Source organism: Geotrypetes seraphini, chromosome 2 (assembly GCF_902459505.1).
Source record: "Geotrypetes seraphini chromosome 2, aGeoSer1.1, whole genome shotgun sequence".
In the NCBI taxonomy this organism is placed as follows: Eukaryota; Metazoa; Chordata; class Amphibia; order Gymnophiona; family Dermophiidae; genus Geotrypetes; species Geotrypetes seraphini.
In genome coordinates, this window is record NC_047085.1 from 505,543,563 (window position 1) to 505,598,890 (window position 55,328).

The 55,328-nt window shown below is 45.2% G+C and overlaps 2 protein-coding genes across 4 annotated transcripts; both read right to left on the bottom strand.

Annotated features, from left to right (window-relative positions):
* Positions 1 to 5,016: 5,016 nt before the first annotated feature.
* On the bottom strand, positions 5,017 to 33,422 carry LOC117354573 (gastrula zinc finger protein XlCGF26.1-like). 2 transcript variants are annotated; one of them, XM_033932335.1, is made up of 4 exons: positions 33,156 to 33,422; positions 12,516 to 12,642; positions 9,383 to 9,502; positions 5,017 to 7,781 (listed from the first exon to the last, which is right to left on the bottom strand). In XM_033932335.1, exons 1-4 carry the CDS (start codon positions 33,165 to 33,167, stop codon positions 6,250 to 6,252), a joined length of 1,791 nt encoding a protein of 596 aa, XP_033788226.1. In that variant the 5' UTR covers positions 33,168 to 33,422; the 3' UTR covers positions 5,017 to 6,249. The 2 variants fall into 2 exon arrangements, with proteins under 2 accessions (XP_033788226.1, XP_033788225.1); XM_033932334.1 differs by having other exon boundaries at positions 5,017 to 7,784.
* A 2,116-nt stretch (positions 33,423 to 35,538) lies between these two features.
* LOC117354571 (gastrula zinc finger protein XlCGF26.1-like) lies at positions 35,539 to 52,876 on the bottom strand. Of its 2 annotated transcripts, none has more exons than XM_033932331.1 (3): positions 52,815 to 52,876; positions 50,791 to 50,917; positions 35,539 to 38,188 (listed from the first exon to the last, which is right to left on the bottom strand). In XM_033932331.1, the coding sequence occupies exons 2-3, from the start codon at positions 50,915 to 50,917 to the stop codon at positions 36,417 to 36,419; spliced, it is 1,899 nt and encodes a 632-aa protein (XP_033788222.1). In that variant the 5' UTR covers positions 52,815 to 52,876; the 3' UTR covers positions 35,539 to 36,416. The 2 variants fall into 2 exon arrangements, with proteins under 2 accessions (XP_033788222.1, XP_033788220.1); XM_033932329.1 differs by lacking the exon at positions 52,815 to 52,876 and adding an exon at positions 52,470 to 52,747.
* Between the last annotated feature and the right edge of the window lie 2,452 nt (positions 52,877 to 55,328).

The window sequence follows — 55,328 nt, forward strand, 5'->3', positions numbered from 1 at the left end:
GCGAGTATAGCTGTAATTTGTCAAGCCGTTTTTCGTATGGTAGATCCTTGAGTCCCGAGACCATCCGGGTGGCCATTCTTTGCACCGACTCCAGTCTCAGCACATCCTTGCGATAATGCGGCCTCCAGAATTGCACACAGTATTCCAGGTGGGGCCTCACCATGGATCTATTTGGAGACCTGTTTGGAGATTCAATAATGCATTGCCTGCTAACTCAAACTTTCTTGATGAGTTTCAATTAAAAATGAATGAATATTTTCACTTAATGCCTCAAAGGAAATCTCTTTGGTAACACTGTAGGCTCCTTTTACAAAGGTGTGCTAGCGGTTTCAGCGCACGCTAAAAATGCCGTGCGCACTAACCGCTACTGCCTCCTCTTGAGCAGGCAGTAGTTTTTCGGGTAGCGCACGCTAATCCGGTGCGTGTGCTAAAAACACTAGCACACCTTTGTAAAAGGAGCCCTGTGGGGTGCTTTTAAAGCTACTATGAGAGGCCAGATCATTTCATATTCGGCATATATTAGGAAACAACTTAAAAAAGTATTTTCTGATTTAGAGCAAAATATAAAGGAATTGGAATCACAATTGGCGTCGAAATAGAATCAAATGACTCTGCAGGCCCTCTTAAAAGCTAAATATAAATATAATGAGATTTCCTCTCAATTGGCGAGGAAAGATTTTTTTTCTCAGCAGGCTCTGTATTTTTGGAAACTTGAATAAAGCGGGAAGGTTATTGGCTAACTACCTCATAGCTAAAAAAAGAAAAGTTAAAATGGCAGCTATTAAAGATGAGAGGGAAGAAACTCATTCTCAAAATTGGAGATATTTTAAACTTTTATAAAGCTTTATATTCTTCCGAGTCTTACTCAAACAAGGAGCTAGGTTTAGAATTTTTAAAATTAATTAAGAGTAATCAAGATCTATTTGTTAAAGATAATACAATTATGAAGAGAAAATTGGAAGCTTTAGATAATATTCGGATTAATAATTTGCGTTTAATTAATTTTCCTAAAGTATTATCAATTTCTCCACGAGATATGATAAAGCGGTACTTTCTGGAAATCCTTAAAATACCTGAAAATTCCTTACCACCTCTTACAAAGGTTTACTGTTTACCTATAAGAAATCAGGATTTTCAAAAGAAAGAAGACGAAGGAATACCACAGAAAGAACCCTTGGACGTTTCCACTTTATTAGAGCAATCAGATAGAGAAATGGCTACCCCAGCCACTCTCTTATTGACTGTGGCTTTGGCCCCAGACAAGGATTGGATTCTTAAACTTTTCTTTAAAAATAGGGCCAAGGACTTTCTGGGTTTCCATATCCAGATATTTCCTGATGTCTCGAGAGAGACTCAGAAGAGAAGAAGGGAATTTTTTATGTTAAAACCAGGAGTGACTCAGATAGGGGGTCTATTCTTTCTTAGGTACCCTTGTAAATGTGTCATAAGATACCGTTCCTTGAAATATGTATTTGTAGAACCAGCTCACTTGACTGCTTTCCTTTCTTTCTTTGAAAACGTTTTGAGTCTGTAGAACCATCTGTACCCTTGTAATAATAATTAGCTCACTTCTCAGTAGCAGTTTAAGCGATTTTCCTTGTTAAAAAATTTTCCCTTTAATTTAATTTCTACTCTTATCATTAACCTTGGATCCTAATTCGAGGACTAGTGTGTGATTAAGTTATGATGTTTATTTTCTTTTAATATTTTGATTTACTTTCAGGCTTGAGAGTAATAATAATATTATTATGTTTTCTTGATCTCACTTTCTGTACGATGATATGCTTGATAATAAATGTGTAAATTTTATAAATAAAAAAATTTTTTTTAAATTAATTAAGGGACCAAAAATTTCTGAACCTATAAAAGGAAGTCTTGAGGCACTTATATCATTAAAAGACCTTCAAGCAGCACTGAAGTCCCTTAGAGTTGGATGCACTCCAGGGTGATGGTTTTACTGTAGTTTTATAAATCATTCCAAATTACCCTATTACCTTATCTTTTAAAATTATATCAGGCTCAGGTTGTATTACAGGTACTATGGCAGAATCTTTAGCTATCGTTTTGCCAAAGCTAAATAAAGATCCTACATTGGTTTCAAATTACAGGCCTATTTCTTTGATTAATGTAGATAGAAAACTTCTGGCTATGTTATTGGCTTTACACATGGCTAAGGCTCTCCCTTATATCATTAGTATGCACCAAACGGGGTTCGTTGCTCAAAGACATTCTTCAAATAACATCAGACTGGCTTTTCATATGTTAAATTTAACCAAATCCATGGAAGACCCGGCCTTTTCTGTATCTTTGAATGCAGAGGCCTTTGATTGTGTGGAGCGGACCTTCATGTATCAAGCAATGGATTGGTTTGGTATTGGTTCTGGATTTATACAAATAATTCAAATCTTGTATAGTTCCCCTTCTGCCATATTATTTATTAACTAGTATTTTAGCCCGTTACATTAACGGGTGCTAGAATATATGTCTGTGTGTCTTTATTTCTGTCTCTCTCCCTCCCGCTGTCTCTCTCCCTGGCCGCCTTTGTCTGTCTGTCTGTCTTTGTGTTTCTCCCTGCCCCTGTGTCTTTCTTCTTTTCTATCTATCTGGCTCTCTCCCTGCCTCCTATGCAACAGCATTTCTCTCCCACCACTTCCCTGTACAGCAGCCACAGCAGCATTCCCTCCCCCTCCATTTCCCTCCCCCCACACCACTTCCCTGTGCAGCAGCAGCATTTCCCCTACCCTCCTTTCCCTTCCCATGGTCTGGCTGGCTCCCTTAGTCCCTTCCCCCCCCCCCCCTTTCCCTTCCCGCAGTTCACCTCTTTTGCCATCTTTCCTGTCCCCCTCTGTCCTTCCCGAAGACCATCTCTCTCTCCTGCCCCCTCCACACTCCCTGAAGTCTATCTCTCCCTATCCCCTACCATCTCTCCTGGTCCCCCTAGTAGCCCCTCTGTCCTTCTCATCCACCTGGCTCTGTCTCTCTCTCTCTCTCACCTCCTGCCTCTGCAGAGCTCTCGCAGCTCCTCCTCGTCCTCCTCCAGCCAGGCTTCAGCCAAAGCCGCCACGGCCTGCAACCGCCGACAGCCACCGCGGCCGACATCCACCTCGGGGGATTCTCGCGCATGCGCACTCCTACCTGCGGTCCCCTATAGCGCATGGAAAACGGGAGCACGCAGGTGGGAGTGCGCATGCGCGCTTAGGGCTTTATTATATTAGATAATACTTTTTCAGAGCCTTTTCGTTTGGAGAGGAGAGTTAGACAAGGGTGTCCATTATCTCCTTTGCTGTTTGATATTGTTCTGGAACCCTTATTACTGGCCATTCAACAAGCAAAGGAGATTCAAGGTATTCCTTATGCCTGTCGGGAATATAAGGTCTCTTCTTACGCAGATGATATTTTGCTTCATTCGAGGAATCCTGAAATTACCATTCCATGTTTATTAGATTTGATTGAGAAATTTGGGAAATTTTCTGGATATAAAATTAATTGGAGTAAATCGGAGGTTCTTCCTGAAAAGGTTCTGGTCCCAATGCAGCCTCGCCCAAACTCTGCCGTCTCAGGATGGATGTATCTGGAGACACCCTTTAGAAAGAATACACACACATTCCCATGCAACCAGTTGTGTATCTAAAGAGTGTCTGTCTATTTAGGCCCTGATTCTATATAGGACGCCTGGGAGAGGTGTCCTATACAGAATCGGGCCTACACTTATCGCGGCAAGGGATAAGTATAGCGGCCACCTGTCCGATTGCCGGCAGGAGGGTGCCCAACCCTCCTGACGGAACACCCCCCCAAACTCCCAATTGCCGGCAGGAGGGTGCCCAACCCTCCTGACGGAACACCCCCCCAAACTCCCAATCGCCGGCAGGAGGGTGCCGAACCACTCCTGCCGGAAAGCCCCCCCGCCCCTCCCCCAAAACTCTTGATCGCCAGCAGGAAGGTGCCGAACCCCTCCTGCCGGAAAGCCGCCCCGCCCCCCTGAAACTCTTGATCACCGGCAGGAGGGTGCCAAACCTCTCCTGCCGGAACACCCCCCCAAACTCCCAATCGCTGGTAGGAGGGTGCCCAACCCCTCCTGCTGGAAATCTGGACCCCCTATGCTAATGATCCCCCCATGTCTCCCCTAACCTCCCTCCCAACTAACCTCCCCCCCAACTAACCTCTAAATTGTTGGCCGGGTCTTGCTGTCGTCCAGCCGACAGGCCCGCCTCGTCGAAATGAGACGGGCCCGCCCCTTCCCTGCTATGTCTAAGGCCTGATTGGCCCAGGCTCTAGAAGCCTAAGGCCTGATTGGCCCAGGTGCCTACGAGCCTGAGACAAACCTGATTTTTCTTGTTACATAGATCTTTTTGGACCCCTGTTAGGTTACAAAAGTTAGACAGTTCTAAGTCTAATAGATGCTGGCACTGTCATCTAGACATTGGATCATCTGTTGTTCTATTGTCTTTTGATACTTAACTTTTGGAAGTCAATATGGGGTAAGATTAATCTCATACTGGAATCTGCAATTCCATTGACATATGAGGTAGTTATATGTGGAATACTTTTGTATGTTAAGCCCCCCATGGATCATTATAAATGTCGGCTTTTTCTGATTATGACTGGGATAGCCAAACAGATGATAACTCATAATTGGAAAAACTGTGATCGTCTTAATTTTTCTTTTTTGGTGGGCGAGCTTATGTTTAAGCTGTAGGTATGAGAAAATGAATGCCGACATACAAGGGCATTCTAAGATATTTAACTTAGTTTGGGGTCCATTGACGTCTTTTGTACAATTGTTATAGTTCTTTTATCCTTCTTTTCATTGGTATGTATAATTCAGACACATCCCGGTAGGGGAGGGAGAGGAGGGATATATCTTTAGTGTGATTCCTTGATGTAATTGTGGGGTGGGGGGGGGGGCTTATATTATTGCATTGCTACTGATTGTATTTAAGTGCTTATCTGTTAGTGGTACTGATATGAATATTGTGTTGCACGGAAAATCAATAAAGATTTAAACAAAGTCAGGAATAAAGCTACATCCACAGTTATGTTTTATGTTAAACTGTACATTGCCTTGGATGAATCTCTTCATAAATACTGTTAATTAGTCCCCATAAATAAACATCAAACAGGATGGAAAGCAGGTTAAAAAGAATTCCAAACGGAAAGAATATTAACTCAGATGGCGCAATTATTTTTTTTTTTTTGCATCAAACAGTTGTCATCACTCAACCAAGCCCTGACCAACATCAAAAATCAACTGGTTAGGCAGCCAGTATGCAAATCTCTGACCACTTTAAACTACCTTTCTAATTGGGAGAATCAGAGCACGCTAACAATGACAGCGCCAGACACTGGCCATCACAGGGCATTGAAATGAATCACATTCTCAGCGATGAGAGACGGAAGGCAGATGAGGAATGCTATCATGATTATTGTATATAACAGTTACACTGTGTCACGTTCAAGGTCTTCATAGCTAAATTTGATGCTAAGTCCCTGGTACCAAGACCACATATACATAGTATATAAAAAAACAAAAGAACAATGTCCATAATCATGGCCTTGGCAGAAGCGACAGGTTCATAGTGCTTTGCAGCAGAGTCCAAGATGGTTTGGTTCTGGCCTCATATGCACCCAAAAAGATGTTCAGGCTGAGGCCCTATAATAGACTGACTGGATTTTGGGTATGGCCTCAGCACCAAAATCAAGCTGAAATCCACAATTGGCCTTGTTTTGGTTACAGCTAAAAATGACGATACATTTCTCAGCTGGAACTGAAATTTTTTTTTCCGGTCTGTGGGTATCCTCCTCAAATATGACGGCTCCCCCAAGGCCCACCCATACACTGCTAGTACTGCTCTTCTCCTCAAGCCCAGGAGCCATTGCTGCTCCTGGGCTTACCTCACCACTCTGGTGGTCCAGTGGCACATTGGGGGAAGATCATTCCCTAGTCACTCCTACCCAGCCCATGTCTCCAGTCAAAATGGTTGGTATGACTTTCAGAGGCAGTCTCACAAGATGGCTGCCATGACCTCCAGTACCAAAGATATTTGAGAGTGCAGGATGTACTTGTTGATTCATAGCCAGTGTCTTATTCCATGATGTGAATCTTTTGGTGAATTTTTAGATTAAAAGCCAATGAAAGCTTTTATTACATTCAGTACATATAAACGGTTTGCAACCTGTGTGATTGCATTGCTGTCTTTTTAGAGCTGAAAGCTGAGTGATGTTTATGTTGCACTCAGTCCACGTGTATCTTTAGTCTCTTTTATGGAATTTGAAGCTGTGAATTTTTAGAGTAGAAAACCGAGTGAAGTTCTTATTACACTCAGTACATGTAAATGGTTTATCTCCTGTGTGGATCACTTGGTGCCTTTTAAGATGGGAAAGGTCAGTGAAGCTTTTATTACACTGAGTACATGTAAATGGTTTGCACCCTGTGTGGATCACTTGGTGTCTTTTTAGATGTGAAAGCTGAGTAAAGCTTTTATTACACTCAGTACATGTATATGGTTTGTACCCTGTGTGGATCATTTTGTGACTTTTAAGTTGTGAAAGCCAAGTGAAGCTTTTACTACACTCAGTACAAGTAAATGGCTTGTACTGTGTGTGGATCATTCTGTGACTTTTTAGATGTGAAAGCCAAGTGAAGCTTTTATTACACTCAGTACATGTAAAAGGCTTGTACCCTGTGTGGATCACTTGGTGTCTTTTTAGACATGAATGTTGGGTGAAGTTTTTATTACATTCAATACATGTAAATGGTTTGACTGCTGTGTGGGTCTTTTGGTGAATTTTTAGACCTGAAACCCGAGTGAAGCTTTTATTACATTCAATACATGTATATGGTTTGTCTCCCGTGTGGATCCTCTGGTGAAATTTTAGATTGGAAAGTCGAGTGAAGCTTTTATTACACTCAATACATGTAAATGGTTTGTGCCCTGTATGGATCATTTTGTGGCTTTTTAGATGTGAAATCTGAGTAAAGCTTTTATTACACTCATTACATGTATATGGTTTGTCTCCCGTGTGAATCCTCTGGTGAAATTTTAGATTTGAAAGCTGAGTGAAGCTTTTATTACACTCAGTACATATAAATGGTTTGTCACCGCTGTGAATCCTTTGGTGGATTCTTAAAATTGAAAGATAAGTGAAGCTTTTATTACACTCAGTACATGTAAATGGTTTGTACCCTATGTGGGTCATTTTGTGTCTTTGTAGACTTGAAAACCGAACGAAGCTTTTATTACACTCGGTACATGTAAATGGTTTATCTGCTGTGTGGCTCTGCTGCTGAATTTTTAGAGTCGAAGGCTGAATGAAGCTGTTATTACACTCAGTAAACGTAAATGGTTTCTCATTTCCACAGCTCCTTTTGTGCTTTTTGAGTTCTGAAAACAAGGGGAGGCTCTTATTACATTTAGGATAAATAAAGTTGATGCTCCTCTTATATAGAACACATGGGAATTCTTTCTGATGTTTTTTCCCTTTCCTCTTGCCATGGTAGAATTTAGAAGTCACTTTATCACTATTATTAATTTGGAAGGGTTTCTCTGCTAGGTGCCTCTGTGCCTTAGGAATGTAACTCAGCTCCCTGTCATTTCTCTCACACGCAGTGGCTCCATCCATTGAAGTCTTTGATTCCTGCTTGCAATTCTTTCTATTAATCCTCTCAGTTCTCTGGAAAATATTCTCACAGATATTTTCTGACTGTGTTTGGATTTCTTCCATTTCTACATGATCTTCTCCTCGATTCTTTTCTCTTTTCCATCCTTGTGAGATCCACTGATCTGCTGGATATAATAGAAAGTAGCATTCGTGAGTTAGAAGATAGCAGTGGTTTCTAAGATAGATCTGTGTATAATAGAATTTTCCATGTGTGGCTAAGAGAATTGGTCAGTTTCCTATCTGGAAAACATTTTTGAAACATTAATCATCTCACAAACTTGCACTGTGTGAAAATAGAAATGTTTCTTGGAAATGGCGGGGTGGAGAGCTAAAGCACTGTTTCTCAACTCGGTCCTGGGGGGGGGGGGGGAGGGAGGGATCATATCTGGTGATCTTAAGATGGCCAAAAAGGTAGAAAAGGTGAAGATAAAAGTCAGGAAGATGCTTAGTACATAGGGAGAGGAATGGCGGGCAGGAAAAAGGAGGCGACGGTGTCTCTGTACCAGTCTCTGGTGAGATCTCATTTGGAGTACTGTGTACAGTTCTGGAGATCCTACCTTCAAAAGGATAAGAACATAAGAAGTTGCCTCCGCTGAGGCAGACCATAGGTCCATCCTGCCCAGCGGTCCGCTCCCGCGGCGGCCCATCAGGCCCATTGCCTGAGCAATGGTCTATACCTATCTATACCCCCCAATCCCTTTTTCTTCTAGGAATCTATCCAAACCTTCTTTGAAACCATTTAATGTTTTCTTGTCTACAACAGCCTCTGGAAGCGCGTTCCATGCATCCACCACCCTCTGAGTGAAAAAGAACTTCCTAGCGTTTGTTCTAAACCTGTCCCCTTTCAATTTCTCCGAGTGCCCCCTTGTACTTGTGGCGCCCCTTAATTTGAAAAATCTGCCCCTGTCTACTTTTTCTATGCCCTTCAGGATCTTGAAGGTTTCTATCATGTCTCCTCTAAGTCTTCGCTTTTCCAGGGAGAAAAGTCCCAACTGCTTCAATCTGTCGGTATATGGGAGATTTTCCATTCCCTTTATCAGTTTGGTTGCTCTTCTTTGTACTCCCTCAAGTACCGCCATGTCCTTCTTGAGGTACAGATAGGGACAGAGAGGGAAAATGCTTGAGTATCTGATTGTAAAAACCGCTTAGATAACCTTGATAGGCGGTATATAAAATCCTAATAAACTTGGTCTTTGTCTTAAAGAGTATTTATTTATTCAATTTTCTATACTGTTCTCCCAGGGGAGCTCAGAACCGATGACATGAATTTATTCAGGTACTCACGCTTTTTTCCCTGTCTGTCCCGGTGGGCTCACAATCTGGGGCAATGGGGGGATTAAGTGACTTGCCCAGAGTCACAAGGAGCAGCGTGGGTTTCAACCCACAACCCCAGGGTGCTGAGGCTGTAGCTTTAATCACTGTGCCACATGTGGACATTCTTAAAGATGTCTACGTCATCCTTACTGAGATTTCTCATGGTCATACTGAGGTCCTTTAAGAGCCTGATGACATCGGCCTCATGAACTCGGCGCCCTTCTACTGTGAGACGTTCAGCCAGAGCTCACCCCCGAGGACTGCACGTGGATCCACCTCTAGCATGAGCAGTACTCAGCTGCCACGGTGCACTTAGATACATCAACTGGATCAATTTCTTCTATCTCTAGTGGAACTTATACACCTCCACTCTTCACTGCACCAGTTGTTTTCCCAGTCCTGCACTCACCTGAGCAGCTGCTTTTCCCAGTCTCTCTTTCCTCTGATCCAGGCTTGTCCCTGATGCATGGCTCTTCCCCTCGTTCAATGCGGGATATAATCTCAGGGGTGAGGGCTGAAGAGTCTGTTCCTGGGGGGGGAAAAAGTGCATTAGCTTTCCCACATCATTTTGAACCTCATTCCATCAGTTTCAAGACTTAGACCAATTTCCAGCACGGAATCAAAGAGCTGTTTGAGGACAAAATCAATCCTACGGTCCCGTGCTCAGCACAACCATTCCATCACTAGGGAGAGAAGTGCGCTCGGTAACCTGTGCCACCAGGGAATCAACTTTTGGGGACGCAAAATGCTTATTAAACATATCCACCATTGGGTAGAGGTTGGACATGGCTCTAGCAACTTTCAGAGGACCTTCCAGCGCCTCCCAATGATCCATGAGCATCTTTACTACATCGGGATAGACCCCAAAATATCCACAAAGAAGAAAATCCAGAGAAAACAAAAAAAACCATGTGGAGTGACGATGTTCCTAAATGGACTTTATTTGGAAGTGTCAAAGTTCCAAAGGTACACTGAAATCATCCACATAAAATAATTCCATCCACATAAAAATAAATCATCCACATAAGAGCCTTAAAGGACCTAGTCCGCTAGAGATACAGTGTCTCACTTCCGGCTTATCACACAATTGTTTCCCACGTACTCACCTTTATAGGATCCCCAGGGACCCCTGAAGAAGACATTTTGTCGAAACACGGACCATGTTGGGTCCTGTATCCCTAGCGGATTAGGTTCTTTAAGGCTCTTATGTGGATGATTTATTTTTATGGGGATGGAATTATTTTATGTGGATGATTTCAGTGTACCTTTGGAACTCTGACACTTTCAAATAAAGTCCATTTAGGAACATCGTCACTCCACAGAGTTTTTTTGGTTTTCTCTACAATCGGGATAATCAGGAAAGGACGAAGATAGTGGCTTCGTGCTACTGGTGACTGCCCAACCTCCAATTTTAACTCCTGGAGGGATTCAGAAATTAGCCCAACCAAAATGGAGGGCTTAAAGAATCACTCCACCGTGGGGTCCTCATGTAGGTCTCTTTGATACTGATCTTGGAGATCTGTGAGCACCGCAACATCCCTCTGCAATGCTAGTGCTTGCCTGCATAAGCAGTGACATTGAAAGGTCATCTGTGTCATCAGCCCGCAAATCATCGCTGGACAAGTTGGGGAAATTGGACTTAAGACCCGTCTTCTGGGAAGGGGGAACCTCCGTAGCCAACAAGGATACCAAAAGAGGCACAGATGGCACCTTTTTCTTGGCCAGATAAGCCTAGAAGAGCATGTTAATAAATTCGGGGGGGAACCCCTCATCCGCTTTTTAGCACTTTGGGAGGATTTTTTTTCGCCTTTAATGCCAAATCACAGCTGCATTTCGCTGGGGCTACAAACACACTGTCCCCGGGAGCCAATTTCAACTTCTTGGACTGGCCCCAGCTGGAGTGAGCACCCGGAGCCCCCTAACAGGGTCGAGGGAACCTGCGCCAACAAAATCTCACCCTCCCATGCCACAGAATACTTGGAACATGGCTGCTCACAGATAGCCATCCACCGCAAACAGGACATGAATCTGAAGTATCCTGCCCCGAGGAGCTCATCTGAGTGGTTTTCTTGCAAAAACGAAGCTTGCAGAGGCAAACAATAACTTTAAATTCAAATTGGGAAAATCCAAGATAGCCACTGCAGGTGCAATTTTCATAGAAAACCAGCCCCTGCTCTTCGCAAAGCCACGATCCGTGGCTCGTGCATGCGGCCCACAGACCTGGGAGCCTTCCCTCTGACGCAGGGAAAGGCATGAGGTACAGATGCACGGGGAAGAGAGATGCGAGGGAGAAATGTCGGATGTGGTGGTGGAGAGGGAACAGTGGGACGGATGAAGAACAAAAAATAGGTGTAAACCTGCTATCTTTTCTTTCTATTTAAACTTTATTTTGAGGACTGTTTCTTTAACGTTTAAAGCTTTTATAGACTGTGCGCTGGCTCGGGTCATGCAGCTGGGTATAAAGACAATCCTGTCCAGTTGTCTGTCCAGTGAGCCCCCGACCTACAGCCAGTGGAGATCGGCAACGATTGTACAAGCCTCCTTGGAACGCAGACGATTTGTGGGCGAGCGCTTTCGTCTGATTTGGGAGCCCTTTTGGAGGGACCTTACGCCACTTGCGAGAAGTCGTCTCTTGAATACGTGACCCTTCTTTTGTTCAGTTGTATTCTGTGCCTATTTTGGGTTGTGTTGGTAGGGGAGGGCTGGGAGGGGGATGGGCAGGGGGGTTTCTTAGTTGTGCCATTGTACTAAGAAAATTGTTGGATTCTGCAATTGTTTGTATTTTTGCACTTTGTTCTAATAAATACATTTAAACATAGACTAAGTGCTGTACAGGATCCGAGTTACATACAAATTCAACTTAAGAACAGCACGGTTTAAAAAAATGGAACTCATTCTTAACCTGTACAGAATTTGAACTTAGCACATAGAGAAATAAAACAAAACCTACATGAAATAAGCTGATACCTTTTTCATTAGACTAACTTAGGGCTCCTTTTATGAAGCCGCATTAAGCTTTTTAAAAAAAAAATTGCCGGCTACAGTATTAGCTCAACGCGGCTTCAAAAAGGGGGGCGGGATAATGATTTTTTTTTTTAATTTGCTTTCGAAAGTATTCCTTCCTCTTCAGATTTAAGCAAATCTTATTTCTGAAGAAGGGGGTTCCTTTGAAAGCTAATTTTAAAAATGCATTAAGCTAGACTAATGAAAAAGTTATCGGCTTGATTTCAAGTAGGCTTTGTTTTATTTCTATATTTTACCTTTAAAAGTGGACTAACACAGCTACCACACCATTTTGCATTCAGCACATGAAATTTTGGCATATAACTTCAGGCGACCTTTCTTTAATTGATCCCTATGCATCGAGTCTCTCATCCCCTGGTACTCATGACCTCCAAATCAACTGAACCCCATTCTCAACGAATCCAGCATGTGAACTGCTGAGAGGATATAGAGCAATCACTGCAGCGTTCAATTTCTCACCAAATCATACTATAATAATATCCCAATACGTCTAACAAAAATGTAAAGTGGTCCCTTACCCAGTGAGATCAGGGTCTCGTAATTCTCCTTCATCACCTCCCTGTAAAGCTCTTTCTGCCCTTCGCCTAAATACTCCCATTCCTCCTGGGAGAAAGAGACAGCGATGTCCTCGAATGTCACCCGCATCTGAAACACAAACCAAAAAAACACGCTCAGTACCTTTGGTATCACCATCGGGAGATCTCCCAACACTGGTGCACTTCAGGGCAGGAGGGAATGTTTTCTGGGTGAATGTAATTCACGAAACACATAACACAGTCCCAAAGCAGGGCTATTTTTCAGGAGACCTTTCCAGGGCTGGGGTTTGGTAGGGCAGGTGAGAGTTAGAACATAAGAACATAAGAAGTTGCCTCCACTGGGTCAGACCAGAGGTCCATCGCGCCCAGCGGTCCGCTCCTGCGGCGGCCCATCAGGTCTATGACCTGTGAAGTGGTCCCTGACTATTCCTATAACCTACCTCTACTTCTATCTGTACCCCTCAATCCCCTTATCATTTAGGAACCTATCTAAACCTTCCTTGAACCCCTGTAGCGTGCTCTGGCCTATCACAACCTCCGGAAGCGCGTTCCATGTGTCCACCACCCTCTGGGTAAAAAAGAACTTCCTAGTGTTTGTTCTAAATCTGTCCCCTTTCAATTTCTCTGAGTGCCTCCTTGCACTTGTGGTTCCCCACAGTCTGAAGAATCTGTCCCTGTCTACCTTCTCTATGCCCTTCAGGATTTTAAAGGTTTCTATCATGTCTCCTCTAAATCTCCGCTTGTCCAGTTTTCTGGGTATATATAATTCACAATGACATAATTGGGAGAGGGTAAAACAAGGATTCCGTGGATCCCACAGTTCCAAAGTACATGGCCTTAAAAAGCAAGTGTCTGTGGCATGGGGTCCGCAGGGATCCTTGTTTTAACTCCCGCGGATCTAACAGATCCTGCTTACTTCACAGACCCTCTATTTAACTCCTGCAGACCCCACAGATCCTCATCTTAAGCCCCTCCTGCAGACACAGCTACTGATCTGATGGATATGTGGGTTCTGCGAGATCCGCGAGGTCTGTGGGAGTTAACAGAAACTGCTCTCAATAACAAGATTTCCCACTCCCCCCCACACACACACCTTTTGACACCTATGGACCGGCAGAAATAAAAGAATTATTTTGTGGACCGGCACCGGTCTGCGGACCGGCGGTTGAAGAACACTGAGCTAAGTCGTGGGCCAGACCCCGCCCATCTCCGCCCAATCTCCCGTCCCATAATAGTACTAATTGTAATCCCATTTTTTCCATTCATTTTTCATATATACACACAATATAATCTTATTAACAACACATAATGGTTAATCACAAAATTAAACTACACAAAGCACACCGTATGCTTCTCAACATTCATTCCTACCAGAACACAGATAACCCCTAAGCAAATATGGGACCAAAAGCTAAAAGTACTAATATATACAAACAAAACCCTAAGATTCAAGACTCTGCATGCAGTACAACGCCAGAGAAAAAGAAACAAATGAATTTCTTCCTGAACAGTGCAAAATACAGACAACAGATATAAATTCTCAAAATGGACACAATTCAATCACTAAATTTAAAAGTAAAATCATTCCCCCTAACTTTGTTGTCTCCCTCCCTCCATGCTCTGCCTTACCTTCTGGCCGTTTTATGCTGCCCCCGGCATTATCTTCGGGCCGGCTCCCTCTTCCTCACTGACGAAGTGCTTAATTGTCCTATACTTGGCTCACGTAAGAACATAAGAATAGCCATACTGGGTCAGACCAATGGTCCATCAAGCCCGGTAGCCCATTCTCACGGAGGCCAATCCAGGTCACTAGTACCTGGCCAAAACCCAAAGAGTAGCAACATTCCAGCATCTCAAAGAATAGCAAGATTCCGGAACACCAATGAGAGCATCATTCCAGAGCTGAGATTGTGATGTCATAATGCTTCATTCCACCAATGCCTAGGAGCCAACCTCATCAATGATGTTATAATGGCTTGATTATCCTAGACTTGGCTCACGTAAGAACATAAGAATAGCATACTGGGTCAGACCAATGGTCCATCAAGCCCAGTAGCCCATTCTCATGGAGGCCAATCCAGGTCACTACCAAAACCCTGGCCAAAACCCAAAGAGTAGCAACATTCCAGCATCTCAAAGAATAGCAAGATTCCGGAACACCAATGAGAGCATCATTCCAGAGCTGATATTGTGATGTCATAATGCTTCATTCCACCAATGCCTAGGAGCCAACCTCATCAATGATGTTATAATGGCTTGATTGTCCTAGACTTGGCTCACGTAAGAACATAAGAATAGCATACTGGGTCAGACCAATGGTCCATCAAGCCCAGTAGCCCATTCTCACGGAGGCCAATCCAGGTCACTAGTACCAGGCCAAAACCCAAGGCATAGCAATATTCCATGCCACCGATACAGGCCAAGCAGTGGCTTCCCCCGTGTCTTTCTCAATAAGACGATGGATGGACTTTTCCTCCAGGAAATTGTCCAAACCTTTTTTTTTAAACCAGCTATGCCATCTGCTCTCACCACAACCTCTGGCAACACGTTCCAGAACTTAAGTATTCTCTGAGTGAAAAAATATTTCATCCTATTGGTTTTAAGAGTATTTCCCTGTAACTTCATCGAGTGTCCCCTAGTCGTAATTTTTGATGGAGTGAAAAATCGATCCACTTGTACCCATTCTATTCCACTCAGGATTTTGTAGACTTCAATCATATCTCCCCTCAGCGGTCTCTTTTCCAAGCTGAAGAGCCCTTACCTATTACACTTCTTCCTCACACGGCTTCTCTCATTATAGTTGGTACTCCGTGGGTTATTTAACAACTAGAAACACACATGCCTGAGACTTTCAGGGATACTTCTCAAACTTTTGAACCAAAATTATGCTGTTTTAGAAGGTGAGCTTGTGAATGTGGTCATTGTTTTTCATCCGACATCTGAAATACTAGTGCCATCCCTGCTCTGGACACCAGAATACCCGCTTCTTCCATGACGCTAGGCAGAAATCCAATCATAAAGAGAAAAGTGCATTGCCTTCAATAAAGTACATCATCGGGAACGTAGGGCTATTAGGTAGCGATGATAATAAAGTTTATAAAGCATCTGTAATAAAATGAGGGTCTGCTACATTACATCTTCTGAAATTGCACGCATCCAAGTTGTTTAGAGCACTGGTTTTCCATTTAACTAATGATTACAATAAGAAAAACGCCATTTAAAGCCGAGAACGGGGGAGGAACCAAGATGGCAGATGGACCTTGATGGCGTTCTTTTCGTTCCGCTAAAATTCTCCCTTAAGTATGCCTTACCTTTTTGGTATTTCCTCTAAGTTTTCTATGCCACACTCTAAAAGGATCACAAGAACATAAGAATTAGCCGCTGCTGGGTCAGACCAGTGGTCCATCGTGCCCAGCAGTCTGCTCCCTTAGGTCAAGGACCAGTGCCCTAACTGAGTCTAGCCTTACCTGCATACGTTCTGGTTCAGCAGGAACTTGTCTAACTTTGTCTTGAATCCCTGGAGGGTGTTTTCCCCTATAACAGCCTCCGGAAGAGCGTTCCAGTTTTCTACCTCTCTCTGGGTGAAGAACTTCCTTACGTTTGTTTGGAATCTATCCCCTTTTAACTTTAGAGAGTGCCCTCTCGTTCTCTCTACCTTGGGGATTTTGAGCCATGGTGTCGGCTAACTCGCTTTCCCCAGTTCAGCAGACGATTCCCCCCCCCCCCCCAGCTTTTGGATAAACAAGCTGCCACCAATCTTCGTTCAGATATTCGGAGCTGGATTCTGTGTTGGAGTTAAGCGAAGGAGCGCTCGACTCCGAAGAAGATGAAATCTCATCGCTTCCGACATCGAACGTACCACCTTGTCCAGCAAAAGCATAAAGCCCAGAGTACAGCCCTGGGAGGTCAGGAGAGGAGACCGTGGAGATAATCCTGGGCGTGGCTTCAACCCCGAAGGAGCTGCAGGGTGAAGGAAACATCGATGAGGCTGGGAATTCAGGGTCAGAACCTGAAATAACCTTGAGGACTCTTCTTGCGGGTATAAGGAAACTTGATGCGACGGTTGGGAAGGCCGCTCAAGCTTTGGAGGTACTGGTTTCAAAAGTTGATGCTCTCTCATTAAATTTGGATAAAATTCGCCGAGACTGTATGGAAAAAATTCAGAATGAGACTAACACTTTGAAAGAGACTCTTTCTCTGGTGATAAAGGACCAGAAATTTACTTCATGAAAAATTGAGCAAATAGCGAATTATTTGTCTGGTACTGAAGTTAAAAAGACTGAAACAGGAGACCAACTAGTAAATTTTGATGTGATTATTGATCAAGTGTAGTCAGCGAACCGCTATTTTAGAGGACACCCTCTCTCAAGTTAAAGAACGGGCTACACTTATTGTTCGTTTTACTTTTGAACAAGATTTGAGTTCAGTTATGAGGCTTCACTTTAAAAATGGTGCGGTTCCTTACTGTGGACAGAGAATCTGGTTATATCCTAATGTGACAAAATCAACACAGGCGAGACGGAGAGAAGAAACAAGAAAATTAGGAGCTACTTTTTTGCTGGCATGTAAATGTGTGATTAAATATTTAGGCTTAGAAGCCTAGAAACATGACAGCAGATACAGGTCAAATGGCCCATCTGCAGCATCCACTATCTCCGCCTCTCCCTATTTACACCTGCATTATGATGTCATAGAACTTTATGGCCCATCTATTCTGACCATCCACAGCAACCATTATCTCTTTCTCTCTCCGAGAGATCCCAGGCCCTTTTGAATTCAGACAGTCTCCGATTTCACCACCTCTTCTGGGAGATATGTGTTTTTCCAGCCCAAGCATCTGAAGTCCTTTTTAGATCTCAAGAAGTTGTTAGTGCTACATGAAGTGAAAGGGATAAAATAGACCAAGGTTAATCTGTCTTAGTTAATTTCTTTGGAATTGTTCTTATTATGAAGCGCCCAGATTTTTCTAGCTCCAATAACCAAACTGTTCCCCTTATTTTTGAAACAGAAATATAAGATTGTCAATTCAATCCTCAGATGCACCACTCCACGTTCAAATATATTTCATAACGCTAAGCTTGATGTGCTCATGTCTTCACCGGATCCTATTTTATATCATAATACTTATATATTGTCTAATTTTTCCAAAGATTTAAAGCTTTTTTTAAACTTATCTTTCAGTTTGTGGTCTCTCGTTTACAGGGACTCGTTTCACCAACATGTTTCGCTGGAGAAAGCTTTATCAAGGCCAGGTCTCTGAGCAGTCATACGCCATCCATCCAGACAATGATAAAGCTTTCTCCAGCGAAACATGTTGGCGAAACAAGTCCCTGTAAACGAGAGACCACAAACTGAAAGATAAGTTAAAAAAAAGCTTTAAATCTTTGGAAAAATTTAGACAATATATAAGTATTATGATATAAAATAGGATCCGGTGAAGACATGAGCACATCAAGCTTAGCGTTATGAAATATATTTGAACGTGGAGTGGTGCATCTGAGGATTGAATTGACAATCTTATATTTCTGTTTCAAAAATAAGGGGAACAGTTTGGTTACACTGCACAACAATTTTTTGGTTAAGTCTTGATTCCTGAAAAGTTTTTGGTGATTATGACAGGTACCAACTTGGTATGCTCAAATATGGTTTTGGTTTTACTGCATCACGTAAGAACTATGAGAAATAGACATTTTTATGTTTACTGACAATAAAATATATAGTCAAGTTTACGTTTCGCACAAGCGACTAAATGAAACAGAATTAAAAGTGTTTTGCTCCCGAGTTTCTTTTATATTCAGTGTCTGGTGCATCACGTTGTAGCATCCAACAATAGTCGGCAAGCATTGACGGATTCCAATTGCCCTGGTATCGTTTCTCCATCGTAGCTATGTCTTGATGAAACCTTTCACCGTGCTCGTCACTCACAGCACTGAGATTTGCGGGGAAGAAGTCCAAGTGTGAATGGAGGAAATGAATCTTGAGTGACATATTGCACTTCATTCTCTTGTATGCTTTGAGAAGTTTGTCTACCAGCTGAATGTAGTTTGGGGCTCTGTAATTGCCCAGAAAATTGTCAACAACGTCTTTCAAGGCTTTCCAGCCAATTTTTTCCGGCCCAACTAACAGATCTTCAAATCGCTTGTCACTCATAACATGTCTGATCTGGGGGCCAACAAAAATACCCTCTTTGATCTTGGCATCAGTTATTCTTGGGAACATCTGTCTTAAATAACGAAAACCTTCCCCTTCCTTGTTCATTGCTTTCACAAAATTCTTCATGAGTCCCAGTTTAATGTGAAGAGGAGGCAAAAATATCTTTGTCGGGTCAACAAGCGATTCATGTGCTACATTTTTCTGTCCTGGAACTAACTTTTTACGGAGTGGCCAGTTCTTTCTAGAATAGTGCGACTCTCTGTCTCGGCTGTCCCATTCGCAGATGAAACAGCAGTACTTTGTATAGCCAAGCTGCAGTCCTAGTAACAGAGCAACGACTTTGAGGTCTCCACAGATATTCCAGTTATACCTGGTATACTGGACATACTTTAGTAACATTTCCATATTCTCATATGTTTCTTTCATATGTGCTGCATAGCCAACAGGTACTGAAGGATAAACGTTGCCATTGTGCAACAGAACAGCTTTCAGGCTTAACATTGACGAATCAATGAAAAGACGCCACTCTTCCGGGTTGTGATCACAACCAAAGACCGAGAACAATCCTTCAATGTCACAACAGAAACAGAGACTGTCGACTTGTGCAAAAAATTTGGTTATATCATGATGCCGGTCTCGAAACACAGAAATTTTCGTACCTGGTGATAGCAAACACCATTCCTGCAGTCTCGAACCTAGCAGCTCAGCTTTTGCTTTTGACAGACCCAAATCTCTGACCAAATCGTTCAATTCGGACTGTGTTATCAGATGTGGATCGCCTGATGAGGATGGTTCAAAATCCGGGTCAATGTCACTGTTAGAACCCTGCACTGCAGTTTCTTCATCTGGTTCGTCTAAGGTCCAATCCTCTGGTGGTTTCGGAACTGGAAGACTGTCATCATGTGGCATGGGTCTCATTGCTGAAGGCAGATTAGGATATTCAATTGACTTCTTGTTTTTGGCAGAGAAACCAGACACATTAGTCAAACAGAAATAACAGTCCGTCACATGGTCTTTCTGTTCTCGCCATATCATCGGAACAGCAAATGGCATCGTCTTTCGAGTACCTCTGAGCCAGGCTCTCAGACTAACAGCACATGTCGCACAGCAAATGTGAGGCGCCCATTGCTTGTCTTGATCACCTATTTTGCAGCCAAAATACAGATGATAGGCTTTCTTTACAAGGGCAGTCATCGAACGTCTCTGAGGCGTAAGTGTATATTCCCCACAGATATAGCAGAATGTGTCGCGGCTGTTACGACACCGACGAGACATATTGCCCGACACCAAAACGTCTATAGCATCAAGCTTACTTACTGTTATATTGCTACAGCTACTATACTACTATACTTTACTATACTGATACTATATACACACACGGACTATCTATATTAACCAAATGAGCAGGATCGGTGTATGGAAGCCACCATTATAGCATGGTGAGACAGCGCAAGCTCGTTCAGACCTGCCCAGACATGCCCAGGATGTCATCTTCCATAAAACAGCTTCCAACCTGGCTAGATTTTATGCATGGACATACCCAGGCGGCACAAACCGTTGTTGATAAGACACTTATGGGAGAAAAAATTGTTTGCATCCAAATATAAGAAAAAATCACGACAAAATTGAAGATTTCTCTGAAATGGTACGTGATGGGTAATTTTTGATGTAATATTCATGATCAGCACCCAAAATTCTATAAGAAACACCCAGCAGTGTTCAGGAAGCAAAAACTTTGTTGTGCAGTGTTATTGGAGCTAGAAAAATCTGGGAGCTTCATAATAAGAACAATTCCAAAGAAATTAACTAAGACAGATTAACTAAGACAGATGGTCTATTTTATCCCTTTCACTTCATGTAGCACTAACAACTCCTTGAGATCTAAAAAGGACTTCAGATGCTTGGGCTGGAAAAACACATATCTCCCAGAAGAGGTGGTGGAATCGGAGACTGTCTGAATTCAAAAGGGCCTGGGATCTCTCAGAGAGAGAAAGAGATAATAGTTGCTGTGGATGGTCAGAATAGATGGGCCATAAAGTTCTATGACATCATAATGCAGGTGTAAATAGGGAGAGGCAGAGATAGTGGATGCTGCAGATGGGCCATTTGGCCTTTATCTGCTGTCATGTTTCTATGCTTCTAAGCCTAAATATTTAATCACATTTACATGCCAGCAAAAAAGTAGCTCCTAATTTTCTTGTTTCTTCTCTCCGTCTCGCCTGTGTTGATTTTGTCACATTAGGATATAAGTTCTGTTTCAAAAATAAGGGGAACAGTTTGGTTATTGGATATTGGTGGATGATTGTCAAATTAAAGTTATTTGAATAAGGTGCAGTTTATTTGATATTATTATTATTAAACATACTAGTCGTTAAGCCCGTTACATTAACGGGTGCTAGAATTTATGTCTGTCTGTATTTTTCTTTCTGTCTCTTTCCTCCCTCCATTTCCCTGTGTAGCGCTGTCTCTGCTTTCTTCCTCAGTCTGCACTCTCAAACTGTAACATTACTGCTTAGCTTTTTCTCCCTGCAAGCATCTCTGCTCTAGCCCCCTGTCCTTCTGTGACTGTCTGTGTGTCTCTCTCTACTTGTGCACTGTTTGTTTGTTTTTTTCAATCTCTCTTTAGCTCCTGATCTCCTCTCACTGACCCTTGCCGACTGCATGTAATTCCGGTTAGGTTTCCATGGCAACCCTGCTCGCGGGTCTGTTCGGTAGGGCCGTTTTTTTCGGGTCTGCCGGCGCCGGGTGGGGAAGAGTCCTGGCTCCTTTTTTGGTTTGGGCGCGTGCAGAGGGGCTCAACAGCGCACAACCACCTTTCCTTCCCTCCCTCCATCAGGTGCAGTGCAGCTCCACCAATGTTAAAAGCAGCCGCATCGAAATCAGAGGCCTGCCACTGCCGTAGCACGTTCCCCTCTGCCTTGGTCCCGCCCCTTCTCTGACATATGGGACCGCGGCAGAGGGAACGTGTTACGGTGGCGGCAGGACTCCAATTTCAAAGCAGCTGCTTTTAACATAGGCGAAGCTGAACTGTACCTGATGGAGGAAGGGAAGGAACGGTGGGGCAAATTTCGTCAACGGCAGTCCTTGTGCGGTTCGAGAGAGGGGGGGGGGTGGAGTCGGCGACTTGCAGCTTCGTGTGCCTCCCACCCCCCTTCCCTCCGGCTCCGCCGCTGATAGTCTCCACCTGCATTGCCCCTGGCGCAGCACTCACCGGCCCGTCGGGCGGGGAACGGAGGAACAGGTTCAGGGCTGCCAGGGGGGGAGGAGTGAGTCCGGCTGAGACTGGCAGGAAGAGGAAGGCGGAGCAGGTGAGCCGGCACCGAAAAAAACTTTAAAGAGCCAGCCAGACCGTGAGTGCGAGCTGTTGTAAGTTTGCATGTGCACTCTTGCCGGCCACGGACATACGGATCACGGAAGCACGCGGATTAGAGTGCGCATGCGCCGCCTACGGTTTTATTATATAGATATTATATACAGCAATTGGGTTGTCGGTGTGAGGTAATTTAAATACATTGGTGGGGCTAGCAGCGGCCTCTTCCCCCTCTATTTGATTGTAGATCCGAGGAAGAGCCTTTATTTCATTGATAATTGTTTCTGTTTGAAATTTCTACAGTAAGAATTGTAATGAAGTAGGCACCGAATTGATTGAACAAGTGGTGTAACTTGTAATTACTTGCTAAATAAACAAAAATAAAGTAAAAAACAAACAATATATAAAGCCAATGGCGTAGCGAGGGTGAGAGGTGCCCTCCCCCACCCTCGTCGCCAGCCCCTCCGCTCCTTCTCCAATTTCCCCTACAATGCGTGCATCCCTCCTTCCCTGTACTTCTAATTAACATCAACGTGCTCCTCGCGACCCTGGCAGCTCTCCCTCCGACGTCACTCCCTACGCACAGCAGCCGGAAGCGACGTCGGCGGGAGAGCTCACACGGTCGCGAGGAACACACTGAAGTTGTTGATTGTACCGGTGAAAACTAGAAGTACGGGGGGAAGGGGGGGCGTGCGCGTGGGAAGAGGGGTGCCAGCGCCCCCACCAACATAGCACCCAGGGTGGACCACCCCCTTTGCCCCCCTCTTACTATGCCACTGTTTAAATCTTTCTTTATTGTTGAAACATAGAACATGATGGCAGAAAAGGGCCACGGCCCATCTAGTCTGCCCGCACTAATGACCCACCCCTTAACTACCTCCATGAAGAGATCCCACATGCCAATCCCATCTTTCCTTAAAATCTGGCACGCTGCTGGCCTCAATTACCTGTTGTGGAAGATTATTCCAGCGATCAACCACCCTTTCGGTGAAGAAATATTTTCTGGTGTCGCCATGAAATTTCCCACCCCTGATTTTCAACGGATGCCCTCTTGTTGCCTGGGTCCTTTAAGGAAAAAGAGATCCTCTTCCACCTTGATACGGCCTGTGACATATTTGAACGTCTCGATCATGTCTCCCCTCTCTCTGCGTTCCTCGAGTGAGTACAGCTTCAACATTTAATAAAATCAGCTTCCAGGCGGGAAAAGAACAAAAGATTGAAGCCTCATTCCCTAAAGACTCTGGGACGCGAGAAACCCCCACTCCAGCAAACTGCCCAGTTGTTATTATTTCACATGTGAACTAAGTGCCTTTGACCGGGCGGGAGGTGGAAACGATTCCTTTTAAAATGTCCACTCATAGGGCTAGCAAGTAAACTGCAGCCACCCCTCCCCCCTTTATTTTGACCTCGCCTGTGCGGAGAGCAAGCGCCCGCGCAAACTGCATCTACAACCAACAAGGATCATCTGCGCATGCAATCCGTGGGATCGCTGTAGGGCGTGCGCCCAATCAGATCATTTGCATGAAGAATCTGTCGTGAATCAGTCGCTTGGCAAAATTTGGCCAAGAATAGGGGAGGTTAGTGAATCTAGGCCTTAATCCTTTCAAACAAGCATGCGTGCCTTTTATTTTATTGTTCATTGAAAGCTTCTATACCGCTACTAATGACTGGGGAGTCAATTCAGAGCAGTTTACATGAGCTTCTGTAATGGTGTTACAATATAGAGTTAGCGTTTTCTGAGATGGGTTTTCATTATAGACACATTTATACCATAATCAGTCATCCTACATATATGCATGCATTTATACCATAATCATCCTACGTATTTTGCAGGATCCGTTTGCGTGCGCCTCACCTTTCTCTTTGTGTGCCAGGTACTTGGCATTGCCTCATGGGTACTGTGGGCAAGGGGTAGAACTGCGCTCAGACGTGCTGAGTGGACAATGATTTCAATTTATGCAGCCAGATTATGGATGATGGTTGCTTTGTAACCTCGATACTAGGATTTCAGGACAGAAGAGAGCAGGAGAGTCGGCGAGGACAGTAAGTGACTGGTCCTCGGGCAGTCGCTTCATTTTGGATCGGCATACCCAATCGGCGTTTCTTCTTCTGCTCAGTGAATCAATGGCTTCCTACTTATGCATGCCATTTCCCCTCATTTGCATGGGCGGATCGGATCAGGTGGGAGATTAATCGGGCAGAAGGTTAGTGAATCGGTTCATAGACAGTAACGCAGAAGACAAAGGCGCGCGCCAACAACTGAACACAAGACGGAGGCGCGCGCCGAAGAAAAAGACTGTTTTTAGGGGCTGCGACGGGGGGGTTTTGTTGGGGAGCCCCCCCCCACACTTTACTTAATACAGATCGCGGCGGCGTTGTGGGGGGTTTGGGGGTTTGTAACCCCCCACATTTTAGTGAAAACGTCACTTTTTCCCCAAAAACAGGGAAAAAGTTAAGTTTTCAGTAGAATGTGGGGAGTTACAACCCCCCAAACCCCCCACAACGCGGCGCGATCTGTATAAAGTAAAGTGTGAGGGGGTTCCCCCCCCCCCACATCCCCCATCGTAGCCCCTAAAAACAATCTTTTTCTTCGGCGTGCACCTCCACGCTGCGCTCAGTTGTCTGCTCGCGCCTTTGTCCCGGCGCGCTTTTGACCTGGTGAATCTGGTCGGGGAACAATCGCAAACTGGTTGGGATATGACTGGTGAGTTTAGTGAATCTAGGCCTAAGTCTCTCCATGTCATCCCTTTCAATTCATCCATGTGAGGCTCTGAACCTTTGCGGGGGGGTGCTGGACAGTTGTTTTTTTTTGAACATCATTTTTATTCAAGAGGCCACAAGAGAAACAGGCAAATCCAATAATACAGAACACAATTGCATAACAAAAAAAGGCAGATACAGACTAGCAATACAGAGGCAGAACAATCCCCAACAGAAGAACAAGAGAAACCACCAAACACAAGGCATTCCAAGTGATAACAGCCCGTCTCCTGTGTAAGCCTCAGGACTTTTTATGTTGTTGGAAAACAGACCCAACCCACCCCCTATTGTGTTCCACAAAGGAATTAGCACACATACCAACCAACACAGATCAGGCAACCAGACATGCAAACCCCTCCCATGCTCACCATTCTCACCATCCATTCATACCAACCCCCCCTCCCCACCCACCCCACGCCGGAGAACCAGAGGTAGCTGCAGGAACACCCTCCAAAGAGCCAGGTAAGCCAATATCTCAGGGTTAGAAGAGCGTTTAAAATAGCAAAGTTCAAATCGCGCCAGCTCAATCATCTGATTCAGCCAGCTGTCCAAGGAGACAGATCCCTCCTGCACCCAATATTGTAAGATTGTACGTTTAACCGTCAGTACAGTCATGTAAATGAAGCGCCGTTGCGGCACCTGAAAACCCTGCTCCTCCAACAGAGACTGGTCACCGAGGAGCAAGGTCTTGTAATCCCACTCAACTGATCGTTGCAAGACCAACTGCAACTGTGCAAAAGAAAAATTCCAGATATATAGGTGAGGACACTCCATAAAGGAGTGGATGAGCGTCCCCGAGGCCCCTGAACACCTAGTACACAACGAGTCTTCCCATAAACCCATGCCCGCCCCTCTCTCTCGAGTAATGTAAGCCCTGTGGAGGATTTTAAATTGAGTTTCCTGCCAAGCCGCCGACTTCACAAAAGCATGCAAAGTGTAAAAAAGATCGAGAAAAGACTCAGGGGTATACTGAGCAGCAAGATCGTGGTTCCACCGTTCTCTTAGAACAGATAAGTGATCCTGGAGGGCTGCAGAACGAATCACTCTGTACCATACCGACAAGGAGCTCTGAGAAGCCGGGATAGTAAGTAGGTAATCATCCAGAGGGCCACACAACCAATCCACTCCGAACTGTTGATGCAGAGTCTGGCAATAGTGCCGGGCCTGTAAATAAGCAAAAAATTGCTGGTTAGGGACGCCCCAGCGTTCCCGAATGGAAGCAAATGAAACAAAAGTACCCGTGGTAGCCTCAATCAGAGAAGAGAGGTTAGAGGCCCCCCTAGATGCCCAAGATTTGAAGGGAGAATGACCGAGACCTGGGGTGAAGCCAGGATTACCCTGAAGTTGCAACAATGGGGAGGCATTCGGGGACCGGCCCTGTAGTCTACGCCACCACCTCCATGCCAAACGAAAAGGGCGCAAAAACCGCTGCCTCGAGAGCAATGCGCCGCCCCCCCTCCTACTCGAGGACCCATGGATAAGATTGATGAAAGTATAAGGTGCGCACCACCCAGTCAGCCACCCAGACGGAGAAAAACGGGCAATTCCAGTCACCCCTTCATGGACAAACCTCAAGAGAGCCGCCACATTATACGCACGGATGTCTGGAAGGCTCAAGCCCCCTTCCCGTTTAGCGAGAGTCAATTTCACATAAGCTATCCTCGCAGCCTTCTGGCGCCATAAAAACGAGGTAAAAATGGACCGAAGCCGCCCAACATCTCGCTGCAGCACCCAAAAGGGTACCGTTTGTAAAGGGTACAGCAATTTGGGTAGGAGGATCATTTTAACCAGAGCCGCCCTCCCCAACAGGGTCAGCGGGAGATCTCGCCAGGCAGAACACAAGGTTTGAATTTTATCAATAGCTGCTACCACATTACTTTTGTACATAACCCGAGGATCAGTATGGAGGTAAATACCAAGATATCTCATCGGCTTCCGCACAGGCGGTATCTGCAAAGTAGCATGCCAGGGTTCTGGACCCAATCCAGCCAGCGGAAGGAGCTCAGACTTAGCACAATTTACCTGGAGGCCCGACAATACCCCAAACTCCGCTACCAAGCGCAACGCCACCGGCAAATGAAGGGGTGCCTGGTCCAAAAACAGTAAGATATCATCCGCAAACAACGTGATACGGCACTCCACGCTCCCAATCTGGATACCTCGCAGCAGAGAAGTATTACGGATCTTGATGGCGAGCGGTTCCAGTGCTAAGACGAAAAGAAGAGGGGAAAGGGGGCACCCCTGTCGCGTGCCCCTACATAGCGAGAAGGGGGATGAAAGGCCTCCATTAATGATAAGTCTGGCCTGCGGTAACGTATATAAGCCCTGGATCCACATAAGAAAGTTCCCTTCCATACCATACTCCCGAAGCACCCAAAAGAGATACTGCCACGAAATGCTGTCAAAGGCTTTCTCCATGTCCAACCCAACGATAGCAGAGGTGCCCCCTCCATCGCGGTGTTCATGGATCGCCGCCAAAGCTTTAAGGAGATTCATAGAAGCGTACCGTTGGGGGACAAAACCAACCTGATCATCTACGATAAGCTGGGGCAAGACCAAATTCAGTCTGGCAGCCAGTATGGAAGCCAATAATTTAACATCCTGGTTCAGCAACGAAATCGGTCGGTAGGATCCTACCTGCGTAAGATCCTTTCCGGGTTTAGGGAGCAGGGTGATGTGGGCTAAGTTGGTCCGGAGACCAGATGTAGACGCAGCTAGAAAGTTAAAGAAATTCCCCAAGGGCTGCGCAAGAAGATCAGGCAAGAGTTTGTAATATTCCGGGCCGAAACCATCGGGCCCCGGAGACTTAGTAAGCTTCAACTTTCGGATCCCTAACCGGACTTCCTCTAGAGAGATAGGGGCACTTAGTTGGTCAGCCTGAGTAACGGAGATCCGTGGGAGACAAATATCCCGGAAAAAAGAATCGCGATCCGCCTCCGTAAAATCCCGTCGTGCATAAAGAGCGCTATAAAAAGCCACAAACTGTTCCCGGATTTGGGCTTCCTGCGTAAAGCTATCCCCTCTAGCATTCTTCACCTGCCGGATAATTTGTTTTTTCCGATAGGGCCGAACTAGGTTCGCAAGGAGTTTACCCGCCTTACCACCCCACTGATAAAGCCTAAACCTCTGATAATAGAGATCCTGACGAGCCCGAGAGTCCAAGATCTCATTGATCTGACGGCGTATTAATTTAATCTGTTGTCCGTCCGACTCCGTCAAGGACGTCCTGTGACGTGCGCGAAACACAGCCAAGCGGTCCGCGAGGGCAAGAAGTTTCTCTCCCTGCTGTTTTCTTTTAGTGGCCACATATTGAATAATATGGCCCCGCATCACCGCTTTAGAGGCGTCCCAGAACACCTCGAAGTCCACGTCAGGGGTATCATTATGCGCAACGTACTCCAGCCAACGGGCCCGCAAATAGATTCCGAAATCCCGATCCGAGTACAAAGCAGCAGGGAACCGCCAAGTTCTCTCCCCCTGCATACCAGTGATCCCTAATGTGAGCACCACCGCCGAATGATCAGAGAAGGAGACATCTTCCACAGTAACCTCATCCACGCAGGCGAAAAAATTAGAGGACACCAAAATGTAATCCAAACGAGAATACGCAGAATGAGGGTTAGAGTAAAAGGTATATTCCCTATCAAATGGATGAAGCGTTCTCCAGGCGTCCACAACCTCCAGCTGAGCACATAAAAAATTCACCCCCATGCGAGCAAAGTGTCTAGGCCGCGGCTTGGCAGGAGAGCAATCCAAGGTCGAATCAGCAGCAATATTAAAATCCCCCCCCACAATCAATTGGTAAGTGGGATATTGAGCTAGAATTCCCAGCAGCCCAGAGAAAAAACTATGACTATAAACGTTTGGGGCATAAAGGTTGCAAAAGAGGAATTGATAACCCCAGACCTCCCCCAACACAATGACATATCGGCCATCTCTATCTGGAATAATCTTGTGAATGTGGAACGGTAAGTGTTTATGCAGTAAAATGGCCACCCCTCTTTGTCGTCCATTATACGCGGAGTAACTCACATCTCCCACCCATTCTCTCCGTAGTTTCTCATGTTCAGTACCCGTCAGGTGAGTTTCCTGCAGGAAGGCTACGTCAACGTGGTGTTGCCGAAGCCAGGTAAGAATTTTCTTGCGTTTAATTGGAGAGTGTATACCATCTACATTCAGAGTAACAACAGTCAAATTAACCATAGCTGCTTAGCAAAAAAAGCCACCATAGCAGTCTGTTAGCAAAGAAAAAAAAACAGGCCAGAGACCGGACCTCCCAGCCAAGCCCGACTCCAGGGAAAAACATGAGTCCCGCAGCCCCTCCGGTCCCCCAACCCTCACTACCCCGAATCTCCACCCCACCCCACCGACACACCCCCCCCCTACAAGCATCCACAGCCATGCAACACACATCCTACCCCACCTACCACCTCACTCCCCCCTCCCGGAAAGTCCTCCCCTGACTTACCAAGACCCCAATCCCAAGAAAAACTGTCTGCACTCAACCATCCCTCCCCCCTCCCGTACCCTCGGCCGATATCAGGCAGAAAAGAAAATCCCGCTAAACTAATATAGACTCCCAATCCAACCCCGAGACACCCCATGCCATACCCACGCTGCTACTCAACCAATCCCCTGCCCACTAACTCATACCCCTCAAAGCAAAACTCCCAGCAGACCCGGAAGCCCCCACCTCCCAAAAAAGAAAGAAAAGTAAATCACCGTAGGCCCCAAAAGATATGCCCAGCATTCCCAAGAACCGCCGCCCAGCAGGGGAAAAGCCATTCAAATCGAGGAGCAAATACAAAGCATGAGAGGAGCATAGTACAGGTAGTCCTCATTACTATCTCCCGAATGCCCACGGGAGCCAGAGAATGGCTACCCCCTCAGCTCTAAACAATCCATCCCGAACCCGGATCCCCCCCAACCCACCTCTCCCCAATGTCCAGGAAGGGAAAGTTAGAAGACGGTACAGACAGGAAGCCGAACCCCAGACAAGGAGGAAAGCATAAAAGAGAGGAGAGAACACAGTACTAAGAGCCCCATTCACTGCCCGGCTGATAACAGAAGCCATGAAGGCAGCAATGAGCAGTAGCAGGCCTACCAAAGGAGCACACAGCCTCGAGCCCCCTCCGAGCAAAAAGAAAAACATAGCCAGTTCGCAGGTGCAAGATAGAGAAAGGAAAGAAATAGGAAAAACAATAGGACCCCGAAACCAGGTCCGCTCGGTCCCGGGCCCAGGGATCACCCGTTCACACTCCAAAATATAAACAACGGGTCACACCCGGATCCCTTAGGGCCCCAAACAGCAAGGGATAGAGGGAGAAGGAAGAAAGAAGCCAGTTCAGAAAGGCAAATATCACAGAATGTCCGGCTCAGCAAGGTTGTAGCAGGATATCATCTTCATGGAGCCCATAGCAGGATCTGGTCTCCGATACACTGCAAGCTGGAAAGGTAAGATACAGTCAAGGGCGCGTGACTCAGTCTGGCAAACCCTCTAGGAAGGATCGAATCTCCGCCGGGGTGTTGAAATAGTGAGTTTTGTTGGCATGGTAGACTCTTAGTTTTGCCGGATATTGCAAAGCAAAACGCAGCTGCTTCGAGTGGAGCTGTGTGCAATACGGAGCCATAGCGCGGCGCTGCTCGGAGACACGAGGAGAGTAGTCTTGAAATAGGAGAAGCCTCTGGCCCTCATACGAAACATTGCCTTTCGCTTTATAGTGGAGCAGAATCTGATTCTTGTCAGCGAAATTAAGAATGCGGGCAATGACTGGCCGCGGCTTCCTCTCTCCCTCCCTGAAAGCTCCGATCCTATGCACTCTCTCGACCAGAAGGGGCGAATCTCCAGTATCCATCTCCAGCGCCTTAGGTAGCCACGTGGAGACCAGGGCATGCAAATCCGCGCCCGATATTGATTCTGGGAGCCCGATAAGCCTTAGATTATTTCTACGGCTCCGGTTCTCAATGTCCTCAGCCCGGTCCTCCAGCTTGCGGCATTTCTCCTCCAGAGCTCGGACTCCCGCCTCCAGGGCCACAGTGCGATCGTCCTGCGCCGAGACCCTGTCCTCCACATGTTGCAGGCGAGTGGTCTGCCGTTCCACTGAGTCCTTAAGCCCGTCGACCGTGGACTGCAATCGAGTTAGTTTGTCATCCAAGAAAGTTGTAAGGTGTTTTTTCAGTTCCTCGATCGCATCGGCCTGCAGCATGACGGTTGGAGTGAGCTGCATGCGGTCAGATGTAGCATGGTCCGCCATCTTAGCTGGTGTAGCAGGGCCTCGTACCACTTTAGCAGACTTCTGGACTCTAGCTGGCATAACGGAGAGCCGCTGCCAGAATTGGTACAAACGCGCAGCCAACAACTTGCCCCAGACTATAGATGAAGAAAACAGGCTGGAGAGGCAGATATATAGCGGGATACAGCTAAAAGTTAGCCCAGAGTTCGGGAGAGGTACTCAGACACGTCTGATCAGGATGAGTGCATCACGTGACCCCGGACAGTTGTGTGTAAGCTTTGAGATTCATTATAAACCACACCTCATGTTCTGCTTCATCAAGTATATACCAGGAATTCTTTCTCAGCCTTATCACCTCCCCCACCTCCTCCTCTCTCCTTTAAAAAGGATTTGCGGTTGGTACAGTAAGAATCTGACACCGATTACATTGATCTGATGATTATGCTAATCTATAAGTGACTCTCCTGAATGTTCGATATTACAATGCTCTCTTTCATTCAAAAATTTCAATAAAAATATTGAATTAAAAAATGAATTTGACCCTGTTCAAGCTGCAAAGGAATACCTAACCCTTTTAAACGGCCATCAATAATTTGACGGAGACTCCAACAGTTGGAACCTAAGAACGGTACCAGGCAGAGCTTTGGATTCTTGCCCCGAAATAGCTAAGACGAAAAAAAAAATAAAAATTTTAATTGAATCAGGTTGGGCAGATTGGATGGACCATTCGGGTCTTTATCTTTATGAATTCATGGTTATGTATCATCATTTCTCAGGCTCATTCATATATGTCTTTTAGGAAGCTGCTGATTTATTTAATAAATTTGTTAATTGATGTTTTTTGAATTTTGACTGGCAAAATGTACATTGTTCATTTAGATTGTTCTTAGCTTGATTTTAATATATATATATTTTTTAATCAATTGTATTTTGTTTACTGTTTGTGCAAATTCTCTTTGTATGTGAACCGCCTAGAACAGTGGTCTCAAACTTGCGGCCCGCCAGGTCCTATTTTGAGGCCCTCAGTATGTTTATCATAATCACAGAAGTAAAATAAAACAGTCTCTTGATCATATGTCTCTTTAGCTATAAATGACAATATTATTATTAAGACTTAGTGAAAAGGAAAGATTTATAAATTATAAAGGGTTTTACCTCATTAAAAAAATTGTCATTTCTTTAATAGGACAATAACTAGTTTTTCTGAGGCCCTCCAAGTATCTACAAATCCAAAATGTGGCCCTGCAAAGGGTTGGAGTTTGAGACCACTGGCCTAGAACTACGTGGTGTGGCGGTATATACAAATACAATTATTATTATCTGCCGTCATCTACTATGTGACTATGGGCTCCTTTTACTAAGGTGCGCTAGCGTTTTTAGTGCACGCAGGAAATTACCGCGCGCTACGCTTCTCGAACTAATGCCAGCTCAATGCTGGCGTTAAGGTCTAGCGCCCGCTAAAGCCCTAGCGCACCTTAGTTAACCCTTTCAGGACCATAAGGATCGTAGGCCAATTTTTGTGGTTTTGATGACATTTTTATGGTAAAAAGGGCTTGCAGATGCCAAAAAATTGATTTTTTTTTTGTGAAATATCATTATTTTTATTTAAAAAATCACACTTCTGGCTTATGGACAGTGTGGCAAGTGAATCTTCTCGTCAATCTGGCAACGACGCTAATGAATGAATGTCGGAACCAGTTTGTTTACATAAAGGCAGTATCATATGGAATCCGTACATATCAAATTTAGAACTGTAGACTATCCCAATCAAAATTGATAGGGTTTTAAAGTTATGGGACAAATATGTCCCTTGGTCCTGAAAGGGTTAAAGGAGCACTGTGTTAATAATCAGAGCCTGGAGTGGTTGATACCCAGACACCACTATGGAAAGGAAACAAACAGAATAAACATACCTACCTTTGCTGGCTTTTCTTTTTTTGAATGCACATTTCCCAAATTGTGGACTTGCACGCCTACAAAGCTGCTGCATTGTCAGAGACTAGGCAGTGCCCCCCCTCCCTCCCTCCCTCCCTTTGGAATCCATGGGGTCCCCCCTCGAGATTAAAGCCCAAACCTCGCTCTCGGGAGGGTCCCCCAGCCCCGGCCTCTACACTGTCCCGGCTTTGGAAAAGCTGCAGCAAGCCGGTGTTTTGCAGGGAATCTTACCCCTGCGGGCATTTTCCTCTCCTTCTCGGCTGTTGGCAGGCTAGAAACGGGTCGGAGAGGGATCTCCGCCTCGGGCTGTGGGGGTCGATTCTCGCAGGGATGGGGGGGAAGCTGAGATTTGGGCCCGGAGGCGGCCAATGACGTCACATTGGAGAAAAAACACACATAGTTCGTGACGTCATAACGGGGAGGCGGAGCCCTTGGTTTTTATTCCTTGGTTCTGCCCCTTTTAGTGCTGATTGCTCAGAACGGCCGTGGGAAGAGAAGAGGAGCTAGGGGGCTCTACCCCCTCGTTCTGATGGAGAGGAGAGGAGGAGGGGTTTCAGCTCTTTCTTGCTCTCATTGGTCAGAATATTCCTGGGGCGGGAAGAGGAGTTAGAAGGCTCCACCCCCCTAGTTCTGACGGAGAGGAGGAGGGGTTTCAGCTCATTCTGGCTCTCATTGGACAAAATATTGCTGAGTTTCCCCTCTTTCTGGCTCTCATTGGTTAGAATAGCCCAGGGGCGGGAAGAGGAGTTAGAAGGCTCCACCCCCTAGTTCTGACGGAGAGGAGGGGTTTCAGCTCATTCTGGCTCTCATTGGACAAAATATTCCTGGGGCGGGAAGAGGACTTAGAATGCTCCACCCGCTAGCGCTGATGGGGCAGAGAGAAGGAGGAGTTTCCCCTCTTTCTGGCCCTCATTGGTCAGAATATTCCTGGGGCGGGAAGAGGAACTTAGAAGGTTCCAGCCCCTAGCTCTGATGGAGAGGAGTTTCCGCTCTTTCTGGCTCTCATTGGACAAAAAATTGCTGGGGAGGGAAGAGGACTTAGAAGGTTCCAGCCCCTAGAGCTGATGGGGCAGAAAGGATGAGTTTCCCCTCTCATTGGTTAGAACAGCCCAGGGGCGGGAAGAGGAGTTGGAAGGTTCCACCTTCTCATTGGTCACAATATTCCTAGGAGGGCGGGGGGGAGGGAGAGGAATTAGAAGGTGCCACTGAGCGTTCTAATTCTTCTAAGCAGGGAATTCTTTACCATAAGTCCTATGATTTACCTGCAATCAATCAACTATTCCTTATATTGATTTGTAGTAATATCGAATGATAGAATTTCCCAAGCCTCTGGAATCATTTGATTCCCACAATATTAGGTAACAGTAACATAGTAGATGACGGCAGATAAAAACCCGAATGGTCCATCCAGTCTGCCCAACCTGATTCAATTTAAACTTTTTAATTTTTTCTTTCTTAGCTATTTCTGGGCAAGAATCCAAAGCTCTACCCGGTACTTTGCTTGGGTTCGAACTGCCGAAATCTCCGTTAAAACCTACTCCAGCCCATCTAAATAGATTGGGAAACGCTGGACTACTAGAAAGCATGCAGCATCATATCTAAAGCAATTGCCTCTGGCAACAAGTTGTAATTCAGCATTTGAACCTATGCCATTTGCATGTTGCTGGTTCAATTCTAGATCTGTTTGTAACACAGAGTTTATTGGCGAAAACAAATGTTTGACCTTGCTATCACAGCTGAAATCTGGATACCAGACTGCGACTCACCTTATATACGAGCTTGCATTTGTCCTCCTGGTTATAAAATATTTTATTTATTTATGTATTTATTTCTTTTTCTATCCCGTTCTCCCCAACGAACTCAGAACGGATTACAGGTTAACATATACAGTTTACAGGTTACAACTAGCCACAGTCACAGTGCAAGATTTTTCAATACAAGTTTTTAATTTTAACGTGACACATACTGAGGATCTACCGGGTTTCCCCAAAAATAAGACCTAGTGCCTTTTTTGGGCCGAAAATTAATATAAGACAGCGTCTTATTTTTTTCATGTACAATTATCATCTCTCCCTTCCTCTTGTCCACCCCAATTCTTCCTATTTCTTTTCTCTCCCCCACAGGTGCAGCATCATTCCTCCCCTCTCACCCATTCCCTTGTGCCTTCCTTCCCTCTGCATCTTTCTATCCCTCCTTCCCTCCCATCCTCCCTATGCAGCAGAACCCTCGCAGAGCATCTTTTTATTCCTCCCTCCTGTCCCCTGTGCAGCAGAACCCTTGCACAACTTCTATCCCTCCTTCCCATCCCCCCTGCAGTAGAACGGCCTTGAGCAGCATCTTGCTATCCGCCCCTGCTGCCATGCAGCCAAACTCCCGCTGACCCTCCCATCTTTTCATCTCTCCCTCCCATCTGAACCCCGCCGACCCTCCCACCGCTAGACGGACATACCTCCCACCAAACAGCAGTGTCGGCAGCACTCTAAACAGGCTGCTTCGCGGTCTTCTCCCACCGGGGCCTTCCCTGTGCTGTGTTGCTGATGACATCATCAGTGATGTGGCACAGAGAATGCCCCAGTGGGAGAAGACCGCGAAGCAGCCTGTTTAGAGTGCTGCCGATGCTGCTATATGAAGGGAGATATATCCGTCTCGCAGTGGGAGTTCGGATGGGAGGGAGAGATGGAAAGATTGGGAGGGTCTGCAGGGGTTCTGCTGCATGGCCGGGGGGGAGGGGGGAGTGCTGCTGCTGGCGAATCCAGGCATTGGAATCGGGGAGTGTCGGAAGGAGCTTCAGGGTTGATCTAACTAGGGCTTATTTTTGGGGTAGTGCTTATATTAAGACCTACCCCGAAAATCATGCTAGGGCTTATTTGCAGGGAAACACAGTACTGAAAACTCCCGAACAGCAAAAACGGAAAGAACGGGAGTTTTCAGTGTACTTGGGGGATTCGAGGACTTGTAAAACAGCAGAGGTAAAACACTTCAACAGGTATCGAGAAACAAGGAGCCCAAAACAACAGGGCCCATCTTAAAGAAACAATAAGGGCAGCAAATCATCAATGTACAGCTTACATCACGTGCCATCTAAATTTTTGTTTCTGAACATGCGAAATACTCCCTCCTTCCCACCACCCTTCCAACCCATCACCCTCTCCCCCCCCCCCCATAATGTGAGCATCCCTCCAGGGGTTAATACAGTACAATCATAATTTAGTCAAACAGTCTCTCCACAACCGTTGATACTCTGCTGACCGACCCAGTGCATCAGCTACCAAGCCACGGGATTCCCACTGCACCAGTCTCTAGCTGTTCCTGCTCAGCTTGTCTCCAGTCCAAATGACCGCTGTGACTTTCAGCGACAGGCTCATGAGATCGCATCTGAAGACCCCGGCAGTAATTTTGGGATTTGAGGCAGCATGAAAAGGGAGCTATATGAGAATGCAGGAAACGCCAGTCGATACACTCATTCCATGATGTGAATCTTTTGGTGAATTTTTAGACTGAAAGCTGATTGAAACTTTTATTATACTCAGTACATGTAAACAGTTTGTGACCTGTGTGAGTCCTTTGATGCCTTTTTAGAACTGAAAGCCTAGTGAAGCCTTTATTACACTCGGTACATATAAATGGTCTCTCTCCTGTATGAATCTTTTGGTGACATTTTAGAGATGAGACCCGAGTGAAGTTTTGATTACATTCAATACATATATATGGTTTGCACCCTGTGTGGGACATTTTGTGTCTTTTTAGAACTGAAAGCCAAGTGAAGCCTTTATTACACTCAGTACATACAAATGGTCTCTCTCCTGTATGAATCTTTTGGTGACATTTTAGAGATGAGACCCGAGTGAAGTTTTGATTACATTCAGTACATGTATATGGTTTGCACCCTGTGTGAGACATTTTGTGTCTTTTTAGAACTGAAAGCTGAGTGAAGCTTTTACTACACTCAGTACATATAAATAGTCTGTCTCCTGTGTGAAGCTTTTTGTGATAGTTTAAAGCCGAAACCTGAGTGAAGCTTTTATCACACTCAGTACATTTGTATGGTTTGTCTCCTGTGTGAATCCCCTGATGAAATTTTAATTTTAAAAGCTGAGTGAAGCTTTTATCACACTCGGTACATTGAAATGGTCTGTCTCCTGTGTGAATCTTTTTGTGATATTTTAGAGATGAAACTCGAGTGAAGCTTTTATTACATTCAGTACACGTATATGGTTTGTACTCTTTGTGGATTACTGTGTGTTTCTTTAGAATTGAAAGTTGAGTGAAGCTTTTATCACACTCGGTACATTGAAATGGCCTGTCTCCTGTGTGAATCTTTTGATGATATTTCAGAGCTGAACCCCGAGTGAAGCTTTTATTACACTCAGTACATGTATATGGTTTATGTCTTTTGTGGATTACCGTGTGTTTTTTTAGAACTGAACGCTGAGTGAAGCTTTTATTACACTCAGTACATTTAAATGGTCTGTCTCCTGTGTGAATCTTTTGGTGATATTTGAGAGCTGAACCCTGAGTGAAGCTTTTATTACACTCAGTACATGTATATGGTTTGTACCCTGTGTGGATCATTTTATGTCTTTTTAGATCTGAAAGCCTAGTGAAGCTTTTATTACACTCAGTACACGTAAATGGTTTGACTGATGTGTGGGTCTGTTGGTGAAGTTTTAGATTTGAAACACGAGTGAAGTTTTTATTACACTCAGTACATGTATATGGTTTGACTGCAGTGTGGGTCGGCTGGTGATTTTTTAAAGCTGAAAGCTGAGTGATACTTTTAGTACACTTGGTAGATGTAAATGGTTTCTCATTTTTATGATTCTTTTTGTGAATCTGGAGTTCTGAAAACAAGGAGAAATTCTTATTACATTTAGGACAAATAAAGTTGATGCTCCTCTTATATGTAACCCGTGAGAATTCTTTCTGGTTTGTTTTTCCTTTCCCCTCCTCTTGGTAGAGTTTAGGAGTGACTTTATCACGATTATTCATTTGGAAGAGTTTCTCTGCTCGGTGTCTCTGGTCCTCAGGGATGTTACTGAGCTCCCTATCATTTCTCTCACACTTAGTGACTCCATCTGTCGAGTCTCCTGTAGGGTCTCTCTTTTCCTTTGATTCATGCTTCCAATTATTTGTGTTAATCCTCTCACTTCCCTGGAAAATGTTCGCACAGACCTTTTCTGACTGTGTATGGATTTGTTCTGTTTCTACAAGATCTTCTCCTCGATTCTTTTCTCTTTTCCAACCTTGTGAGATCTGGTGATCTACTGGATATAAACAGAAGGTATTACTCATGAGTTAGAAAACAGCAGTGGTAGGGAAGATTAAGTTTTTATCTCGATAATCTTCTTGTGAGTAGAAAGTGGGTACATTCCTTTTACCCACAAGGATTGCAGAAGGAATCATCTAATTCAGGGGTGTCCAGCCTGTGGCCCGAGGGCCGCATGCGGCCTAGTGAAGTATTTTGGGCAGCCCCGGTCGAAAGCGATGCAGTGTTTTCCTCTGCTGCCCCCGGGTGTTTACCGTCTTGCCGGTTCCTTCCTCTGTCTTGCTGCAGCGTTTGTGCGACCCCAGAAACATTTTTTTTGGCCAATGCGGCCCAGGGAAGCCAAAAGGTTGGACACCCATGATCTAATTTTTCAACTCCACCCCCTTGTGTCACTGGGCAGTGCTAAGCAACGGATAATCCCTACACACCAAAGCAATGGATAACCCCTAAGGAGAAACAACAAGGAGGGTATAGGCAACTCCCTGACAATTACTTTCTGCTCTGAAACAAAAAAGCAATTAATTAAACCAATTGACACACAGCATAAACAAGTTGGACCCAAACCTTCCTGAGAGCAACCAGCACCGACATTTATGCAGCTCCCATAGTCTCTCCGAAAGGTTTTGCTATAGACCTAACAAATAACATAAAAATTGTCATACTGGGACAGACTGAAGGTCCATCAAGCCCAGTATCCTGTTTCCAACAGTGGCTAATCCAGGCCCCAAGTACCTAGCTAGATTCCAAGTAGTAAAACAGGTTTTATGCTGCTTAGCCTAGGAATAAGCAGTGGTTTTCCCCAAGCCATCTGTTCGGAGGACATATATAATGGGGAAACGTAACCATAGCAACGAAAATGCATTCACGTGACTTATATTGAAAACGCAAAGAGAATCATACTGAAAACGCGTGACGTTATCACGTGTGAACGTGCTATACGTGCGCGTGTCCTTCGTTCGCCAAGCACCATCTAGGGGCGCGCTGAATGCGCTGAATTGTAATTGCGCTCAGTTATCTTGTGCTAAATTGTCTCACGCTCAGTTGTCGCTGCGCTCAATTGTCTTGCACGGAGATATAGTTGCACGCAATTGTTTTTAGCGCAATTGTCTGTGAGCGCCATTGTCACAGCGCTGAGTTGTCTGCGCGTTTTGGTCTGCACGTGATTGTCTTGCGCGATTTTGACCTGTCACCCATCTCAATAATGGCCAATGTTCTTCTCTTTTAGGAAATTATCCAAATCTTTTTTTAAATCCCGCTAAGCTAATGGATTTCACCACATTCTCTGTCAATTAATTCCAGAGTTTAATTACATGTGTGAAGAAATATTTTCTCTGGTTTGTTTTAAATCTACTACTTAATAACCAGACGCTGGATCTGGGGGAGTGGATCGGTGAATCGTTTCGAATTGGAAAATCGGGCAGGACTACTCCTAATCAGTGACCCCTTTCCATTTCCTTTACCCCTTTATTCCTCTCCCACTACTGCTCTTTTTTTTTTTTTTACCTTCACCCATTCCTTGCTCCTTTCATTCCTCTTCCAGTACCATTGCCTTTTTTTAAATTGTCATGCCAATAAAGTTACCTGAATCTGTCTGTTCCTTTTGACAGTGTCAATCTGTTGCACTCGCCTTCCCCCATTGGAAGCCGCTAGGCTAAAGCAACTCCTTCCTCACTTGTATTCTATTGGACAGGCTGTACGGAGAGGTGGGATCAGTAACTAGGAAACAGATGAGTTTTCTTGTAGCTCTGCAGAGTGGAACTTGCGGCCACAGATCCCCAGACTTAGGGTTGCCATATTTTACATTAGTAAAATCCGGACCCCCTAGATCTGCCCCCAGGCTCACCCAGTACCACCCATCCCTGCCCCATTATGCCCCAGTCCTGCCCCCTGCTGCCTGCAGGGACAAACAAGGGAAGAAGAGGTAGTGAGGGTTGGGGCTACAGAGGGAATGAGAACAGATAGAGCGTATTACAAGCCACAGGAGTTAGGACCTAAACGCAGCTTTGGAAAAGCAGGCTTTAAGCCTGGATTTGAATACCGCCAGGGATAGAGCCTGGCATACCAATTCAGGCAGTTTGTTCAGGCATACAGCGTAACAATGCAGAAGGGGCGGAGTCGGGAGTTGCTCACCTGCGCTGCTGCTTTTCCCAGTCTCTCTTTCCCCTGATCCAGGCTCTCCCCCTCGCTCAATGCGGGATATAATCTCAGGGATGAGGGCGGGACAGCCTGTTCTCGGTGGAAGAAAACCGCATTAAGCTTTTCCCAAATCGTTTTGAACCTGGTTCTTTCAAATTCAAGACACAGACCAAGTTCCAGCATAAAGAATTCACTAACTTCATTGAACAAAAATATTCAGTCCTTTGGTTATAAATAAACAGCCCTGCAAATCTCAGAGAGAATATATAAGCCATCTTCTTTATAGTCTAGGATGAAAAGGATGGAAGTTTTGTTTTAATGCAGTTACTGTCACTGTTTTCTGTGTTATTATTCTTATTCTGGGGTTGATTCTGTGTCTGGGACAATTTAATACCAGTGAGGAGGAAAAGTATGATATGAATTCTGGCATTTTTAACATGTGCTTGATGGTATTTTGTTTTATTTTTATTTTATTTAATGGTCACAAATCTAACTCACAGGGCTAGGCAATTTATAGGCTAAATTAAAAGCAATGAAAAGAACCCCATATTAAGGGCCTCTTTTACGAAGCCCAACAGGGCTCCGACACCCACAGGGATCGAATGGGCATAGGAACATTTGCTGCATGGCACTCACTGCCTGGAATGCCCTCCCGAGGGAAGAGGTGGAGAGGAAAACGGTGATGGAATTCAAAAAAGCGTGGGATAAACCTAGAGGATCTCTACTTAGAAAACGAAGAATGTAAATTAAAGAGCTAAGGCCGGTACTGGACAGACGAACCAGGTCTGTGTCCCATATGTGAAGATTTGTTGTAGGACTGGGCTGGGGAGGGCATTGATGGGAACATGAGGATGTTACTGGCCGGGCTTTATGGTAGCTATCCTGCAAAGAGAATGGTTGGATAGGCTGGAGAGAGCTTGGGTGGCAACTTCAGCATTGGGAACTTAGGACAATACCAGGTGGACTTTACAGTCTATGACCCAGAAATATCAAAGAAGAGACGTTAATTTAATCATGTATTTTTAATGAGAATAACTAATGGGCAGACTGGATGGACCGTTCGGGTCTTTATCTGCCGTCATTTACCTGCGCCAAGCTGTAAAAAGGGTCTAAGGCAGAAAGTCCTCACAACAACACAAAATAGGAGTCAACAATCAGGGCTGTGGAGTCTGAACCATTTTTGGGTTACCGGAGTCAGAATCGGAGTCGGTGAAAACAAATTTTGGAGTGCATTTGCATTTCCAGTGCAAGAGGTGTGTCACTCTAGACGAGCGGATTCTCTCCCCATGGCTGTGAGCCCTATGCAGAAGGAATCCACTCTGGATTTTTTTTCTGTGATCCTCCTACTTCATTGGAAGCTCTACTGCCACCTGCAGTTTGTCCCTGGAAGGAGCGTTTCTGTTCTGCTCTCTCTCTTTTCTTATTTTAGTCAGTGTTTTCAGTACTCTGAGCTTTCACCTTCAGCTCTGCTTGCGTAGAGAAGAAGCAGACTGCGGTCTGCAGCTAACAGGCTAATTCTTGGTGGTACCTGTTAGCCACCCTGCACCAGTATCTTTGGAGTCCGGGGCCATCCCCACTTTTAATCCTCACCTACTGCTTAGCAGGGGTTTGAGTGCAGGCTGTAAGGCATCTGTAGGAGGCTCAGCAGTGTCTCACAGGGTGCGGGCTGCATTTTTCACCTCTGCTCGTTGTCTCTGGTCCTCAGGAATATTACTGAGCTCCCTATCATTTCTCTCACACTTAGTGATTCCATCTGTCGAGTCTCCTGTAGGGTCTCTCTTTTCCTTTGATTCATGCTTACAATTCTGTTAGCGTGTCCGTCGGTCCACAGGGACAGGGTATGGGCAGGCTCCGTGTCTGACTGGTAGCACAAAGATCAGAGTCAAGGAGGCATTTCAAGCATGAGACAGTGATTCTTTTCCTTTCCAGCTACTATAAAGAGCTGAGGCAGGCTGCAGCACATTGCCAGCACAAGTCACAGATTATGAGGTGAATCGGGGGAGGTCTGAAATACAGGTTTTTGAGGGTTTCTGTATGTTTCCCTGTGCTCCCCCACCTGAAAAATCCTAAATTTGCCACTTTTGAACTTTAGTAAGTTTGGGGTTTTTTTAAGCGTTTTTAGGCACAAAAATCTTGATGGTGGCCATCTTGGATTTTAGCAATCTTTTTTTTTCCAAAAGTTCACTGCACTTCCAAAACTTCAATTTTTAACTCAAAACTTATTGGGATGAAGTCTTTGGGTTCTTCTACCCCAAATTCATGCCAGAATTAAGCAAAATTTGTGCCTCTGTAGAATCCTTGCACCCCGTGCCCGTGGACCAGAGAGGCAGGAGCGACCAGCTTAGCCTCTCCTCTGCTTAATCAGGTGGCAAAAGGGGTAGTAGCTAGCCCGTTGGGGAGGCCTTTTCTGTTTTCAGGGCCTGGAAATGCTGATCGTTCCATGCGAAAGGACGCGGATGCACCGCAGCCCAAGAAACAAAGTACAATCATCGCAGGGTGATTCAGCACTCCAAGGTCCAGAGGCCTGCTCGGACTTTATGAAATTTTTTGTGGAAAGCCTTCCGTGAGAGCCATACTTCTCCTGCAGAGTCCCACTGTGCCTCAGACTTGTCTCCTCGCAGCATTGCCTCGCAAGGCACGTCTTCACAGTCTGCCGCTCTTCAGGACTTGGGAGACCTCTCTCAAGGAGATACAGATGATGATCATTTTGCAGATCCCTTATTCTCTGGGGATGCTCTTCCCATGGCTGGGAACGTACGCCGGCTCTTTAGATCCTTCTTTGGCTTTAGAACCAGGGGAATGATCCCGCGGTTCTGCGTTTATTTAAGTCTGCTGCCTTACCGGATCTTATTTCAGAGTCTCTGCACGAGAAGAATTTAGTCACTAGGCCAGCTCCTTACTACTACTACTATTTATTATTTCTATAGGGCTGAAAGGCGAATGCAGCGCTGTACATTTTAACATACAATAGATAATCCCTGCTCAAAAGAGCTTACAATCTAATTTAGACAGGGCATTTCAGGGTTGGGGAGGTTATAGTGGGTATAGGTATCCGACAGCAGTGAGTGGGAGTTAAGAGTTGAAGGCAGTTTCAAAAAAGTAGGCCTTTAGCTTGGATTTGAATACTGCCAGGGATGGAGCACGACATATTGATTCATGCAACCTGTTCTAGGCATATGGTGCCGCAAGAAAGAAGGGACAGAGTCTGGAGTTGGCAGTGGAAGAGAAGGATACAGATAAGAGGGGCTTGCCCGATGAGCGGAGATCACAGGGGGGGGGAGCACAGGGGGAGATGAGTGAGGAGAGATATCGGGGGCTTCAGAGCGAATGCACTTGTAGGTCAGCAAGAGGAGTTTAAACTGTATTTGGAAATGGATGGGGGGGGCCAATAAAGTGACTTGAGGAGGGGGTAATGTGAGAATAGCAGCTCTCACGGAATATGAGTCGCACAGCAGCATTTTGAATGGATTGAAGAGGTGGGAGACAGGAACGCGGGAGGACCAAGAGAAGTACTTTGCAGTAATCTAAGTGCGAGGTGATGAGAGCGTGGACAAGGGTTTTGGTCTTGTGTTTAGAGAGAAGAGGACAGATTTTGGTAATGTTATAGAGGAGGAAGCGGTCTGTTGGATCTGAGCAGAGAAGGAGAGAGAGGAGTCAAAAATCACCCCCAGGTTGCAAGCCAACGAGACAGGGTGGAGGATAGCGTTATCCATAGAGATAGAGAACAGCAAGAGGGGGGAGGCTCCTTCTACTTCCTCCTCTCTCCTCTCTTATGTGTGGAGGGAGATTTCAGTCCTCAGCGTTTCCCTGGCATCCTAATATTAACATCCTGATCTCGGAACAGTGGGATTCTCCGGAGGGGGCTCTCAAAGTAGCGAGAGCCAGGAATGTCAGCAGTTTTTTAGTCAGCCTAAAGTGGATTCCTTGGTTGCTCAGGTTACTAAACGCACCTCCCTTCCGAGCGAAGGCGGTGTGCTGCTCAAGGACATGCAGGACCGCTGAGTGGATGTAGTTCTCAGGAGACCTTTTGAGGCAGTGGCTTTGGGAGTCAAAGTTGCCTCAGCGGCATCCTTTGTCACACGTGCTTGTCTGTCATGAGTGAGGGTGACGAGCCTACAAATCTCCTCAGGGGAGATTGCCCTAGCTTTGACCCACAACAAAGCCACACTTCAGGTCGAATGCTCGGACCTAAAAGGTTAGCTAATCTACTGAAGAGGGCTTTCAACTAGAAGTGATGGGGCAGGGTGAGTATAAGCCTTCAGGTAAGTAAATCACTGAATACCTCCAAATTGATGGGAAAAGGGGGCAGTGTCTGGAAAGCAGTATATTGTAACCAGACAGACATCGTGCCTGACCTGGTTCCAGTTAAAGTTCCTCCTAAGACACAGAGTAAAACCCGGAAGGGAATGGACAAGGGTTGTGTTAGGAAAAATAGGGATGATTTGCAGGTTAACCACCAGGGGGAGCCTGAAATCTCCCAGGATCTCCTGGAAGAGCCATATCTAGGTCCCACAGGAGGAGCCCAAGAGCCACATGCAGGTCTGCTGACTCAGGTAGAGTAGGGCGTGCCCCTGCAGTACAAAAACCAGCAGCTGAGCACAAGCAGAGAGAGAGGCTAGGGAGAAGGTTGAGACCTTTCCTTCCTGAGAGTCTCCTCGGGCCAAGCAGGGACGATACAGCCTCACCCATGGAGGTACAGGAGGCTGGTGAATTGCTGGAGGAAGTTCTTTCTGACACTGAACTTCCAATGGAACTTGACAACCTGCCTGAAGAAGTGAGTCCTTGTGAGGAAGCCATGGAGGTTGGTCTTTCCACCAGCTGCAGATCCTAATTGGCAGAAACTGTGAGTGTGTTTTCAGCTTGCTTTGTTTGAGAGACTGTTTATTGAAGCTGAACCTTTTGGGATTTTGCTTTTCTTTTCTTTTGCTGTTTTTGTTTTTCTTTTGTGAAGCTGATAGTGTCTGATTTGGGAGAGGTTTGCTGTTACCTGGGAGGGCAATTTTGTAGGCTATATTGTAGCTAATTGAAAGCAAACCTGGGACATTCTTCCTTGCCTGGCAGTGCAGTGAAAGGCTGCCAGAGGCTTCACTTTGAAGCACTGAGAATAGGGTATCCAGTGCCTTAAACCCTATTGTTTTTTTTGATGAACTGAATATCCTGCTTAGGAGCAGGCTGATTTGAATGCTGAGGTGAGCACAAACCTCAGAGGTGTGAAAAAGAAAAAAACACTTTGGAAGTTTATGTTTGAACTGTTTATTACTCTTACTTTTGAATTTGAACTGTTTGAAGTTGGATGTTCTACTTACCTGTTCTGTGGAACTCATAATTATCCTGACTTTGGTGCTTTGGAAGGAATAAACCTGAGATTTTGATTTACTTCCTTTTTGAGAAGATTGTGGTTTATTTTTGTTTTTCCTATTGGTGTCAGTCCAAGCCTGCAGGGTGACTCCAGTCTGGGTCACACGCTAGTGCTATTGTTTTTGTAACCACTGAGGGGCGCTGTTGAGTCTCGCTCAGACCACAGTCCCGGTTACAATATACGAATGCTCGAAGTATGGGAAACAAGATTCTGGATCTACAAGCTGTGATGGAAGAAGAGGAGTTGGATATAGTGGCGATCACGGAGACGTGGTCCATGGAGAACCATCACTGGAATGTAGTTATACCGGGCTATAGGGAATGCTGCTACTATTTGGGTTTTTGCCAGGTACTTGTGACTTGGATTGGCCTCCGCGAAGATGGGAGACTGGGCCAGATGGGCCATTGGTCTGACCCAGTAAGGCTATGTTCTTGCGTTATTTCTAGGGTCTAGCATAGCCAATCTATCACGCCTACAGCAAATTCAAAACACTGCAGCTAAACTCCTAACAGTTGCACACATCAGCGACCATATTACTCCAATTCCGTTTACGCTGCTCTGGCCGCCTATAACTAAGTGCATTGAATTCAAGCTACTTTACCTAGTTTTCAAAGGCTGGCATCTTTTACCCAATTATCTACATTAAAAAACTAATCAGGTGGGATGGAAGGGTGGGAATATTTTATGATTTCTTCAAGATCATGAAGGGCACAGAAAAAGTGGACAGGGACAGATTTTTCAATTTAAGGGGATCAACAAGTACAAGGGGGCACTCGGAGAAATTGAAAGGGGAGAAGTTTAGAACAAATGCTAGGAAGTTCTTTTTCACACAGAGGGTGGTGGATACATGGAATGCGCTACCGGAGGATGTGATAAACAGGAGCACGCTACAGGGGTTCAAAGAAGCTTTGGATAGGTACTTGGAAGACAAAGGGATTGAGGGGTACAGATAAGAGTAGAGGTAGATTATAGGGATGGGATTAGAGGTAAGTTACAAAATTAATCAGGGACCACTGTTCAGGCACTAGGCCTGATGGACCGCCGCAGGAGCGGACCGCTGAGCAAGATGGACCTCTGGTCTGACTCAGCGGGGGCAACTTCTAATGTTCTTATGTTCTGCTTATGATTAATTGTTGGATATAAGGGAGGGGGGATATTTGATTAGAGATATAATTTGATGAAATAATAAGTAATGTTAAAGTATAAAATGATTGTATTTTGTGTTCTACTTATTGTGAGTTTAAAAAATGAATAAAGGAAAAAGTTGTGGTAGCTGAAAATGCACAATTGGATGTTTCCGCTATTTTTCAATCTTCTGATATTGAGATTAGGGGACGGGCGACTTTGTTAGTCTCTCTTGTGTTTCTACAAGATAAAGAAATGTTATTGACATTATACTTTAATTTAAAACAGATCACCTATTTAGGTGAAAGGGTATATATATTTCCAGACACAATCCGGGAGGAAAGAGTTTTTAAGATTTCGTCCAAAAGTGATTGCTTTAGGGGCAGTGTTTCAGTTGAGATTTCCATGCAGATGTTTTGTCTCATATCAAGTGAGTAACTATATTGTCTTTCAACTTGCCCAATTGGGTTTTTTTCCTAGAAGGTGAAGGAGTCTCGACACAGCCAGAATGAACAAGGATATAATGCGGTATTTAACTCATTTTGTCTCTCACCCTTAGATTGTGGACTATGTTAGATAAATATTTCATTGTTTAATTTCTGGTGCTTAGTTTGTATAGCTAAGTGAGTTTATAATTTTGTATTAATTTTATCATCTATGTATATTGGATGTATTGAAATGATAAATAATAAAATAAAATAAAAAAATGAATAAAGATTTATAAAAACAACACCACAAAAAAAACTAATCAAACATCAACCCAGTAGATCATCATTCCATGACCAATTTGAAATCCCAGGTCCTAGACTAATATTTATAAATGTAGATTGTTAGTTTAACTATTCTCTCTTTCCTTATAATGTAACTATAGTACTTATTTTCTTGGGTTTTGAGGTGTTTTTTTTTTCTTTGCCTTCAATGTTCTTTACTTTTTTTTCCGCCCTCTTATTACCGTATTTCCCCATGTATAGGCTGCGGCCTATACATCAATTTTGCAAACTGGCCTAGTGGGCACAGCCTGCTTAAATGGGGCAGCCTATTCATGGAGCAATACATCACCCCCACCCCCCCTTAAATACCTCCCTTGCCGGTAATCCTCCTGGAGGGCTGCGCCTGCCCCCTCCAAACACGCTGTGCAGAGCAGGAGCGATGTTTGCGATCTCAAGCCTCACCCCGCGCCTTCCTGACTGGCTGCCATCGCGAGAATTGACTAGCTTTAGTGTACAGGGCTATAGGATATTACTAGATTTCCTTAAATTGTTTAAAATAGGTAAAAGATACCTTAAGAACATAAGAAATGCCTGCACCGGATCAGACCTGGGGTCCATCCAGTCCGGTGATCCGCACACGCGGCGGCTCAGCCAGGTGTACCCTGGCGAATACATTAGTCACTCGTATCCCTCAATGTGTCCTGCAAGAAGATGTGCATCCAATTTTCCCTTAAAACCTAGAATGGTGGTTTCCTCCACCAGCTCTTTCGGGAGAGAGTTCCAGGCGTTCACCACTCGCTGTGTGAAGCAGAACTTTCTGACGTTTGTCCTGGCCGTGTCCCCTCTCAGCTTCAGGCCATGACCTCTGGTCTGAGTGCCAATGTGAATAACGCTGATACTTGCTCACCATCCTTTCCCCCTGCTGGTGAGTGAGCTTGCTCCATTTTGTTGATTCCTTTTAGCAATTTAAAAGTCTCTATCAGATCCCCTCTCAGTCTTCTCTTCTCAAGGGTGAATAATCCCAGTTTTCTGAGGCGATCCTTGTAGCTCAAGTTCTCCATACCTTTTACTAGCTTCGTCGCTCACCTCTGCACCCTCTCCAGCAGTGTCATATCCTTCTTCAGGTATGGAGACCAGTGTTGGACACAGTATTCCAAGTTCCAAATTCATTTTCTCTTTTATAATCAGATTAAGCTACTATTTTTTTTCAAAGCCTATAATCAATCACTGAACCCGCAAATAATAATAAACTAGGGGGGTGGTATATCATATGATGTAAACAGATTTCAGTGCATAGGACCTCCCATAACATATCTTATCCCACATCCGCATTCTGTACAGTTTTGAATAATCATTTACACCCATAGCCTCCTTCACTTCCCTTAATTAATTCCCTTTATTTTTATTTTATTTCCTTAAAACTTAATAAATTAAGAATAACACTTCTAAATTAATATTGTGCAATATCATAGTTCATAGAGTTAATAGTGTTTGCCAATTAGTTATGGGACTTAAAATTTCTTATCAGCAACACTTATCTTAAACAGCAAACTGCCGATCCAACGGCAGCCAATCAGGAAGGGTGCGGGCCGAGGCTTGAAATCGCAAACATCGCTCCTGCCCTGCACAGCGTGTTTGGAGGGGGCAGGCACAGCTGTCCAGAAGGATTACCGGCGAGGGAGGTATTTAAGGGGAGTTTCGTCAGCCGGAAGTCATAATGCCATTATACAGAACCATGGTGAGACCTCATTTGGAATACTGTGTGCAATTCTGGAGGCCACACTACCGAAAAGATGTGCTGAGAGTAGAGTCGGTGCAACGGATGGCCACCAGGATGGTCTCAGGGCTCAATGACCTATCGTACGAGGAAAGGCTGAAAAATTTGCGGCTGTACTCACTCGAGGAACGTAGGGCGAGAGGAGACATGATCGAGACGTTTAAGTATATTACCGGCCGTATCGAGATGGAAGAAGAGATTCTCTTTCTCAAAGGACCCTCAGCCACAAGAGGGCATCCGCTCAAACTCAGGGGTGGGAAATTTCATGGCGACACCAGGAAATATTTCTTCACCGAGAGGGTGGTTGATCCTTGGAATGAGCTCCCGGTGCAGGTGATCGAGGCAAACAGCGTGCAAGAATTTAAGAGCAAATGGGATGCCCATGTGGGATCCCTTAGAGCAGGGGTGTCAAAGTCCCTCCTCGAGGGCCGGAATCCAGTCGGGTTTTCAGGATTTCCCCAATGAATATGCATTGAAAGCAGTGCATGCAAATAGATCTCATGCAGATTCATTGGGGAAATCCTGAAAACCCGACTGGATTCTGGCCCTCGAGGACCGACTTTGACACCTGTGCCTTAGAGGGTTAAGCCAAGGGAACCTGTCACCAGGAGTAGGATCCCTAGGATAGTAGACTTGGGGGTGGATCAGTAGAGCTATGGGCTATGGCCCTTATCTGCCGTCATCTTCTATGTTTCTTTAGGCCCCATTGTATAGGACGATGTAGGTTTAAAAATTCGTAGATAAGCCGTGGCTAGTAACATGTGGCGGCTTATCTAAGAGTTTTTAAACCTACTTCGGCATTTCCGGCGGCCTATACATGGGGAAATACGGTATATATCTCTGTAATGTCAGTGATGTCTTCTCTTATCTGCTTAATTAGACTATGAGCCCGTTCAGGACAGAGAGAGTAGCTCAAGGCCTATATTTAGTATTGTAAACCGCTAGACCTATGTTCAGGCGGTATATTCCCCTTATTTTACTGTAAATCACTTAGAAAGCTTGATAAGCGATTAATCCGATTTTTTATAGAAGTAATGTTTATTAAACAGCATGGCAAGACAAAAATATGAGCATCAAAAACATTTTATGATAAAACCAAACTTTCCCAAATCCCCGACCCACCCAATCCTCCCCCCCCCTCCCCTCCCCACCCCATCCCACCCGGGCAGCAACAGCGGAGTGAAACATAAAATAAGGAAACCTACAACGTTAATCCGATTTTTTAATAAACTTGAAACTTGTACATCAAATGCAAGAAATCCAATTCCCCCCCCCTCCCCGAGTCTCTCCGTCCCCTGGTGCTCATTACCTCTAAATCAGCTGAACTCCATTTTCGCCAACTCCATCACGTGCACTGCTGAGAAGTTATAAAGCAAGCACTGAAGCATTCAATTTCTCACCAAATCACACCACGAGACAATCATATTCACACCCAGAATAGTCTTATAATAATACCCCAATACTGCTAATAAACATATAAATTTATCCCTTACCCAGCGAGATCAGGGTCTGATAATTCTCCTTCATTACCTCCCTGTAAAGCTCCTTCTGCCCTTCATCTAAATACTCCCACTCCTCCTGGGAGAAAGACACAGCGATGTCCTCAAACGTCACCTGCATCTAAAATAAAAAAAACAGAAACACACTCAGCACCTTCTGCCTTACATCCTTTAGGATGCTACCCAATGCTGGGGCTCATCAGGTCACGGGGGTACGTTTCCTGGGCACATGACACAACGCAGCACAGCAGCAAGTTCTGAACAGGCTGCTTGTGGCTGGGGCCTTCCCTCTGCTGCATCACTGATGACACAACAGAGAGAAATCCTCGTGAAGCAGGCTGCAAACAGCTTGTTCACAGTGCTGCCTGTCAAATTTCATGGTGGGGGAGTTGGTTGGTCCAGAGGTGTTTCACCGAGGGATGGGAGGGAGGGATGGAAAGCTGCTGCACATGGGGGGGGGAGAGGAGAGAGGAAGAATTGTTAGACATGGTCTGGAGGAGAGAAAGGGAGATGCAACAAAGAGGTACTGCACATGATAATGGAAGGGAGGGAGAGATGTTGAATGGAGGGGGAATAGTGAGGTTTGACCCAGGGCACAAGGCAGAGAGAGAGATGGTATACAGTGGGAAAGAAATAGAAAAGTTGGATATGGCAGTGGAAGGGAAGGTACAGAGATGAAAGATGAGGACGGAGAACGAAGAAAACGTCAAATGGGCAGAAGACCCTGGCAAGCGAGTTAACAGAAGACAAACTGAAATCGGAGCCTGAAACCAACATGATTTGAATAATAAAATGACCAGACAACAAAAGCTAGAAAAAATAATTTTATTTTCTATTTTGTAATTACGATATGTCAGATTTAAAATGTGTATCCTGCCAGAGCTGGTGTTAAGACAGCGAGCGTGAGCCAGGACCTAACAAAGAGAGGAAAAGTCTTTTTTGTTTATTTTGTTTACACTATAGCATGGGTGTGGAGTTGGAGAGGCTGTAACCCTATGTCATGTTATATTGCAACACTGTGAAGGTTAAACTGTAACCTGTTCTGAGCTCTATGGGAAGGACAGGATGTAAAATTAAATAAAATTACTAAAAATATTTATATATTGTGTGTGTGTGGGGGAGAGGGTGTCAAAAAATGATCAGCCCCTAGGTACGCCACTGGGTGACAATGAGAATCTGTAGGGTGAACCTTCTGAAATAATTAGAGGGAGTGGGTAAGGTAAACAAGGATTCCGGCACACAAACAGAAAGCTCAGACATCAGAACAGATTTTTAAGGCCCCGCGGTAGAGATCTGCGGGGTCCGCAAGATTCTTGTTTTGCCCCTTTCCGGCAGGAAGCTGGGGGAATCTCCCACCTGAGCAGAAGCCATTGCTTTTGCCACTTCTCTCTGCGGCTGAGGAAAGGGAGAGAAGGGCAGAAGCTGAGATTGGGAACTGGAGGTGTCTGGTAAATCAGCACAGGCAAGGATAAAAGAGAGAGAGAAACACCCCCCCCCCCCCCATACACACTCCATTTGCTTTGTACAGGCTGACTGGTCAGGATGGTCCTTGGAACAGAAGGTTCTGCCCTGCTCTCAGCATCTGAAGAGACAAACCCTCTGTAGCAAGAGAAAGCCTCCAATTAGGTCATATATAATGGGAAAAAAACAAAGGAAATAAGGTAATACTGTACCTTTTTTATTGGACTAACTCAATGCATTTTGTGATGAGCCTTTGAAGGTGACCCTCCAGCTGTAGATCCCTCCCCCCTGCATGGATCCCTGGGGGGGCAGCATTGGAGATCGCTGCATCAGAGTTCTCGCCAGGTTGCCTCCTCTCAGTGCTCTAAGCCACGCTCCTTTCAGGAGGATGTGATGTCACGGGGGAGGAGAGAGAATTGTAGCTGAGAAGGTGAATGCTGGGAAATGTAGTCACTCTACTACTACTTATCATTTCTGTGTCATCCAAGTAACACATTTAGTAGGTCTGATAATATATAGAAATTAAAAAAAAAAACCCAAAGGAAATAAGGTAATACCTTTTTTATATTGGACTAACGCAATGCATTTTGTGATGAGCCTTCAAAGGTGACCCTCCAGCTGTAGATCCCTCCCCCCTGCATGGATCCCTGGGTGGGGGGCAGCATTGGAGATCGCTGCATCAGAGTTCTCGCCAGGTTGCCTCCTCTCAGTGCTCTAAGCCACGCCCCTTTCAGGAGGATGTGATGTCACAGGGGAGGAGAGAGAATTGTAGCTGAGAAGGTGAATGCTGGGAAATGTAGTCACTCTACTACTACTTATCATTTCTGTGTCATCCAAGTAACACATTTAGTAGGTCTGATAATATATAGAAATTTAAAAAAAAAACCCCAAAGGAAATAAGGTAATACCTTTTTTATATTGGACTAACGCAATGCATTTTGTGATGAGCCTTCAAAGGTGACCCTCCAGCTGTAGATCCCTCCCTTCTGCATGGATCCCTGGGGTGGGGGGGGGCAGCTTTGGAGATAGCTGCATCAGAGTTCTTCTCACCATGTTAAGCCATGCCCCTTCTAGGAGGAGGTGATGTCATGGGGGAGGAGAGAGAGGGTGAATGCTGGGAAATGTAGTCCCTTTTCAAATTCTGATACCTTTATGTACTTCTCTACTACCACTTATCATTTATTTCTCTGTCATCCGAGTAACACATTTAGTAGGTCTGGTAATATTACATTAGTGATTTTTATTCCGCTATTACCTTGCGGTTCAAGGCGGATTACAGAAGAGGATTTCTGGACATGTCCAAAGGTGTTACAGAGTAGAGCAGGTTGCTTCAGACTTGCAGGGATCTCAAAGTCCCATCTTAAGGGCTGCAATCCAGTCGGGTTTTCAGGATTTCCCCAATGAATATGCATTGAAAGCAGTGCATGCACATAGATCTCATGCATATTCATTGGGGAAATCCTGAAAACCCGACTGGATTGCAGCCCTCGAGGAGGGACTTTGAGACCCCTGCTTCAGAGGATTGAAAAGTTTCATTCGGTGTTAGTTAGTCTTCATGGATTTCTTGAATAGCAAGGTTTTTATTTCTTTTCGCGAAAACCCCCTTGGCTCTATTGCCTCTTTTCTTTTCTTTTTGTTAAAAAAAAAAAAAAACTTGTATATTTTCTTCATTTTTGGTTTTTCCCCGGCGGGGCCTTCTGCCACCATCGAGGCCTCAGCCTTCGATTTAGCGGAAGCCGTTTTTCCTTTCATGCCCCCTCAGCCAGGGTTCAAGAAGTGCCAGCGGTGTGCACGGCCTATCTCCCTTACGGACCCGCACAACTGGTGCCTACAGTGCCTGGGTCCGGAGCATCAGGCGTCCACCTGCACCCGCTGTGCCACGTTGAAAAAACGTACTTTAAAAAATCGTGAAATTCAACAACGATTACTTTTCGGTACCGAAATGTCCGATCCCGCGACATCGACACCGGTATCGGCTCCGGTACAGCCGGCACCTACCTCATCGACACCGTGTGACACCGCGCCGGCGTCGCAACACCCAGGTAAGCCGGCTAAGAAGCCTTCCCCGCTGGAGCGTCCTCCGGTCTCGATTGCAGCGAGTCCAGTCCTGCCGACCGTGAGACGCCAGCGGAAGCGCTCCGCCCCTATTGAGGTGAGTCCCTCGACATCGGGCTCCTCATCTCCGGGGTGTAGAGTGGCACCGCAGGTACCGCAAAAGAAAAAGGCGGTACCGGTGCCTTCATTAGATGATCGCATAGCGGCCATCCTCCAAGTACAGCTTAAGGAGCAATTACAACAACTCCTTCCAGCTATCTTGGCTCCGAATCTCCCAGTGCCGGTCCGTACTGAGCCACTGGTACCGGCAGTGGAACAGCCTATATTGTCTGCATCCACTGTTTCGGTACCGGTACACTCGGCCTCATCGGTGTTGATGCCACTCCTTGCACCGGAGCCGACATCCCACCACCAGTCGGTACAAACTTCGGCACCGATGCGTCCGGTGACTTCTCCCGGTACCACCTTTATTTTATTGGACTAACTCAATGCATTTTATGATGAGCTTTGGAAGGTTACCCTTCTTCTTCTGATCAGAAATAAGCAAGTGTTGACAAATACCAGTATATATACGGAAAACACAAAAGCATTTCAGGGATAGTTTCACAGGAAGAGGGAGGGGTTGGGTGAGGAGACAGAGAGATGGCAAAACAGTTTTAAATGTCTTTGTAGTGGGAGAGGAAGCCCAGAGACCTTTGTTAAGTCCCGTCTGGTAGGCGTCAAAATATTTCATTTTAATTTCAAAGGTTTTATGTTCCTGGATTGTCTTGAAGTTCCCTTGTAGTATTCTCACCATAAAATCATCGGTGCTGTGGTCAGTTTTTCCCAAAGTGTTCTCAGACAGAGGCAACATCCTGGATGGGATTGCAATTTTTAATATATCTATCCCTAGATGAAGTTTCACTGGCACAGTCTGGTTTAGAAACATAGAAAATGAGAACATAAGAAGTTGCCTCCGCTGAGGCAGACCAGAGGTCCATCTCGCCCAGCGGTCCGCTCCTGCGGCGGCCCATCAG

What these genes read in the sequence shown, in the direction of transcription:
- LOC117354573 (XM_033932334.1), bottom strand. An exon ending in CGAGACCCTGATCTCACTGG is followed by an intron (nt 9,503 to 12,515) that starts GTAAGGGACCAC and finishes TTCCCCCCCCAG; the next exon opens with GAACAGACTCTTCAGCCCTC. An exon ending in TGGGAAAAGCAGCTGCTCAG is followed by an intron (nt 7,785 to 9,382) that starts GTGAGTGCAGGA and finishes TATTATATCCAG; the next exon opens with CAGATCAGTGGATCTCACAA.
- LOC117354571 (XM_033932331.1), bottom strand. Translation starts at nt 50,917, where the DNA reads ATGCAGGTGACGTTTGAGGACATCGCTGTGTCTTTCTCCCAGGAGGAG. An exon ending in TCAGACCCTGATCTCGCTGG is followed by an intron (nt 38,189 to 50,790) that starts GTAAGGGATAAA and finishes GTTTATATCCAG; the next exon opens with TAGATCACCAGATCTCACAA.